The 72089-nt window shown below is 41.4% G+C and overlaps 2 protein-coding genes across 2 annotated transcripts; one reads left to right on the forward strand and one right to left on the reverse strand.

Annotated features, from left to right (window-relative positions):
* Positions 1-23659: 23659 nt before the first annotated feature.
* LOC141799957 (5-hydroxytryptamine receptor 3A-like) lies at positions 23660-29296 on the reverse strand. Its single transcript, XM_074682387.1, has 8 exons — positions 29261-29296; positions 29047-29156; positions 26424-26593; positions 25627-25787; positions 24977-25187; positions 24740-24865; positions 24550-24635; positions 23660-24130 (listed from the first exon to the last, which is right to left on the reverse strand). The coding sequence occupies exons 1-8, from the start codon at positions 29261-29263 to the stop codon at positions 23885-23887; spliced, it is 1113 nt and encodes a 370-aa protein (XP_074538488.1). The 5' UTR covers positions 29264-29296; the 3' UTR covers positions 23660-23884.
* An 8802-nt stretch (positions 29297-38098) lies between these two features.
* LOC141798984 (phosphatidylinositol 4,5-bisphosphate 3-kinase catalytic subunit gamma isoform) lies at positions 38099-54902 on the forward strand. The gene is made up of 14 exons (XM_074680996.1): positions 38099-38203; positions 38478-38585; positions 40420-41612; positions 42301-42485; positions 42555-42943; positions 43699-43764; positions 44419-44644; positions 47797-47891; positions 48622-48765; positions 48868-48958; positions 49862-49992; positions 52312-52423; positions 53778-53935; positions 54645-54902. Exons 1-14 carry the CDS (start codon positions 38099-38101, stop codon positions 54900-54902), a joined length of 3261 nt encoding a protein of 1086 aa, XP_074537097.1.
* Positions 54903-72089: the final 17187 nt, after the last annotated feature.

The raw sequence follows: 72089 nt of genomic DNA on the forward strand, positions 1-72089 counted from the left end.
ACCTCACACATAAGAAACCAATCTTTGAAAAATCTGGACGACATCTCTTGATGAAGCTTCCAGAAGATGGACCAATACCAGTCCCTGGATTTTTGATGCTGCAGGCTCTGAAACAGATGCATGACGTGGAGCCGTAGATAACTCAGCAGATCTTCTTGCACCAAACAATTGTTGGTCACACACAGCCATATGACTGACTCCAGTTTTTTAATTTCTATATCTCCATGTAGCTGATGCCTATAGAACCCCAAAAGATTCATAATTAAATAAATACATAAAAATATCATTTTGAAATAAATACCATTTCTATAAATAACAGACAAATATATATCATATGGCCATTAAATTGTAAAATATTGCACTATTATTATGAAATCTGTTTTATTATTTTTTAATGTCAAATTATTTTATTAATGTTTCATAATAATTATTCAACAACTTCATACTTTTGAAAATAATAACTTTTTCTTAATTTCCAAGCTTCTATAAACTGAAAATTTTTTAAAAGTCAATTTTTATTCCATAATCTTCTTTTCCTCAATGGCCTTTTTATTTCATAATGTGGTTTTTCATCATAATGACTTGGTGTGTCAACCAAAGCTAGACAGTGGGACCTCTGCAGCTTTTTCAGGTGTCTTAGCTTCAGGGATACGTCTCCACATTTGAATCAATACTGCAAGTGCTGCTGCAATGTCTGTGTAAAGGATCAGCCAATCACTTTACTGGCTCCGCCTTATGTCCTTTGATGGACGGACCAAGACATGCTATAAAACATTATGAACATTATGAAAGAGAAAGGCCATCTGTGGAAAAGGACATTATGAAATAAAAATTGACTTTATAGAAAACATTTTTTTAAGTTCTATATAATATTGGAAAATAAATAAAAAGTCATTATTTTAAAAAGTATGAAATTGTTAAATAATTATCACGAAATACTCAGTTATAATAATTCAAAATTAAAGTATAATAAACATATTTCATAATGCTATATTTTACAATTTAGCATCAATATTATATATTTTTTATTCATCAAAATGGTATTTATTTCAAAATGTTGTTGTTATTTATTTAATTATGAATCTTTTGGGGTACCATAGATAATGGGTTGATTTTTGATTTTCTAGTGTCTGTAAATGACATGGTGTGTGATTGTCCTGTGGTGTGGGGTGTGTTATGAGTGATTTTGTCTGCTCTGAAGGTCTCCGATTGTAATATCGTAGATAGAACAATTTGCGACTAGAATAATCCAACCCCTCTTCTTCAAAACATATGAAAGAAAATTAAAACTCACTATGACTGAAAAGAACATTTTCTAGGACATACAAAAAATTGAAATATTGTATAAGATATAAATATAGAAATTTAAAGGTGGAAATATTAGAAAATAAAACAGAATAAAATAACAAAAATACAAGAAAGCAACCTGTACACGCATGTTGTCTTCCCTCTTCCTGTTTCTTTCTGCAGTGTGTAGCCTGGCAGTGAGCCATCAGGTGGCAGATGCCTGAGAAGGGGGCCACCTTAAAAGCAGAATACGTCCTAAAGGAAAACCAAACTTAGAAACTGGCAAACAGGAGCCAAATCATCTTCCATCCAACAAGGCTTCTGACAAACGCCATGTTTCTGACACAGCGCCAGACTTAAAAAGAAAGGCTCCACTTCAACCTTTGATGTCAGCAAAGAAGATGAGCGCTAACCAGGTTTTTCATCCAGCTTTGATATTGAGAAAATGAAGTTTTCAAGAACTTTGCTTACATTCTGCAGAAACCCTCTGTGCCTGCAGAGTGAAAGAGATGGACAAAGCCAAAGATATTATGGTCAAATATGAAAAAAAAAATGAACTCATCTTTTCCTCCGTCAGCAACATCACTGAGTTGGTGTAAAAATGAAAACCTGCAGTTGTTTTAAACTCGACTGTTTCTTGTTCAGCTGTATTCCACTCCAACCTCACAAAACTCCAGGAAGTTGTAGTAGCCTGCCTTTAAATAGAGATGTGCACAAAACCAACACATTCAGCTTGGTTTGATTTTCTCATGGATCCTTAGTGAACAGTTTTTAGATTGTGGTACATTTTTCTTCTCTTTGCAAGCTTTGGTCAACTTTTCTTGATCTTCCTTCCTGTGGTGACTTGATGGTGGGTTATTAGGGACACATTCAGGAAATGTACACAAACATTTTTACAACTCTTGTATAGATGTGAAAGTCTGGAGGGATTTCCTTTGGATGAAGTTAGGCTGGTTGTTTGCTATAGAAGTATCTGTGCTGAGCTAAATTAACAACTTCCTTTGTCAGATAAACAAATGTACACACACACACACACACACACACACACACACACACACACACACACACACACACACACACACACACACACACACACAGTGATGAGTACTTACTCGACGCTTAATATCAACCAACCGACTGCCGCTCAGTGGGCGGAAGAGTCACTTTCAATTCGGGCAGAATTGTGCTGCGTTCAAGGCAAACCGTTCAGGACAAATCGATTGCGTGCCGTATTGATTCAAAACAGGACGCAACGTTTATGTGTAAAATACAGGGCGATTCTATATTTTACGGGACAATCCTAGCTGCAGACGGTGTTACGGGCTGATTCAAAGCACAGCCTTCTTCTGTACAACATTTTTTTTTATATATTAAGGGATTAAAACTTCAAGTCCACGTTGGTCAGAGAGCAGTGAGGACTGTGCAGAGAAACACGAGTCCTCTGTGAAGACACTGTTCGTGAACGCGCACTGTGCACTCTAATTTTGAAGACCAAGGAAATAAAATCCACTCCTGCAGTGATCCCTGCAATAAGGTACGTCTCCTCATTAATGCCTTAAAACAGAAACTTGGATACAGAAACAAGTTAAGCAGCTTTAAAATCACGTTTGTTGTTTTAACAGATTAAACTGACAGTCTGTGCGGTGTTTTTAACACATTCTGTATAGGTTATAACCTATGTTCAATCAGAGATGGCAGAAGTACCCAGATTCCTTACCTGAGTAGAAGTAAAACAAAACAAAAAGAAAAAAAAAGAAAAAAGAAAAAACGCGTAAAATTAAAAAGAACTGATCCAAATATTTACTCAAGAAAAAGTGAAATGTACAGGCTCTGAAATGTCGTCAAAAGTACTTTTAAAAGTAAAAAGTAGCCTACTTCTATTTCAAATGGTTTGTTTGAACAAACACTACCTGCCTAGTATCCTAATGAACTTCTCTATAGGGTCCTTTAGGCATTTGTATTGTACACTTAAGGTTAACACACCACACCTCTTAACACTGAATTTTGGACCAGGATCAGCTTCTAAATAGTCACAAATCATGCTCCTAGGCCCAACTTTTAATCAACCGTTTTTCATAGCACTTTTTTTTAATGGCACACAGAGCAACGATTGTTTCTCACTGTACAGGTGTTGCGTTATTGTGAGTGACACACCCAGGGACTACACATGGAAATAGCTAAGCTCCTCTAGCCAATGGGTGCTGCTCCTGTGACACACAGACACAGACTCATCTCCTCCTGCATCTTTCAAAACCCAAATCAGCTGACGCACATTTGTGTCCCAGCGCCAAAAAAGGGGAAAAAAAGTAGGCTTAGGCTTATATATAAAGTAACAAGCCTGTTTGGGAAATGTAAGGAGTATAAAGTCCTGATATAAATGTTGAAAATGTAACTGAGTAAAAGTAAAACGCCATCAGAGAAATAAAAACTTCTACAAGTATAAAGCAGTGGCGTAGCCAGAAAACGACACTGGGTGTGCACCAGCACTGGGTGTGCCAAATGTAGTGATTAGTGTTAAACCTCCACAAATATTCAAAAAAATGTATCTCTCCCTCAAACTAGATAATCAAGTTCACAGCAGGTCGAAACATTCACACTTGGCATGCTCTCAAAAAAAAAAAAAAAAAAAGTAATAGAGGAAGCACACTTTGTGTTCGGTAAAAAGAAACACTGCAAAAATACAATACACACAGACAAATGAGGAGAGCATATTGAACTATAACTCATGCAAGTTCTCATGCTCTCCCAGAGAGCCATTACGTATCCCCATCCCCAAAGTTATTTAACCATCTGACTATTCTGCTTAGAGTAAGTGTTACCTCCAGAGCTCTTAATAGGGTAAAGGGAGTGACATAAGCCAGGTGTTAAGGCAAATTAGGAATGTTTAATGAAAAGAATGGCAGTAAGGAAAGTTGAACTGAAGTTTATGTAACAAATTAAATCGGGTTAACAAACAACTTTCCTACGAAACTTAGAGGGGAACAAATCTAACAAGCGTCTCTACTAAAGAGCCGAGCTCAGACGGGCCTTGAGGGCGACAGACCACTGCAGATCAGCCGCTCCCACTCCAAACTCCAGCCAGCCTTATGAAACCTTCCACTCTGGTCGAGCTCCGCTCCTGATTGGTGGACGTCGTAACCCCTAATCACCTGGGAAGAGGGAGGAAAAAAACCCCACACACCTGGCGCACACACACACACACACTCAGATACATACACTCGTCAGCACACACCAGAGGCTGGGACCGTAACAGCAAAGGACACAACAAAACTGCTGCTTACCTGTGCGCACTGTGCAGCTCAGTTGGTTGGAAGACACAAGGACAAGACAGAATGGCTTGGCCTTAAATGCATTTATTATTTCATCAGTCCAGTTTCTCTGTGAGCATTGTAGCTCTACTGGGCGATTTAATCCTGTTTACGACTGAAAACTGGCGCTCCACAGAGCAACTTGTAACAGGCAGCGTTATCAAAATACGCAGCAAACAGTTCAGGTTGGTAAAACATCTTTGTCGCATGAGTCCAACACTTCAGTAATGGAACTGATGCCCCCGTCCACGTTCTGTTTGATGAGTTTCCCCTAACAGTCAATTCGTGGGCCTGCTTGTTGATGGAGAGGAAGACACATCCTCCTCAGTTGTCCAACTTGTGTCCTGCTGGAAGTCAAGTTGATATTTTTTAAATTATTTTATCAAAGTACTCTGTTTCATCACTATTAGCAGCAATTAGCGCTCCCGTAATGCTTGCTGGGCGAGGGGTCACAGTCAGGTCAGTGGGTTGCCAGGTGTGCCAGCTGCCTCTGTGGGTGGCAGTGGCACCAGGGCGTAGCTACAATTAGGCAAACACAGACAGTTGCCTGGGGCCCCAAGATTCCCAGGGGCCCCCAAAGCATTTCTTAAAAACTGATTTATGAAGTTCTCTTTAATTGAAAGCACTTCTTTTTTCTAAATCTTACTTCACATGCTTCAAAATACATCAAAAGGCTTCATCTTTAATGATGGTTTTGGATACTCCTCCTCCCTTCTTATTCAATGGGCTATTCCATGTTACAACACATCTGAAAATTTGATTCAGGAAGAAAGTGGAAAAAAACACTTTTTTCCCATTTTTTTCTTATTTTCAACCAAGTCGGAAACAAAAACAGTGTTGCTTTAAGATCAGAGATAAACATGTAAGACTTTTAGGATTTTAAGGACTTTATCTAGCCCAGGAAACAGGATCATTTTCTCAAAATCAAACTTTTTGAGTTGGTGATAAACATTATTGTACAAAATCTCTTTTTTGGATACATAACTCACTGGACAGGGGTCAAATAAAAATACATTAACTTTAAAATAATAGTACCAAAAAGTATGGTAACTGTAAATATTGCCTCTTTCAGTAGATTTTTTTCCAGTTTTATGTTGTGCTTGATATTAACAGATTTTTTCTTTAATAAATTATTTTTTTCAATATTTACCTTTTGTAATGTTTTTCACTTCATACTTTCTTGTTTGTTACTGTTACTCTGTAAATTCCCCACTGTGGGACAAATAAGCTGTCAATTGACCATAAAAGATTTCAAATCCAGGACAAAGTGGACTAAATGATGTATTCACTTTTAAACTCAAACTAAAGTACAGAACTTGAGGAAATGCATTTAGTTGCATTAAGTTACCATGTACAAGATCAGCACTGTCTCATGCCTTGATTCTCAGAAAGAGACAGTGGACCCAGGAAAGGCCAGTCTAGCTCTGAGGAAGATGAGTTACAAGGACATTGAGGGCCCCATTGACTGGGTTTGCCTTGGGCCCCCAAACGACAAAATACGCCCGAGTGGCACACCCTGTCACACCCGTGGCACGCCATTGATACAAAGTACCTAAAAATCTATTCAAGTAGAATAACTGAGTATTTGTCACAGTCATTCTGTGAAAATACCTTACCATGAATACTATAGTATGATTCATATTAGCATGTACATCAGGAAGTGACATCACTGAAGTCCTTTGGACAACAGGAAAACAGAGACAGGCAATTTGCTCCTTTTTTTGTCAGTTTTTCTTGCAATATTGTGGTTATCAAACTCAACGACTCAACACCATAACATGAAAAAAAGATAGAAAACTGTTACTTATGAAAAAGCTTTTTTTTATTTCAAGAATACACGCTAGTTCTGAATCTAATGCATGCCACATGTTGTCTCTCAGGTATTCACTACATTAAGCAGCAGTCATTTTGTCCCAAAATCACAACCCTTTCACACTCAACCCCATTATAATTATTTTATTGTAACAGGGTTGTAATTCTAATACTTTTCTTAATTTTTCCAATTGTTTAAATCAGTTGCTATTATATTCAATTTCAAACATTTCAACATTTTTATACCAAAAAAACGTAACAGTGTTTAACTGTTTTTTTATACAGTTTCATTTAGAAGGTTATTTGGTCCAAGGTGACGTACAACACAAGCAAGAGTTTAGACAGAAAAGTAAACCTAGTTAGTGCGACAGAGTGCTCCAAGTTATTTGGCTGCAGGAGCTGCCATTAAGTGCAAGGAGATTTTTCTCCATGTGGAGTAATGTTTCCATAATTAACCACAATTCATCGCTGCAACAAAATAGGTTAACCTTCAACAATGATCAATGATCAGTGCTAAATACTGACTGGGTTTGAGACCTTCTGACTCATTCTACCCCTGAGGACAAAGAGAAGAAGGCTCAGATTAAGGGCCTTAGTGTTCCCTGGACAGAAGAATCTTCAGACGTCTCTTAAAGTAGAAAGGAACTCTACGGATTGGTAATTGGTAATTCATTCCACCATTTGGAAACAACAGAGGAGAAGCGTCTGGCTAGAGATTTAGAGCCACGCTGGGCTGGGACCAGGCGTCAGGCAGAGCGTAGAGGGCAAGAAGGAGTGTAAACCTGGATAAGGGACCCCAGGTAGGCAGGAGCTGTTCTTGTCAATGTTTTGTAAGCCAGAAGAAGAGCTTTGGATTGATTGGAGCTGCCACTGGAAGTCGGCGAAGAGAGATTAACAGCAGGGTGACATGTGCTGTGCAGTTTTAAAATTAAAGAAATGTTTATGCTTTTTGGTTGGAGATGTATGAGTATGCCTACTCAGCGTATGAATGACCTGACATTTGTTAAATTTAGGTCAAAGTTATTTACGTTTTGAGTTTGCTTTATGGAATTAAAGAGCAGATAATGGTCAGGTTTCAAAAAGTTGTCAAAACTGGATGTTGGAAATGGGTTAAGTTGAATAAAAAACCCAGCAAAGAAGACCTGGAGAAGTGAGGTTAAAGACTACCCTCCTGACCAGTTTGATTTACCTGACATTTGTTTAATTTAACTCAGGGTAATTTCAGTTTTGAGTTTGCACTATGGAATGAAAGGGCAGCTTAAGACGGGTTTAAAGTTGCCCAAGTCACACTAGAGTGTTAGAAAACTTGGCCTAAGTGACTTTATTCTTTAATGTTACATAACTGACACACAATGTTTTATGCCTGTCAACAGTCAACCACTGTGAAGGCCTTTTTGATTGAAATGAGTAACAAATACCATATGCTCTGTATTTGGTAAAGTTTTTTTTGTGTTTTCCAAAAAACTTGCAAAAATAGCTTGGGCCATTATTTTAATAGGGTGACAATATGTTACCAAGCGAGGACAACAGAATTTACAAGAGACCTGATCTGATTCATAACATGGAGGAAGCTTGAGACCCCTGGTTGGCTCTTTGACTGGAACCAAATGTGACACTGGAACAAATGTGTATATAGATGTTTTAAGCTGTACTTATATCTGTATGAGTGTTAAGAACGAAGTGATTACTCATGTATGCATTCAAACCTGACAGAAAACACAACACAGAACAGTCAGAGTTCTGGGATGGTCTTGAAAATGTTGTGATGGTGATATTTTTGAAGCATTGCTCCTGCCTATTTTACCTTTTTATTATCTTTTTATTTCATTCAAACTTTGTTTCCCATTTAATTTTCCTCTGTATGTTCCATTGTCTTGTCCCATTTGTCTTTTGTTAAAGACAGTTTTTTTAAACATCAGTGTGATGTTTGTCACTGGGTGTAAATACTCTTTAAAAACAGTGTAACCCATTTGCTGTGGTTAGCTCATTGTGGATGAGTAACAGCTTTAATGAAGGCTAGCAAACAGAAAACTCTGGACCTACTGTGAACCTAAGATGCACCAAACAATATCACCAGCACACAGTATTTTCAAACGTTCTTGCATGGTGACTCACTTATAGGTGCAGGGATTCATTAAAAGAGGGTTTGCTCTGCTGTCAAGTGACTTATGTTAGCTCAACACATAAAGAACGACTTACAGGCTGGATTTGATCTTCACAGTAAAAGCTCATGGGTTACAACAAGAAATCTGAAAAAAAACAAAAAACAAAGATGGTGATAACGGTTTGATTCTCCTCCTCCTCAGAGCTCAGCGAGTGTCATCTTCATCCAGAGGAAGCTGTGAGCCTGAATGTTGAATATGAGCATGAACCCTGGATCAACTGCAGCAGTGCTGGTGAATTAGTTTCTATTAAAATCAGTTTGAAATATCAGCTGTTTTTCTCACCTTCTAGGGTTTCTTCTTTCTCTAACTCCTCCTGTAAAGGATCAGGAAGACAAACTGTCGTTGAGCTGGGAAACATCTTTGTTATATTGACAGTTTAAGTCCCCACAGCATCTCTGCAGGTTTACTCTGAGATCTTTCTCTCCTCACAGACGCTCCTGATGAACATCCTCTGTGTTCAGTCCTGGTCATGTGATACAGAGTTCCAGTATAGGACCAGGGACATGTGCTGTCCTATGTGTCCTCCAGGTAAGACCCACCTGAATGTTATTGAGTTGTTCATCAGTAACAGACTTTGTGGGATCACAGCTGTAACACAGAGTCTGCAGAACAAGTGAAATCTGAACCTTTAGTTTCAGCCTCGACTTCATTTTTCATCATTTAGAAAGTCTGAAATGTGTGGAACTAAAATACATTTTTAATTCTTGGCTAACTCTTCTGATGTGCAGATGTGAAAGAAAGAAAGAAAGAAAGAAAGAAAGAAAGAAAGAAAGAAAGAAAGAAAGAAAGAACCCTCTTATTACATTCCAAGAAGTCTCGTGACGTGAAAGACAGGGGTCACTGACAGAGATATCCTTCGTGATCAACTCTCTCAAATCTCTTATATATCCTCTTTCCCATAACCCACACACTTTCCCAAAACACTCATGCCACAAAACCAAGAGAAATCAACTGAAGGTGTTGGTTCTTTTGTGTCACACGCCTAACTGAGGGAAAGGGCCTCCTTTTATAGACTGCCCAGTCTGATGAGTGGGAGGACAGGAGGAGTGTCCCACTGGTTTTGGCCGATGGTCTGTATAGGCCCGGTAAGATGGGATCGGTGTTCCACTTCTCCTGTGCTGAAGGAGGGTGAAATGGCAGCAGCGTCAGCTGGAGGGTCGAGTCAGCGTCTCCCGGAAAGATTCTTACGAGCCGAGAACTTTGAGGATGAGAATGATAGTGACGAGTGGGTGAATGAATCACAGGAGTGATGTGAGAATGATATGGAAGTCAGTGAGAAAAGAGGAGGCAGGGAAGAGGGGAGAGGTGCTGATTACTGGTATAAAGGGAAAAAGAGAATTAGACATATCACCAGCGATGGATCATCAGGCGATAAATCAGAAGGGGTTGAGCAGCCACTGAGGGAAAGAACGGAGAAGTGTGTCATTGTACAGCTGAGTGAGAAGGGACAAGGGCTCATGAAGAAAATCAACCCTTTAGCCTTAACAACAACTCTGGCAGACAAGATTGGGCAGATAATGTATGCAAAAGTGCTCAGTGATGGTAATCTATTAGTGAGATGTATAGATGAAGAACAACTTGAGAAAACGCTCAAGCTCAAAGAGATTGGAAGAATAAAAGTGGGAAGCACTAAGAGAGTTGGGGCACAAAATGGAGCTGGGAGCAAAGGGGGGCAAAACAGGGGTGCCACTGACTATAGGGGTGGAGGAATTAAAAAAGAACATGAAAGGCGGAAAAGTGTTGAAAGAATGAAAAGAAACAGAGATGGGGAAAAAAGAGACAGTGAGACTGTGCTGATTGAGTTTGAAGGGAGTATTGTCCCAAATAAAGTGTTTTTGGGCTTCATGAGTTACCCAGTGAGGTTGTATGTACCCAAGCCACTAAGATGCTATAACTGTCAAAGATTTGGACACATAGCTAAAGTCTGCAAAGAACAGAGGAGGTGCGCAAGATGTGGGGGGGACCATGAGCATGGTAAATGTGGTGATGGGGTGCAACCTAAGTGTTGTAACTGTGGAGGGGCTCATAGTGTCACTTATGGTGGGTGTGAGTTTATGAGAAGAGAAAATGAAATTCAAAAAATAAGAACTGAAAGGAAGGTCTCTTACGCAGAGGCAGTAAGGATGACAAAAACACAGATTGGACCGAGAGCAGTGGGGGAGACAGAGCATTATGTAAGACCTAAAGACGGGGTTTATGTCGACAAAAAGGCCCTGGTGACATTTATTGCAGGAGTTATAAACAGCACAGTAGAGGTGAAATCAAAAAGCGCAAAAATCCAGTTAGTAGTTAAAGCAGCTGTGAACCACTTGGGACTTGAAGGACTGACATGGGAAGAAGGGAGAGATAATCTCACTAATCAGTCTAGTCAGGAAGCACCAGGTGAGAAGAGTACTGTGGAACATTTTGCAAAAGTAGGGAACAAGATAGCAAAAGAATTACAAGTGGAAAGGATTCAAGTAAGTCAAACAGTGTCATTTCCAACAACTGTGCCATGGAAACTAAAGAGCCCTGAGGTAGACTGGACCCTTCTTGAAATAAGGAGGGGAAGAAGAAGTACAGTGAACATATTGGAAGCAGTCAGCACACAAATAAATGAAAAGTATACTGATTATATACAGATATATATACAGGTGGAGCCAAAAAAACAGAGACGAGGAAACAGGGTTTGGAATTTCAATACCAGAAAGAGGGGTTGGGATAAGCAGAAGAACAGCAGATGGGTTAGGGGTGTATACAATGGAAATGGTGGCAGTACTGGTAGCACTTAAGTGGGTGGAAGTAACATCACAGCATAAAACAGTGATATGTTCAGATTCAGCATCAGTACTAACAAGCATTAGGACATCTATCTCTGACAGCCGACAGGACATATTGTATGAGGTTCTTAAGTCAGTCACAAAAATACATAACAAGGGGGGGCAGGTAACATTTCTGTGGGTTCCAGCACATGTGGGAGTGAGAGGGAATGAAAGAGCAGACAAGTTGGCAAAAGAAGCGTAAAGAAAAGAAAAAAAGACAGGTGGAGATGAGTGTAAGTATGTCTAAATCAGAGGTAAAGAGCATAATCAAGGGAAACATCCATCAAATGTGGCAAAAAAAAGATGGGATTCAGAAAGAACAGGAAGACATTTTTATCAAGTGCAAAAGAGTGTGAAAGGGTCAAGTGAAGGAGGAAGTAAAAGGAGAGATGAAGTGGTGATTGTAAGGCTGAGATTGGGCCATTGTTCATTGAATAGCACATTAAAACTAGTTGGAAAACATGATACTGGATTCTGTGAAGGATGTCAGGAGGAGGAAACTAGAGAAAATGTCATAAAGTGGGGCCAGAAGTATGTGGAGCAAAGAGGGGTGATGAGGGACAGGCTGAGGACATGTGGGGTGGAGGAGATTACACTGGGAGGATTATTGAGCAAGGAAGGAAGGGAGCAGAGGAAAATCCTGCTGAAGTATTTGAGGGAAATGGGTATCTATAATAGGATTTAAGGAATATATGTGAGGTAGAGATGTGGGTCAGGTATAGGTTTTCTCTGAGACGTAGCTGAAGTGATCAGAGCCTAGAACCAACGGAAGGTGGTGGTAATGCACTGAAGGAATGGTTGCCAACCGCCGTAAAACAAGAAAAAGAAGAAGAAGAAGAAGAAGAAGAAGAAGAAGAAGAACACCCCTGGATGTGGTTCAGACCATAGGCTGAACTAAAAACAAGAAAAATCCCCGATCTTACTAATTGAATAAAGTTAATTGTAGAAACAATATTTGCTTAGATGTCCTCATGTTCAAATACATGTGATGTAAAGAATCAGTCCTCTGTATTTGGTTTGTTTTGAACAGGATATCGACTTTATGATGACTGCACGCGGTCCTATAGTACTCACTGCCTGCCCTGCCCTGAGGGAACCTTTATGGACCAGCTGACTTACCATAGGCAGTGCTACAACTGTACAAACTGTGATGGAGGTACGTTTCTCCTTCTATAAAGACACAGGACTGATCTGTGGACCGTTCCCTCAGTGGGTCAGTTTTAGTCCCTTTAACCTGCAGATCTTAAAGATGGAGGAAAGCTCTCACATCAGCATCAGATCAAAGACTTGTCTCAGTTCATCTAGCAGAAGCTGTTCATCTGTAAATAACCTCTCTTTGCACTGACAGCTGCTGGACTGAAGACAAAGAGGCCATGTTCGAAAGCCTTTGACTCAGTCTGTGAACCTGTGGAGGGGTTTTTCTGCATAGAGTCCAAAACAGACGGCTGTGGTGCTGCTCAGAGACACAGGAGCTGTGATCCAGGACATTACATCAGTCAGAGAGGTGAGTTAAAAACAGCTGAAACCCTCAGCCTAACCATGTTCCTCCTACAGTTCTACAGTTTCATTTAGCAAAAGCTTTGGTCCAAAACATCATACAGCACACACAAGAATTTAGACAGAAGGGAAAACCTTAGTTAGTGCACCAAACTGCTTCAAGTTATTTGGCTGCAGGTGCTGCCACCTAGTGACAGAAGAAGTGCATTTTTCTTCTATCCATCAGGACCAGCTCAAATCTTTGCCCATCTGATTCTGAGGCAGGTGCATTGGACAGAGACCATCCATCCATCCATTTTCTATACCGCTTATCCTGTTTAGGGTCGCGGGTGGCTGGAGCCCATCCCAGCAATCATTGGGCGAGAGGCAGGGTACACCCTGGACTGGTCGCCAGTCAATCGCAGGGCTGACACAGAGACAGACAACCATGCACGCACACACTCACACCTAGGGACAATTTGGTGTGACCAATTAACCTGGTAAGCATGTTTTTGGACTGTGGGAGGAAGCCGGAGTACCCGGAGAGAACCCACGCATGCACGGGGAGAACATGCAAACTCCACACAGAAAGACCCACCAGCCGAGGTGGGGATTTGAACCGGTGACCTTCTTACTGTGAGGCTGTAGCACTAACCGTTGCACCACCGTGCAGCCCCTGGACAGAGACAATTAGGTCCAAATGGATATGAGAAATAAATTCCCACACACTGACCAATTTCCAGAGGAAATCTTTAATGCTGCAATGTTTTGGTCATTGACCTTTTCCAAGCAAATGTTTGTGCCAACAAATGTAAACATATGTGGCTTAAAAACACCTTCATATAGCTGGACAGGGGACCCCTCCAAAGGATAGAAGTACAAAGAAATAAAGTCAACACTAACAGCTATGAGATAGTCTAATATGAGGGCTGATGACGGAGTCTGAGGGATCACCTCTGCTGCCAGTGTTTGAAGGGTGTAAATCCAGAATGTTCCGTGCTGTTTCAATATCTTATCATGGTCACCGTCCCTGGGTGGTAAGGTGACCTGTTTGTTGCCACAGAAGCAGAAGGAGATCTTATGATGGGCATTGTTAAAGTGTATGGCTACAGGAGAACTTGGATGGTTTCTGCAGATACTGCTTTTATGCTCACTGATTCTCTGTTACAGTTTTCTTGTAGTTTTCCCAACATATGCAAGCTCACATGAGCAGCTTATCATGTACATGATGTGTGTAGATGCACATGTGATGACGCTATTTATCCTAAATTTCTTGCCTGTGTGGGGATGAGAGAAATGATAGACTTTAAAGGGGACATATCATACTGATCCCTGATTTAATACTTACATATAATATAATCAATTTGAAAATAAGACCTTACACCCCCTGAATTTTCAAAAAATGAGCTATTGTATTTTTTCTGATATCCTAGAATGAGATTTGATGCCGTTTGAAAGGGTTCTTTTTGAAAGACAGAGAGGTTTGTCTACCTGCTTTAATAGTTTCAACCCTCTTCCGGGGTCTTCGTCAGAAGCATCACGTGATAGCGAAGTGACGTGTCATGGGCTGCTTTTATGGATTTACCAGTCAGCAGGGAAGCTTGCGCCCCCTACTGACTGGCGCCTTCTCCAGGGCCGCGTCAGGGTGTGGGATAGAGTGTACACTCCGTCGTCCCGGTTCATAGATGTTGATGCGCGCTTCCTTATCTCGATGGCTTCTCTGATCCACCTATGGAATTTGTTACTTTTGGCACGGCACATCATGGACTGGTACAATGCCAGCGTCATCCTGGAATTTTAAGTTACTGTCAAAACTTTTACGTATTTGACAAAATCTGCCAGTTCATCTGAGTCTCCATCATTAGTACAAGACATGTCATTGATGTATCTAATTTGAAGTTTTCACCCTATTCCTTCCGTGCGAAACCCCAACCTGTCTGTCTGTCTGTCTGTCTCTATCTTTGGAGGGCTTATAGACTCCCTCAAGTCCAAAAAGTTGGCCTTAGCCAACCTGCGGGGTGTGTCAGCACAGGGGGCTCTGGTCAGGTCCAGGTTCATGAACATCAACAGCAGATGGACACCCCCTCTCACTTTTTCTTTGGGGCTGGAGCAGAGAAATGGAAAAAGGAAGACCATTCATTCTTTATGAACGGGCAGTGGCTCCTAAGTCTCAGACTCGTCACAAATCAGGAAGTATGTTACTGGTTTCTACAGAGACCTCTTTAAGAATGGGTGGTCACATAATCCAGATGTGCACAGCAGTTTCCTCAGCGGTCTCCCTCTGGTCCACAACGAGCTGGCAGCAGAGGTGATGCCCCAGGAGCTCCATGCAGCCACCATGAGCCTGCAGAGCGGCACAGCTCCAGGCATGGACGGCCTTCCTACCGACTTTTTGTCTTTCTGGTCCATAATAGAACCAGACACAAGGTTATCACTGAGTTTAAAGACCAGCAGACGGCCTCTGAGCTGCAGGAGGGCTGTCATCACGCTGCTGCATAAGAAGGGAGACCTGCAAGAACTGAAAAACTGGAGGCTGGTCTCTCTGCTGTGCACAGGTTATAAAATCCTGTCAAAAGTTCTGGTCCTCAGACTGAGGGAGGTGATGGCGTCCATCATCCACCCTGACCAGGCCTACCGTGTGCCCAGCAGGCTCATCAGTGATAATGTCACTTTAATTCAGGATGTTTGGAGCTCTCCACTTCATTGGGCACAGAGACTGGTCTGATTTCCATAGACCAGGAAAAGGCTTTTGACCGGGTTGAACACCAGTACCTGTGGCAGACTCTGGCAGTGTTTGGGTTCAACCCTGGTTTCAGAGCCATGGTCCAGGCTCTCTACAGCGATATTGCGAGTGTTGTGAAATTAACGGTGGGCTTGGTGTCAGGGTTGGTAAACCAGATATGAAGCCCTGACCCAAATGCACACACAGAATCAGAGGAATTCACTTGAGGGGTGTCTTTATTTCATGGAGGAAAGGGTGTGGGGCAAAAGTCCAGAGTCCAGGTATAGTAGTGGGAGTGTGGAGAGAGGCTTGAGGGTGAGGCTGGTGACAATCCAGTGAGACTGAGGCAGTGTCGCAGAGACTGGATGGTTGCACTGGTGGCTCATGGTGGCACTGAGAGAGAAGAGGAAAATGAAGGTTAGTTGTGGGGAAACATTTAAAAAAAAAAAAACGCTAGGGAATCTCAGAACACTGGGATGCAATAGAGAGAACTGGAGAGAGTTGGCCATACACCACTGTGAAAGCTGGAATACTCGGGCACTGGTGGAGACACCGTACAGGGCTTAAAGAGCTGGGGGTGATTGCTCTGATGAGGTGCAGGTGTGAGGCTGCGGTGGTGCCAGTGCAGGAGGGAACCACCCAAGTCTCTGTAGGGGAGAGAGAGGAAAGACTCCACGAGGGAAATCATCAAACCAAAGTATGCAATCACCAAACTTAGTGCTCCATTTGGGATCCAGAGAAGGGTGAAGCAGGGTTGCTCTCTCTCTGGGATGTTGTATACAACAGCCATGGAGCCTCTGCTCCACAGACTCAGAGATAAACTCAGCGGGGTGTGTTCCTCCCAGTGTACAGTGTCTTTTAAACTGTCTGTTTACACTGATGATCTCATTGTTTTAGTTAACTCACAACAAGACATGGATATTTTGACTGACACTGTGAAAATGTTTGGTTTTATTTCATCTGCTAAAGTGAACTGGGGGATGAGTGAGGCTCTGATTGAGGGAGGGGAGCTGGGGGGCTGACTCAGGCTGCCCAGTGACCTGCTCAAATGGTCAGAAACAGACTCCATGAGGGTGGTATGAGGGCCTGATGTCCACAGGTGGAGGTTGTGCTTACAGCCCAGCACTGTGCAGGATGTTTGGCATTTGCCAGAGAACACCAAGAATTCTCCACTGGCGCCCTGTGCTCTTCACAGATGAAAGCAGGTTCACACTGAGCACATGTGACAGACGTGACAGAGTCTGGAGAAGCCGTGGAGAACTTTCTGCTGCCAGCATGACCAGTTTCACAGTGGGTCAATAATGGTGTGGGGTGGCATTTCCGCACAGCCCTCCATGTGCTCTCCAGAGGTATCCTGACTGCCATTAGGTACAGAGATGAGATCCTCAGACCCCTTGTGAGACCATATGCTGGTGCGGTTGGCCCTGGGTTCCTCCTAATGTAAGACAATGCCGGAGTTCATGTAGCTGGAGTGTGTCAGCTGTTCCTGCAAGACAAAGGCATTAAAGCTATGGTCTGACCCGCCCGTTCCCCAGACCTGAATCCAACTGAGCACATCTGGGACATCATGTCTCGCTCCATCCACCAACGCCACGTTGCACCACAGACTGTCCAGGAGTTGGTGGATGCTTTAGTCCAGGTCTGGGAGGAGATCCTTCAGGAGACCATCCACCACCTCATCAGGAGCATGCCCAGGTGTTGTAGGGAGGTCATACAGGCACGTGGAGGCCACACACACTACTGAGCCTCATTCTGACTTGTTTTAAGGACATTACATCAAAGTTTTATCAGCCTATAGTGTGTTTTTACTTCTTTCATTTTGAGTGTGACTCCAAACCCAGACCTCCATGGGTTAAAAAATTTGATTTCCATTGATAATTTTTGTGTGATTTTGTTGTCAGCATATTCAACTTTGTAAAGAACAAAGTATTTAATAAGAATATTTCATTCATTAAGATCCAGGATGTTCTATTTTGGTGTTCCCTTTAATTTTGGAGCAGTGCACGTTTTGCTGATTTGATCTCTTTTTGTTGCAATTGAGCGGCTAATAAAGTTGATTCAAAAATTCAATTCTCTGTATTTTCAGGAAGCTCAGAGTCAGACTCTGAGTGCTCTCCCTGCTCTGAGGGAACATTTTCTGACGGCACGTTTACGTCTTGTCAGAAACACACAGAGTGAGTGAAGCTTCTCATCAGACATGGACACACCTGAATTCTTCTTCCAGCAGCAGCAGAGACTTCATCAGATCCTACAGATGTTCCTCTAACAAATGTCCCTCTATCATTACAGATGTGATCCATCCAATCAGCAGCTGCTGAGACCAGGAACTGGATCACAGGATGCTGAGTGTGGGGAGCTGGAACCAGACAGGACCAAAGAGATCATCGGTGTTTCTGTTGGTGGAGCTCTGCTTTTTTTAGCTGCTCTGTGTGTATTGGTGTGGTGTTACAGGAAGAAGATAAACAGATTTCTGAACAGAGGTAAGGTAAAAAATATGATCATGTTTCATTTATAGATTTTTTTGTTTGACTCAGTTTTTATTCATTGCTGATCTTTAATTTCAGGAATAAGGAGAGGAACAGAAAATGGATATCAGGTATACTTTAACCTCTCTGTGCTCTCATCCCTCTCTCAGTTCAGTTATTCAGTGGTTTCACTCACTCATTAATATCTATTTTGAAGGAAATGGGGAGTCTGAACAACACAAACCACCAGATGAGTCAAACAGGAAAGATCTGAGGATCAGGTGAAACAGGTGAGAGTGTTTCAGTGAAATGTTCTCTGACTGAGATTAACTCTGACATGGTTCCATAAATGGAGTAAAAAAAAATCTCCTTTTTTCCTTCAGGTCATGCATGACTGCAAGGACTCCATCTCTCATGTTAAAGCTCAATATTACTCTGGACTCATCTGCTCTAATGCAGGAATCACCAAAAATCTTTTTTCCCTGTTTGACAACATCATCCAACCCCTGACTCCCTACTCTCTCACACTCCTCAGATACGTGTAACTCTCCTCCTGTTGTTCAATGAAAAGGTGAATAAACTCCATCAGCACCTGGGCTCCTCTACCTCACCCCTCCCCTCCTCTGGTTTTCTCCCACCTTGTCAACCATTTTCTACCTTTGAAATCCCTCATCCCCCAGTGATCTCTGACCTTATTATCAAGTCCTTCTTCGTGCCAGCTGGACCCCTCCCCACAGTTCTGGTCAAATCCTGCCTCCCTTCTCTGCTCCCCTTCATCTCAGCCATTGCCCACTCCTCTCTGTCAACTGGAATTGCTCCCACTCTCTTTAAATCTGCAGCTGTCAGTCCAAGCTTGAAAAACCCTGGTCCAGGAAAAACCCAGCTTCCTCGTCCCCACCACAGCACAGAGACAGCCCTCATAAAGATCACTGACGTCCTCTTCATGGCAGCTGATTCCAGTTTTCTCTCCATCCTCATCCTCCTTAATCTGAATGTGGATCTCGACATTTCTCACCCCATCCTCCTCAATAGACTCTCCTCCATAGGAATACCCCCCCCCCGCACTGGTTTCACTCCTACCTCACAGGCTGCACTCAGTTCATCCAAGTCAAATCCCTCTCCTCCCAGTCTTTCACAGTTATTTCAGGTGTGCCTCAGGGTTCTGTCCTGGGGCCCCTACTCTTCATCATCTACCTCCTCCCTCTTGGTGGTATCTTACCTCAATCTGGTATCCACTTTCACTGCTTTGCGGATGATATCCAGCTCTCGCCGCCCTGTTGGCTATGGCTGCCTGTTGCAGCAGCTCTCTCTTCTTTGTCCGTTTCTTGTAATTTTTTTGTCTCTTTTTCCTCATCTTTGTATTTGGAGTGGATCATTACTTTGTATGGTTCATTGTTGGTCATGGACACCAAACTTTTTGTGGCTTCAGTGATATTTTTACTACTTTTTCTCCTGTTTTTTTCTTGAGATCCTGTGAACTCAGCTGTTAGCAGCCTGTAGCATGTCAATGCTAACTGGTGTAAGGCCTGATGTCTTCCCACAAAGTGAGGAGAAGGAGGTGAGGATGACGTGCTGGTTCTCAGGTGTGAGCTAAGAAGTGATGACATGGACCTGTCCTTCCATCTATCGTTATTGGGAATGTAAGATCTATCTCCAGTAAGATGGACGAGCTAGTCATGCTAACCCAGAAACGGAGGGAATACCAGAAGGCAGAGTAGCATCATTCTATTCACAGACATGGCTAACGGAGCTAACATCAGACACCAACACCACATTGGAAGAGCTTCACCTGCTGTGAGCAGACAGGATCCAGGAGACAGATATGGAGCATGACTGAAGAAGCTCAGTCCTGGACCCTGTGGAGGTGGAGACTGGCTGAACTGGACAATGATGGAAAAGCTGTCAGCATCTATTTTCTGTTGGACCTTTTTGCACTTTCTATGCACTTTCTTACTTGTGTTTTCTTGATTGTTGCTGTGACTTCAATTTTGTTGTACTTGTTACAATGACAATAAAGTTCTATTCTATTATATTCTATCTGTGGGGAAGCATCCAAAGAATGGAGGAAGTCATCCTTCCAGTTTACCACTCATGGTCAACATTTCTATAAAAACAGTTGTTCCTCTTCAGCATTCATTTTTGTCATACTAGGCTTTTGTTCAGTATTTCTTCAGGTCCTGTTGGTTGAACTTTGCCTCTTATAGCCAACATTTCTCTCTATTTGACTTATCTGTGCTGCTTTTATTCTGTAGAAGTGAAAAACCACACACACACACACACACACACACACACACACACACACACACACACACACACACACACACACACACACACACATATATATATATATATATATATATATACATATATATATATATATATATATATATATATATATATATATATGTGTGTGTGTATATATACGTATATATATATATATCAGAGGGGAACTCTCTGGGCCTTCAAGGTATTCAGTGAATGCCTAATAGAAAATATTGAAAGAATTTTTGTACTCCTAAATAATTGTTTCATTTCTTTATTTTTTTAATTTTGTTTTATTTATTTATTTTAATCAATGAAATCATTGCAATGAGTTTTATATTATTTTTATAGATTTGTCCTGGCAAACAATGGGTTAATATAACTTAATGGAAAATGGACCAATCACAATTTTCCTTTTGATGGTATCTGGGTAAATCAGCGACACATTCTGGCAGGCAGGGCCTTTAGTAACTGCAACGAATGCCTGTGTAACTCAAGCGAATGTGGACACAATTTGACAATGACAGCTGTCTTAGCCAATCATATTTTGTTAAGTTGTGGGCGGGAACATTTCCTGTCATCTTCTGGGGATTCGCGAATACTTTAAGTAATACTCCGGGATGGAACATGTTGGGTCCTATCACAAGGTTTAGTGCAGAAATGACCCCTACAGCAGTGTTTTTGTGCAGCAGAAGCCCAGAGCGCTCGCACCAAACACCCCCTCCCTGCTCGTCAGCCGGTTTCCTCTGCACTCAGACGGGGCCATATTTTACTTGACCAAACACACAAATAAACGGATTCCCACAGAAAAAAATTGATATCGGTCTGCATTCAAGCTTTATTTAGAGAATTTTCAGCGCGTTTCTTTCACACAAAACCACCGCTAAATAAGGCTCACTTTAATGGATAAGCGCCTAACTGTAGCTGTGAGTGAGTGAGGAGAAAAGAGAAGATCTAGTTTGCAGAATGTGAAGAGAAATGGTGGAAAGTAATGGAGAAGACTGTGCGGTTGCTGGATTACTTGAAACTGTGTTTTTTTCAATTTTGTATCTTATTCTTTTTAATTGTTTGAAGTTGTGTTGGGTGTTGCAGTGTTCAGGCACATAATAAATTTATTATTATCTGTATTGAGAGCCTGGTAACAATGCTGCTGTGCTTGATTTATTGTCTTTTTGGACCAAAACATGTAACTACCATTTCATGAAGACATCAATGATCCATATTAAACTGCAGAAAAGGAGCATGATATGGGACCTTTAATTGGGTGAGAGAAAGTCACAGGAAATCAGAAGTAAACATGTCTGTGGCTGCATCTGGTACTCCGCCCCGTGCCTGATTGAAAAGCAAAGGATACACAAACACAGATGTGAGTGGGAAAGTTCAAATAAATGGCTTGGCAGTGTGAGTGAAACAATGCGAAAGGACACAATAAAATCTGTCGCTGAGTGCTTTTTGTGATGGCCTGTCGAACATGCAACAGCATGCAGCTAGACAGCAACAATACTGCAAAATCAGGACAAACAAATTATCACAATTAATCCTACCTGAAGCATCTCCAGATACAGGAATCGTATTAATATATAATAGAAGATGGTTAATTTGGAAAAGTTAATCCTACTTAAAAAATCAACAGAATGAGATTTTAAAAAGGTACAAATTACTTTTAAGCTGCCACAATGTTTTACTGAATATATTTTCTCAGATTGGTTATTTCTTATGAATACATCAAGAATACAGACCTCTTATTAGTACAACATTCAGCATAATATTGAGATCCAGTCAGTAGCATTCATGATTATAGAAAAAACAACAAAAGGACAGACAGGACACAATACCCCCCCTTATTTTCTGCCTCAAAGGTGGCAACCCTAGTGGGGCCCCTTTAGGGCGTTGTACACAGCTGACATGATCATTGCAAACTCTCTTCACTGTCAGTGCTATGCAGTGATTCAAAGTTGGTCAGCTCTCTGGGCCCCCCTTTTGGCTCAGGGCCCCTAGTTAACGTCTAACTGACCGCTTTTTGGACATCAAGAGGTGATTGAGCAGGAGTGAGTGAGTAAGTGAGTGAGTGAGTGAGTGAGTCCACTGAACAAACTGACGTTCAAAGGATATCCTTTCAGTGTCATTTCTGGACGTCTTACTTTAAACAATAGTTTTGAATCAAAGTTATATTTTGTTCCCATTTCCTGTTTCCATTCTAAAATGGTGATGTGTCATTCTGTAGAGGTTCATTTTCCTGTAGCTTCATTTGACTCAGCAGCAGCTTTGTGGTGGAAAAGTAAGACGCCCTTGTCTGTATTTACAGTTACCATCTGCTGCTGAGAAAAAAAAACAAAAAACAAAAAACCTTTGGCCAGAATTGGTAGTGTTTTTTTTTTTTCAAAATAAAGACTGTTTCCCATGAGCACCCTCAGCCATTGTGTTAAAGACGTGGCTCATATCAGTGTGTGCATTTATTGGTCATCAGATGGACATTTGGTCTACGTGTGGTCCATGAATTTGTGTTCTCTGTGGAAAATCTGAAGCAGCCACAGATACTGGGAAATATAATTTAGAAATTTAGAAAGAACCAATTTTCAACTCCTGAATGACCAACAGGCAAATATAAAAGAGTGAGACTGTTGGAGGATCAGTTCTGAAGTCCACACAGGGCCTTTAAGAGAGCAGGACTGATCCTCAAAATCAAGCATTTAAGGGGTGTATTAACACTTAACATGGTCTGATAATGGCAGTAGAATAAGTCAATCATTAATTTTATATGTTGTTCAACAAAAAAGGCACAAATTTAGAGGAAGAAGTGTCTGTTTTTGGTATAGCTGTTTAAAACGCTTTTTTTTTTTTTAACATCGTCTCATATGAAATAGCAAAGTGCACTCACGTCCCCTTACCCTGCTTTGAGCCAATGTTTCTTCCAAAGTATTATTTGATTTGAACTTCCATTCAAATGATTAAAATGGGTTTGGATGGATGGATGCAGAAATACTAGCTTAACAGCTTCATTTTTCTGGACTCAGTGAGTTAGCTTTCGTGCTCAGATTCGTTTCATGATGGGACTTTATTTCTACTTCGGTCACAAAAAACGCAGTCATCCATGCTGCCCATTTTTCAACAGGAAAATTGATTTGTTGAAGTCTATTTTATAAAGTCTATGGATTGAGTTCAGGATGGGATACTGGGGCTAGGGCTGGGTGAGACAACTGCAGCTTCACCAGCAGCAGCCGTAAGCAGACGTAAACAAGGATGACTAGAGATTCAGCCCTAAGGAAAGTAAGCTGAGCACCATAGCTAAGTTTGGGTTTTCTGACTCCAGATCAGTGGATAGACCTCTGATAGACCTCTCAGTCTTTCTCTCTATGGGCTTTATCATGACAGCTAAATATGCTGATGTGAACACAGCATCAGGCTACAAATCCCTAGCTAAGAGTGTTCACTCACCGGGTCACCTGCTCTGTTCTTTTAGGATATTGTTTTTAAGTTGTTTTCCTATTAATTTCTTAACTGTTGTCTTTAACCTGCAATATACCCTTTAACTCAGACCTGTTGAACATTTAGACTCTATGACCCTCTGTACTGTTGGTTTCACTCTCTAGATGTTATGTTGGTCTTCATAGAGCCAAACTGAAAACACAGATCCCAGGAACACACTGGCAGCTGAGAGATAGACAACGAAGTAGATCCGGTTCAGTTTTTTGGTCATTCTGGTCCAGTAGCTGGGCTCTTTTTCTTCCTTCCTGCTGCTGAGAAGCAGAGACATTTTCTGGGAGATCTCACTCAGCTCGCCTCTCAGACTCTCAAAGTCCTGGATCCCCTGGGTCAGCTGGCTGCTGCTGCCCTGAAAAAACATACCACAGAGTATTAGGGCAGTAAGAAGAAGAATAAGACGGAGTCAGAAGAGTCATTGAGATGAAAGTCAACAGTGGACCTCATACTCTGAGAAGCTGCTGATGGGGGGAGGTGTTGAATGAAGGGAGAAAGTGTCAAATCAGCCTTTCTGAGGCCTTCAGATGACTCAGTTACACTCCAAATGATTCAACCCTGATTGGAAATGAGCTTCATGAGCAAAATGTACAAACTTCCATCTGTTAGCAACAACACATCAAGAGCTGCATTCAAAGCCCTCTGCGTCTGCTCTCTTTCTGTCTCCTAGAGCTGAGCCAGGGTTTGTTCTAGGGGCTCTGGATCTATGGGATGAAGAGAACATGGAGCAGAGAAGGATCACAGCAGTTTGACAGAAAAACAGTTCATGCTGACCTCTTTCACCTCTGGCAGCAGCTCAGGAGGCGTCTCAGCAGGGGACTGGTCAAAGACACGCACACAAGGAATGGATTTGTTCATGTCTGCAAAGAATCATGGGACAGGTTAGAGCCCGAACAAAGACACAACAGCTTGAAATGATAGATTCTACATGGGACTACTCTGGACTGGTCTCTGCAGTCCTCACCCAGGCTTTGGTCTTTTTCTACCTCTTGGTCCTGGGACACATCGTCCTTTTCCATCAGGTACATCATCAAAATGGTCTCCAAGAGGCTCAGCATCATCAGAGTAAAAACCCCGATACAGTAGACAGCTAAAAGAAGGAAGCAGAGATAGAAAGAGCAGACCAATCAGTGAGCTCACAGTGAGTTAGCAGGTGCTGCTAAAGATCCATCAGTTAGTGCAGGACTCTGAACTCCTTTACCTATGAGTGGGATCCTGTCTGAAGAAGAAGGCAGAATATCATTCAGAATCAGCTGCATCACTGTGACAGCCAGCAGCACCGTCACCTTGAAGCTCAGCTTCTCACCTCCACTTTCTGAGATCAGGAAGGAGGCCAAGTCCAGACACAGGAAGAACAGGATGGGGACGATGAAGTTGGCCACATAGAGGACTGAACGCCTCTTTATGGTCATCTGTGAAATCATGATCAGATCAGGATGGTCTTTTTGTTCCAACACTTCAGTTCACAAAGCTGAACAGTTTTTGAGCCCATTGCATATCAATGAGCTGTTCAATCAGCAGGTTAGCATCATACGGGTTATCATAGAGTCCAAGGCTTTGTTTAATGCTCACTGTTTCTCTCTTTAGAAACTGAACTACACTCAACTCAGTAAGCAGTGGGGACAGTTTGTCAATTTCAAAGCAACATCAGTGTTTGTAACCAAACTAGAGGAAAGGAGAAAAACTGGATCTGTCTAGGATGAGGGGAGCTGAACAGGTGTGTGTTAATACCAACGAGCTAATGCTCTGCAGCAGTCCATGTTGTTCAATCAACAGAATCGACATATGATTAGAGTCTGGCCTGTTTTGAAGAGACGGGTCAATGTGTATGTGTGTGTTGTTGGTACTCACTGTGTAAACCAGCACGCTTGCAGGTAGGAGAAAATTGAAGACCCTTGTAGTTTCCACTGTTACGTTCATGAGGAGCCACTCTGACTCCGTCTTCATGTTTTCAAGAGTAAACCTCAACACGTGTTCTTCGATGTAACCCGAATGGAGTGCTAATTGCATAACTGATGATGGAGAAAGAGAGACAAAGTGTGAGTCTTTCCTTCCAGTTGTAACAAAGACAATGTGTCTGGTCTTGGTGCCATGGAGTCCTGCCCAGGGACTCCAGACCCAATGACCTTGGTGAACTATTCTGGTTTTGTTCATTTTAGTCCCTTTTTCCAGAGAGGATTAGAAATGATGCTGGAGGAGGTAATGGAAGAAGTTGACCTATGGCTAAGCCACACTCCCTCCCCTCACTGGTACAAACAATCAACATTCAGTGACAAGTGCCATGGCCTGATCAGGTTTTTTTTGCCCCTGAGTCCGCGTCTAAGTCATATGAGTTTGAGTATCTGCTGATACCGAGTCCCAAACTGATACCTCTGACCTGATACATTCCGCTCCTAACCTTGAGCTCCTGTCACGCGCTGCTCCACTTTACAGCATTCAACCAATCTCAAAATTAATGAAATGTCTTTTCTGTGTGGGACTGTGTGGGTCCAAAGGTCCCACACAGTCCTAGTTTTGGGTCAAAGAAACAGCTCGTTGCAATAAATGATAGACATGAGAAAAAGGTCAAATGTGGAGCATGTTTGGTCATGGATCCCAATAATCAGAGATTTAACGCTAAACACACAAACTTTCAGCATTATACTCACACTCATGTTCAATTGACTTGAAGGTAAGTTTGCAGATCTGAGTGTCAAAGGGAAATCTGTAGAAATCCATCTTACAGGTGCTGACCAGCACCATGCCATTCCTTTGAGATATCAATCCATTAAACCACAATGAGAGATACTGAGTGTGAAAGAGCTTATCTTTGATTGTTCTGAAAGAGAAACAAAAAACAGGTCACTCTAAGAGCATGCTGTGGATTCAAACTGATGAATTATTTGATGAAAATGTCTCATTGTGTTTTTGTTTGAAATGAAGTCCAAAAGTTTGAAGAGATAGATTCCTGAGAGTAAAGAGACACATTTCAACTTTTCATCATTAGAGTCAAATGAAGCTCTGAGCTCATCTCAGTGGTAATATAGTAAAAAGACTTTTACAGCACAGACTGAGCCTAACACCTCAGTCAGCAGCATGGACACATGGAGAGAGGACAGGTGCAGAGGGACTAGGTCAAAAAACGTATCTCCTCTGTGTCAGTTTTATCTGTTGAATCAATTTCTCTCATCTTGTATTCTGTTTCATCCATCATCCTTCATTCAACTTCAACTTCAACTTTATTTTATTTGTATGGCACTTTTCATGCTTGTGCAACACAAAGTGCCTCACAGAGGATAAGAACAAAAGGGAAGACCAAACAAACAAAAAAAAAAAACAAAAAAACAAAGACAAAGGAATACCATTAAAACCCCAAACCTCCCACCCCCACAAATATACCATTAAGAACAGACTTTGGTCAGAAAAGGACCTGGCGACAGGTGGGGACTAAATATAAAAATAATCTGCAGTGTAGTGAGTGACTTTAGTGTAGACTAAAGAGCAACTATCAAATAAAGTGATAGATTTGTTTTCTGTAGACAATTAATTTCTGTACAACTTTAGCTCTCATAAAAAAAACCTGACCCCATCACAGGAGCTGCCAATTGATCTGAATAAAAGGAGGACAGTGACAGAGGACATCTGGGGAGAGACTTTGATGGACTCAATCCTTGCAGCTTCTTAAAAAGTACATATAGCAGTTCTACTGCCAATGAAACATATTTGCAGGGGCGTAGCTACAATTAGGCAAACACAGGCAGTTGCCTGGGGCCCCAAGATTCCCAGGGGCCCCCAAAGCATCTCTTAAAAACTGATTTATGAAGTTCTCTTCAACTGAAAGCATTTCTTTTTTCTAAATCTTACTTCACATGCTTCAAACTACATCAAAAGGCTTCATCTTTAATGATGGTTTTAGGTGCTCCCCCTCCCTTCTTATTCAATGGGCTATTCCATGTTACAACACATCTGAACATTTAATTCAGGAAGAAAGTGGTAAAAAAACACTTCTTTTCCCCATTTTTTCTTATTTTCAACAAAGTCGGAAATAAAAACAACGTTGCTCTGGGATCAGAGATAGACATATCAGACTTTTAGGATTTTAAGGACTTTATCTAGTCCAGGAAACAGGATCATTTTCTCAAAATCTAACTTTTTGAGTTGGTGATAAACATAATTGTACAAAATCTCTTTTTTGGAAACATAACTCACTGGACAGGGGTCAAATAAAAATACATTAACTTTAAAATAATAGTACCAAAAAGTATGGTAACTGTAAATATCATCCCCTTTCAGTAGATTTTTTTCCAGTTTTATGTTTTGCTTGATATTCACATATTTATTCTTTACTAAATTATTTTTTTCAATATTTACCTATTGTAATGTTTTTCACTTCATACTTTCTTGTTTGTTACTGTTACTCTGTAAATTCCCCACTGTGGGACAAATAAGCTGTCAACTGACCATAAAAGATTTCAAATCCAGGACAAAGTGGACTAAATTATGTATTCACTTTTTTCAAAATCAAACTAAAGTACAGAACTTGAGGAAATGCATTTAGTTGCGTTAAGTTACCATGTACAAGATCAGCACTGTCTCATGCCTTGATTCTGGGAAAGAGACAGTGGACCCAGGGAAGGCCAGTCTAGCTCTGAGGAAGATGAGTAACAAGGACATGGAGGGCCCCATTGACTGGGTTTGCCTTGGGCCCCCAAACCACTAAATACGCCCCTGCATATTTGACAGCATTATACTGTCTGACTTGAAATGTCTCTGCAGATGAGGAGACTTAGTCACAGAAAAAAGTACCACACAAGATCCAAAATTCTAAATTCAGCACTTAAACTTATATCAAAAAGGCAATGTACCCTAACCCCTTAAAAGTAATCTAATTAACTGCAATGATCCACACATCAATCAAACCTCTGACTGTACTTTAACAGGCAGTCTTTATTAGTATTGCAATATAACACTAGGCTTGACAGTAATGAGACCAAATGAATGGAAGATTGTTGATCCAACAGTAAAGTCAGAATGATGCGGAACCCTTTAGATCCAAAAGTTAAGTCATCACTCCGTCTGTTTTTAAGTGACAGTTAAAACGAAATGATCTTCTGTCTGTTACATTGGAGTTTAAATATCTAAAGCACCAGGGAAAAGATCAACACTCATACTACCAGCACAGTGCATGTGCTCAAGGAGAACAAAGGTTTATAACAAAATCTGAAAGAGTTTGGTCAGAAAGCAAAGTGCACGGAGCTTTCTCTGCTGTGGAGGACATAGAGACAAACTTACATCTCTTCAATGGTAATATCTGGTTTCCACAACAGCTCAGCAGGAACAATGATCTTATAAGTCCCACAGAAATCTTTAGGTTCCCATTTAATTAATTCATTGTTCCACCACTAAAAAGAACAAGCCATAAAGTTCAGTTAGTTGAGTGACAATTTGGTCTTTTAACAGAGAGGTGGTTATTAAGCCAAACAAAAAGTCTTTAAAGTGCACTCACCATCTGTATCCAGAAGTAAGCGACTAATTCCTGTTCCTTTTCTTTCTGGGAGAAGAGAAAAAGTCCTGATCAAGCAACAAAAGTCAGATGAACCCACATTTAATTATTATCAATGCCAGCAACTGCTTTAGAAAACATCAGCAACAACAAAACTCTCAAAAAGCTGAGTCATGTCAAAGAAGAAGCAGAAGACACATGTGAGGGACATTATCAGCAGGTTAATCACATGACTGAGCCTAAAGAGAAGCCTCCAGAGGGGATTTTACCATTAGGGCTGAACGATTTTGGAAAATAATCTAATTGCGATTTTTTTTTTTAAACCAATATTGTGATTTAGCATACAATTTTTGGGGGGACATTTCTCTTCAGCATTATTCACTAACCACAAACAATAAATCACTCTATAGTACGACCAATATGACTAAGGATAATGTCAACATATAAACAGTTGTTTCCTGTAGGTCAGGTCTACATGTTAAGATGTAATGAGATAAATTGATAGGAATAACATATCTTTATGTAACTATTACAATCACAGCAGAATATTGACTGATTGATTTAACTTCAAACCTTGTAGACATGTAATATAATCATCATCAAATACCTTAAATAAAATCAAAGATAGGAAGAAAAGCACTGCAGAAAAACAGGCATTGTATGAACAATAATTTGGAAATTAACCATGAATCCTCTCCTCTATGGATCCCACACTAAATAAAGTGCAGAAATATAGATAAGACCTAATCTCTGGCTCAACAAGTAAAATATGTCAACATGTCGAATTCACTTTTTAAGTGCACTTTTAAAAGTTTTCTTTTTTTTTTTTTTTAATTGCAGTCTTTGCAATTTGAGAATTGCGTTCGATCACATCGCAATGTTTAAATTCAATTAATTGTTCAGCCCTATTTACCATCTACACAACATGATATCAGGAAGAGATTCAGAGAATCTAAAGAAACCTCTAAACAACAGGTACAAGGACCAAAACCAAGACCAGATGGACCTCGGGTAGCACTGCATTGAAAACAGAAATGACTCTGTAGTGGAGATCACTGCATCAATAAAAACAGACATGACTCTGTAGAGGACATCTCCACTTTAAAAAACAGACTTGACTTGGATTTACAAACTATCAGTCTCTCTTGTTATTCATATTTTCAAACTTTTGGGAATTGGAAAATTAAAATCTTTCCAAAAAATTCACAAGTAATATATGTTAAATAGACAAAAGACAGAAAAACAGACCAGTATCAGAAAGACTGACTTCTGTGTTGAAATTAGAGATAACTTTTATAAGTTTCCACAAAAATTTAAAAATGTCAAACAATCAGTTTTTAACGGTTGGGGGCTCCATGAGCTCTAGAATCTGGACTTGATTATTGGTCCATGGTCTGACTAAATCCAGGGTGAGTTTGAGATCTACTTCCACAGACATGAATCCATGAAGCAGTGATATGGCTTTGACAGAAGAAAGACAAACAGTAAGTAAAGGTTAAAACACTTACCACGTCTAGAATGCTGTAGAGGTATATAGCCAGTGTTACATTGGTGTGCCTATTGTTGTTTTTGGTTGGCCTGGCCTGGTAGAACTTGACTTTGTCCGATAAATTAAAGTGGTTTATCATGCTAGAATAAGTACAATGGTCAGGCCAATCACCTACAGAGAAGACAAGACATTTTCATTAAGACAGCATTTCCCTATAAAGGAAGCAGCCATTAAATCTGACTGTAGACTGGTGACCAGTCACTTCATGTTTCTGTTACTGGTTTGAATACAATAGTTCTGTGAACTGGTTTTACCCTGAACTTAGACCAGTATGAGCCTGAGAAACAGGCCCGTTGGGACAGGGTCTACATACAGAGGTGGAGAAGACCACAGACTTTGATACAAACTACATAATTTGATGTCCTTGTATTAAAATAATTAATCTCAGAATTCTGACTTTTTTCTCAGAATATGTCTTGCGCACAAGTAAGCATGACGTATGTCCAGTTGGAAAAAGATTTGCGTGTAAATTACCAGGTACTGTAAAGTGCTGTGCTACCCAATGACTATATTGAAGGTTTTGTCGTCAAATCATCAAAAACGGTGCATTTTCGTTGTTGCTGTGTGGTTAATGTTAATAGTTATGCTGATGTTTTTAATTGTGGCAGGGTTTTTTAAGCACTTTAGGAGATTTCGTGTGATTATACATAAGTGTCATTTCCAAGAAAGGATAACAACTCTCTTTAGCCATCTACAAACTGTTTCATCCTGTCCTGTTGTCTTCAAAATCAACTACACAGGATGTACGGTTAAAGCACAACTTGCTTACTTGTTTATTGTCAACTGACGATCATAACTGTCACATAGAAGCTTCACAAATTAGCTGTAACAGGTGAGACTGTAACCTGGCAACAGTAGTGTTCTATTTACAATGTAACCTGGGACGGCGCTACTTACAACAATCCTATTGTTACACAAACCTCTGCAGTGTGTTGTAGGAGAGACATAACATGCTGAATGGACTGAAAATAAATCTCTTGTGAGGAAGTTATGTAAACTGTTTTGTGTGTTTTTTGATGAAAGTTGATATTCTGCTGGGAAAACGAAGTTTTATGGATGTATGCTAACTGCTAACATATTCAGTGTAATTTCTAATGCATGTAAGGGGTAAGCTAGTGTCAAGTGACCTACATAGTGTCTGGTAGATTAAGAGATAAAAAAACATGTTGAATGGATGAAAAATGACTCTTGTGTGTGAATATTGCACTTGTTTGTGTTTTCTGCAATGAAAGTTGCTATTTTGCTGGAAAAACAAAGATTATGGATGTATGCTACTCTCGGGAGATCTCTTGTAGCTCTGTTTTCACCTCGTGCTTTGATAAAAGTCCTAAAAAAATGAACTGAGAGGTTTATTCACATGATTACACTTACTTTAAAGTATGATAGACCTGAAGCTCTTAACATTAAACACAAAAGTAAGTCTTCTAGCTCAGGGTAGCTACTGTTAGCAAATTACCTTCAAAGCTATAGACGTGAACATTTTAAAGCCTTTATACGATTAGCGAGATGGTGTTGTAGCAGATACCTGACAGTTCTCTGTAAATCACTGACAGACACTTTAGGCAACTCCAGCAAACACCAAATTTATTTAAACTCTGCCAACATAACACCATTTTATGTCACTTTTCTTTTGGTAACCGGATATGCCCACTTCACTCCAATGCAGAAGGGAACTGTGCACAGAGAGAAAAGTCTGAATTCTTTGAAAGAAAGTCAAATTTCTGAGAAAAAAAAGTTAGAACTCTGACTTTAATCTCAGACTTCTGACTTTTAATCTCAGAATTCTTTTTTTTTCTCAAAAAGAAACAGTTTTTTCTAGTGACCCTATCCTCTTCCATAGCCTTGACTGTAAAAATGTCCTTAGAATTGAAAGTGAAGTTCTGTAAAACAGCAACATTAATAAAAAAAAGTGTAAAGTGAAAAACAACAAAGCAGTGTTTAATTTACAATTATATTTTGTAAATACTGAGCCAAACACAGTTGTCAATTACAGTTAAAATATGACAAAAATGATCTTATTTCTTGGTTGATTTTACAGAATGCTGTACTTGGAACACAGAAATACTGTTTAATAAAAGGCACTGCAATAAAGTTAAAATCACAACATGACAGTGTTAAAATTATGTTTTTTTGTCATCTAGATTTGTGTTTAGGTGTTGCTTTAACTGTAAAACTACATTTGAAGTGACTTTGAAGTGAACTTCAATGTCTTATAATGAAGATTTCATAATTAAACAGTGTTGTTTATGTAATAATTTACAGCAAAACTGAAAAGTATTCACTGTACAACAAGCAACAACTAAATGTCAGTCCAACTGAAAGAAATAGTGTAATATTGTGGTCGTGCTAAATTAGCAAAAACACCTGTTGATTTCAACATTTGAAAATCGATTTTTTTTTTTTAATAACACTTGTTTAAAACTGTACAATTAACAGGTCCTTCCGTAAAGCTTTTTACATTATTTATTTATTTATATATATATATATATATTTTTTTACAAAATTTCAGTTTTTTTGTTTCTTATTTTTTTTACAGTGTCTGACAGAAAATCTATGGAGCTGGCGAGCTTTCAGCGCACTTTTTTTTGGCACAAAATTGTCACTGCGCCAACATGAATCTGCTGACACCTCCCACTGGTGTGTTGTCCATACCCCTGGCGCGCTGTCACACCCATCTCTGCGCAGATGGTCTACCAAATTGTCAAATTGGTAGTGCAAGGCAGAGCGCAGCACGAAATTAACACTGCACAGGGTGCGCCAGGCTTGCGCCCCCTGCGCTGCGCCACGAAATTAGAGCCCATAGTGTCAACAAGATTACATAAAAAAATAATACAGTCTGTGATTTCAACAATACAATTTTAATAATAACACTTAACACACAAATAACTTTAAAAATCAAAAGTTCTTACCTTCCCCAGAGTAGAACTGACCATCAGGAGGCTGAGTGTGATTGGAGCTGCTTCCACCTGAAACAGAAAGAGTTCACATCTCATTTTGTCATTATTTCCATGTTGATGTATTCAATCCTTTAAAGCTCACTAGAATAAGAACTTCCTGTTTAAACCATAAAACCAGCATAAACTTGACCCAGTCTGACAGGGCCCAGACTCTGTTCTGGTTCAGCTCAGTAAAAGGCTTTCTGCTTTTAAACATACACACCCTCCAAGTGGCTCTGGTTGTAGGGGCCTTCAGCATCAAGAGGCTGAGTGTGATTGGAGCTGCTTCCACCTGACACAGAAAGAGTTCACAGGTTTTTATTCTGTCATTATTTCCATGTTTATCTATTCAATCACTGGAAGTTCATCTGCTGCACACTGCCATCATGTTACACAGATCAGGAGCAGCTTTTACTGTTTCCCACAGAGGACTGGACTGAGATTAGATTTTAAAGTCCTAATGTCAGCCAAGACAAATCTTCCTCATTCACACAATGTTCAATGTTCAGCCCAGGGTGACATCCTCAAATCCATTTTTAATCCAAATCTGTCGGAGCTGCTTCCACCTGACACAGAAAGAATGTTCAGCTTCTGATTGTAGCATTCTGTCTTTGCATATGCATCCCCTCCTTTCAAAAACCAATGCTTTCCCTGCTCACAGAGCTCACAGCTCACCATTGCACACCATCAACACTTTGCCTCATTGAAATCCACTCTGCATTAATCATTAATGCAGAGTGGATTTCAATGAAGCTAAGTGTTGATTCCAAATATTCACAAACATTAATGATTAATGTTTGTGAATATTTGGGATCAAAGTGTAGAGCTCCACAGCAGCATGCATCAAAGAGGGGAGAGCAGCTTACCTGTGAGGAGGAGCAGAAAGAGGAGCCCTGCAAACATCCTGACTGTGGAGCCTCTTCAGCCACTAAGGATCCCAGTCCCTCACACTCTCTGCAAGATTCTGACTTTACACATCACTGCTGGAAGAGGGCATGCCACATCTGATAACAAAAGCTTTTTTCCTTTCTCTAAATGGCATCAAGCTCAACCATTAGCCCACTGTGGGTAAATCATTTTTCTCCTCCTAACAAAGCAGTTTACTCCTCTGTACATCCTCTGCGGTGGCTCCAATGTTTACCAAGAAAAGCTAATTAATAAAAGAGCTTTACCCAGCAGCTTCCTCACACTAATGTGTCATTCCTCCTTAGTGCTATTGATCTTTCAATCCAGCCTGTTTTTAACAGAGATGAAGTCACTTCCTCAGACTCCCTGTGCAAAGACTTTACAGACCACTCCAGGGGTCAAAGTGGTTCTTTAAGATCCTCTATTTTATTCAATCAAAGACTTTTTTACTTCATTAGAAAACTTGTTTTTACCTGAGTAAACACTGGACAGTTTGGTCCTGGTTGATGCTCGGATGTTTGGTAGAGTTTTCTCTCAAGTCAAACCAACAACCGGCCTTTTAGAGCCAATTCCCACATTGGCTCTAAAAGGGCGATTCTTTGAAGGTGAGCTCTTGAATATACATTTTTCACCAAGATCTTGCATTGATGATGGTAGAGTCTGATTGCTGAGCAAAGCCTTCTCCAGCACATCCTAAAGGTTTGAACTTTGTGGGGGCAAATCCATGTGTGAAAATGACGTCTCATGCTCTCTGAACCACTCTTTCACAGTTTGAGCCCTATTAATCCTGGCATTGTCTTCTTGGAATATGGCCGTGCCATCAGGGGGAAAAAAACCCATTGATGGAATAACCTGGTCATTCAGTATATTCAGGTAGTCAGCTGACCTCATTCTTTGAGCACAGACTGTTGCTGAACCTAGACCAGACCAACTGCAGCAACCCCAGATCATAGACTGCCCCCACAGGCTTGGACAGTAGGCACTAGGCATGATGGGTGATCACTTCATCTGCCTCTCTTCTTACACTGATGGCCCATCACTCTGGAACAGGGTCTATCTGGACTCATCAGACCACATGACCTTCTTCCATTGCTCCATAGTCCAATCTTTATGCTCCCTAGCAAGTTGTAGCCTTTTTTTTCAGGTTAGCCTCACTGATCATTGGTTTTCTTAAAGCTACACAGCTGTTTAGTCCCATCCCTTGAGTTCCCATCTCATTGTGTGGGGAAATGCTCTTACTTTCACCATTGAATATAGCCCTGAGTTCTACTGTAGTTTTTCTTCCATTTGATTTCACCAAACGTTAAAGTGATCGCCAATCACCATCATTTAGTATTTTTTCCAGCCACATTTCTTCCCGGAAGACGATGGGTCCCCACTTTCCTTCCAGTTTTTAATAATGCGTTGGACAGTTCTTAAAGGGGAGATATCATGCTTGTTTCTCTTTTTCACTATGCCAGACTAGGATGCCTGTAGAGCATTTCTGCCCTCAGTACAAGTCATTTAGTTCCTTCATTGCCCCACAATAGTGTTCTCAATATCCTCATTTTAGGCCATTCTGAAGATCTCGTTGAAACGCTCCGTTTGAGAATGACCTCCAGTAACCTCGCAACGTCACAGCCCTTTGTGCTCTGATTGGTCAGTTCTATCAGAGGGGCGGAGGGGGTAGAGCCAGGGGGCGGTTTTTGCAGCATGGCAGTATTTACAAAATCGCCATATTGGATGGGGCAGACCGAGCGAGTTTGCTGTTTGCTAAAACTTCACCGTAAGGCATTGATAGCACTTAATAAAATGGCAGAGTGTAGGATACGTCCTTTTGTATTGGACCCCGAGTCAGACCGGACGGTTCTGCAGCTCAGGAGGAAGAAAATCCACCTGGACACAGATCATCTCAGGACGCTTCAGTGTGGTGAGTCAAACTGGTACTGTAACATGTATAGTTTATACGTGGAAATATAGGCAGACTTCACCAATAAACTGTTTCTATAACAGGGCTCCATCCTGCTCCATCACTTTTCTCTGTCTGTTTTATCCATCATGCTGGAAGTGTAGTCTAAAGACCACCTCTACCGTCAGTTCCTCACTATGTTATTACCACAGCATTATTGTGGTCCAGGTTCACAGTACATGTCAGAACTAGCATGCAAATATCACAGTCTCACAAGTATTACGACGTCTGCTAAAACTACAGTGTTTTAACTGCTAATTCACCATGTAAAGCCGAGCTGCTCAGCAGAGCAGAGTCCCCGCATCCAGCACTCAGTCAGTCGGCTCTTGGTGGGTGTATCCCTCAGTGGCGGTTGTGTGACTAACTGACATCACAGAGGAGGAGCTGCTTTATCAGATTACTCCAATAAAAAGAAAGGATCCTCATGTCGTCACAACGGTCAAAATCTCGTGGCCAAATGTCAATGACCTATTTTCAGAGGCATCAAACCTCGTTCTAGGATATCAGAAAAAATACAACATCTCTTTTTTTAAAAATTCAGGGGGTGAAAGGTCTTGCTTTCAAATTTATTATATTATATGTAAATATTAAATCATGGATCAGCATGATATGTCCCCTTTAAGCCAATTTTATTAGTTTCTGCAATCTCCTTGGATGTTTTATCTGCTTGATGCATGCCAATGATCTGACCCTTATCAAACAGACTAACCTCTTTTCACATCCACGGGATGTGTCTTTTCACATGGTTGTTGAAAAAATGAGAAGCAATTTATTGCACCACTTTGGGTTAAATAACTTGCTGCCAGCTGAAAGGTAATCGCCATTGCAGTTATTATCCAATAGGAGGCTTGTACCTATTTGCTCAGTTAATTCCAGGTGGTGACTTATGTATGTCTATCTATCTATCTATCTATCTATCTATCTATCTATCTATCTATCTATCTATCTATCTATCTATCTATCTATCTATATCTATATATCTATATATATCTATATATATATCTATATATATATCTATATATATAGATATATATATGTAAATTAGGGTTAAATAAATGGTTTTGAAGCAGGATTTGAGGACAGTCATTGAGTCAGTGTCACTGTCATCAGGTAGGAGGGAGTTATTCTGCAGTGATCTGCTGCAGAATAAAAAGAGTCTTAAAATAAGAAAAGCAGCATCAAAAACACAACTCATCTCCATTCATTTGCTTCTCAATCCAACACTATCATCCACATCAGCTCTCAGTCAGGCACAGAGCCAGCAGAAAACTGTGTTTAATGGAAAAAAAAATGTGTGGATGGATTTTAGACATCTGGTTTTATTTTGACATTGGAGTCCTGTTCAGGGTCAGTTCCTGTGATTGCCAAGGTATGAAAAAAAATTTCACTGCTGCTGTTTGTGGAAAATACAGGTAAACTGTAAATGGCAACCAATGAAACAATGAAGTTAAACAATAACTAAAGCTTTTGTTTTTTATCTCTGTGCTGCTGTTTGACAGAGAATGAGGAAGTCACAGAGCACTTACAGAAAGGGAACTCAGAAATCTCTAACAGTCAGACAACGACTGACTCCACTCTGGACTCTGAGAGAAGAAGCTCCTGTCCTGGTAAGAATTTTATTCTAATGATTTCAATGAATAACTATGATGTGAAGAGATCATCATTTTGATTCTCATGCACTGAACAACAAAAAAATATATATATAGAATTTATTCATTTCAGTCAGGAAGTGATGGAGTGATGATCCTGTTCAGCACCAAAACAGCCTGCCAGTGAAACCACTCCAACGACTCCAACGACTCTGAGATGTTGACACAAAGCTGCTCAGAAAGAAATTTGAAGTTTATATGTGAGTTCAAGCCTGGCTCTGGTCCACTGCAGGCGTCTGGTGATGAAGACAAGAGTTACAGCACAGACTGTCAGTCAGTGTCTGTCATCCTCCCTGAACAATGCAGCATCTACCAGCTACGCCTGAGCATCTCTCTGCTGGTGAGAAACATACATTTGGATGGACTGATATCAAAAAGTTGTTTTCCTTTGACTTTTGTTCTTTATCCTGAGTGGTTTATAACTTTTGATAAGCAATACTAACAAGTGCACTTTTTTAAAGGGATCATGTGTAGCAAACACCTTTATCTTTCTTGTCAGAGCTGGGCACATCTGTTCATTTATTAATTTCTAAATCAATCAGTGTAACTTTTTATGGTGTCATGAGCGTAACAGTCATTTAATCAATCTTTATTTGATCAGCACCATTTCCTAATAAAGCTCATTCCCAGACGCTCCACAAGAAGAACAGGTCAGACTGTACTCTGCTATCTGGTCCCTCTGTAGAGACAGGACTCAGTCTTATCTCTTCCTTGACCACAATGACAGAGGACTTTGTCACATTTAGTAAAGTACATTAACAACATTCAAAACTTCTTTGAAACAGGAAGAAAACTCAGGCAAAACCAGACACAGGTTTGACAGCCATCTGCACAATTGTGTTGGGGTTGGAAAGGGGATAGAGAGGTGCATGAAGAGAGAGGTGAACAAAGACAAACAACTACAACATCGACAACAATCGGCACATTCAGACTAGTACAACAACAATAATGATGTTGAGAGTATGCACAGTATTTTCAGGAACCCAAAATGAATGAGATCAGACTGATCTCATTATTTTGAGGAAGTTAAAGACAAAGGCCTAATAGGAAATGGTGAATGAACCAGGACTTCTACAGTGCTTTAGTCTTTCTGACATTTTGAAGATTTGACTCTCCTGGGCCTGTACTCACCAAATATCTTAAAGCTAAAAGTAGCTCTTATCCTACCAATTTGGGAAAAAAGTCAGTCCTAATTTTACAACTACTCAATTTTTCTTCTAACAGTATCTCACAAAGTATTTTAGCTAAAACAAGCTCCTCAACCTGTGAGAGTCACCAAGACTCAGAAGGAATCTCAGCTGCTGATGACAGTTCACCTCATAATCATATTGAATGTGCATTTTTTTCTGAGCAAATTGACTAAATAATCAAATAAAAATGAGGATTATGTTTGTGTGTTTCCCAGTCATAAATCTCTAGATGAGAAATTTTCAATGAGAGAAACTGACCTAAGCTCATGGAGTAATTGCTTTGCCGGGTCCATACACTGCTCCATCTTTCCCTAAATTGAGTGATTTTTATTCAGGAAGTACTCACAAACACACACTCCTTGTTCCTGAAATATGACTTCATCCTTCATCCATTGTTCTTTTAGCTTAAGAATTCTCTGGATTCCTTTGTAAGAGTTACTGACAGTCCCATTTCTACTCAGCCCGTGTTTTTGTACGTATGTGTCTAGTGAAGGGTTATTCCAGTTCTTGGTAAGGTGAAGGGGAAGGGGGAACAAACTGGGACCTCACTTGAAACCAAGGGTTATAACGAGTCACCTGTGATATTGATATGTTTTTTAGATATTTAATCCTTTGCTACTCCTTTGGTTGTATTTTGAAATTGCTTATTATAATGATCTAGTTAAAGCTGCTATAGCTAATTATAGCTATATTTTAGCATAACATTTTTCACACTTACATGGAACCTTAGCTCAATGTGAAACCCGAGCAAGGCAGCTCAGTGGGTACATCACCCAGGGACACTTTGTTTCCATGTTACTCATTCAAAGAGACCGTTAAAAGAAGGAAAAAACAACAGCAAAGTTTGGCACAAAGAGGTCTTAAAGTTTGCCTCACATTTCTACAAACTGATATTTGCCAAAAATCAAACTAATGTTATTATGTGTCTTCTTGGAATATCCAACGCTTCAGCTAGAATAAACATTTTCTGTCATCTGTCTTCAGGTCCAGGAAAAGAACTGCCATGCAGAACCACTTTCAATACTGGATCAAGAAAAGTACTCTCTGCTCTACGCCAAAGATGGAGACTGGTACGAGGCCTTTGATGACAATGAGGTCATCAGGTCATTGGACATCCCAGTGTCACATGATGACACCGGGCAGCTCGTAGCACATTTCGTGGTAAAACCACTGGTGACATCTGATTCAGATGTGACAAAGCAACAACAGCAGTGTCTGGCGTATCTGATCGGACACAATCTAGAGGAAGAAGGATGTGACAGACTCAGTGAGCCGACAATGACCCGCAGAAAACTGGCAACAACACGGACAAAGCAGCTGAGGAAACGGGATGACCTGTTATACGCCACAGAGCCTTGGATAACATGTGCACCTCTTCCAAATGACCTACTAGACTCTCCTAACTTTAAGCTATCCGTCACCTTTCATTTCCTGAATAAAATCAGCTTCAGCGTACAGGTGGATTTAGGTGCTACACCTCAAATCCTTTTCAAAGTTTTTAGAAGAGTGATGGCCAACCAGAAGGTTCATTATGACACCTCTGATAACCTGGTTTTTAAAATCTCTGGCAGGGAGGAGTTTCTATCAGGTGATCACCCCCTCAGGGATTTTCTTTGGGTTCGACAGTGTTTGAAAAACAAACAAGGCCTTCACCTCTCTGTGGTCCCGGAGTCACAACTTCTCGATCAGTCTGTCAAGTTCGCAGAGTGGCCCCTCATCGATGACTCCATTGGTCAGATCAGCTTCCAAGAGGACCTCTGCCTAAAGGGAAAGAATTTGGAAGACATTACTAAGATATCTCTATGGGACTGTGACAGGAAACTCAGAGTCAAACTGCTCGGTTTTGATATCCCAACACTTCCGAATAAAAGTCTTCAGTCTGTTTATGTCACTGCCTCCATACTATACGGAAACAAGGTCCTCTCTTCAGTGTCCTCCCATCCCAAAGCCTTGGCAGATGAAGTCATGTGGAATGAGTGGCTGGAGTTTGATGTTCTCATCAAGGACCTGCCACGTGGAGCCAAGCTTGGTTTCACTATTAATGCTGATGGTGGTGAAGTCTCTTCAGAAACTAAAGAATCAAAGTCAACACTATTTTCAGGCAGCAAAGCACCAAACCAGCAGAAAGGGAAAGGGAAGGTGCTTTACTTCGTAAATCTTCTCCTGATTGATCACAGGTTTGTTTTACTCTACTGCCAGTTTTTGTAAACATAACAAATCGATGAACAAGTCTGAAGCTAGTTTAATTTCTGAGTATGTGTGTACAGTTTAAAGTGCACACAGGTTATTAGGTTAACGCTTATACAACCTGGCAACACCACACAAGCTGACCAAATTTTGTAGAGAGAAGAGAGATCAGTGTTTTTCTCTGCTGAAAATGATTTCTGTGATTAATTTTGTAGTGATGGTGGACACTGGAGCCTAACTGTCAGACAGAAAAAGGACAGAAGAGCAGAAGAAAGATAAACAGGAGAGAGATAGAGCATGAGCTAAAAACAGGCTAAAACACAGGAGCTAAACTGTGATAATGTTCATACCAACCCACATGCAGCAGTAATTCATCAGTTATACATGATGACAGTGTGTGTGAAACTCTGGGCAAAGGTGGCAATGTAGTCTAATCAAAACAAACATTTTCTGATGCAAATTTTCACGGACGGATAAACCTCTGCCCATCGTGACTATAGAGAGACTCAGCCCCTCTAAGATGCTTTTTTATACTTGGGTAAATTGGCAAAAGGTCAGCAAGTGTGTGTCTATATGTGTATAGATAGATAGATAGATGCACATGCATACACATACACACATACAAAACAATTATGCATTGTTTTGAAAGAATTTAAGTATTTACTGTTACCTTTGCAGGTCTGTCCTTACTCAGGGCCCCTACACACTCCACATGTGGTCCTACCCTGACCTAGAGGAAGACTCCATCACCTACCAGGCGGTCAAGCTGTCCTCTGCTACCAACCCGGACATTATGGACTGCATGGCTATCAGCTTCCATCTAGACAACTATAGTTTCCCTGTTGTTCTCCCTAACAGATTCAGTCCCTCTCATGGTTCTGACGGTCCTACCAGTGTAAACTCGTTTAAATGTACCCCCTCCTCTCATGTAGTCTCAGATTCAACTTCGTCACCCACCTCTAGCTCATCCAGCAGAGAGTTTTCCTCGACACCTGAAAGGCAGGATTCAGGGACTGAACATGTCACTCTCAGATCGTCAGACAGAAGCAGTGAGGGTCTTAAAGGATTCAGGGAGAGAAGCCTATGTAACGCCTCCTTATTACCTCATTACCTGCACAATGTTGATTGGCTGAGCTGCAGAGTGGTTGAGGACGTCCACAGACTGTTGGAGAACTTGGATCCTAAGTCCCTTGATGTGACGGTGGCCCTGGAGTTGTTAAGTATCGACTTTGCTGATGTCCTCGTCAGGAGACTAGCAGTCAAGAAGTTGAAGAGCCTCTCAAATGATGACGTGCTGAAGTATTTGCTGCAACTAGTACAGGTGTGTATGTGTATGGAGGGGAAAGAAAAGGGAGGTCTGCAGAGGGGTCAAAGACATGATCTGTTGGTAGAACTGATATTGTTGGTAGTGCCTTTTTTGAGTATGGGTCTAACCAATGTTTCTCGTAAAAAATCTCATATTGCATACGCAAAATGAAGTCACTCTGAATGTATTTGATCAGGCTATTACACAATAAAAATGAAATTTAAAATGATTTTAAAACAACTGACCCAAAAAAGGGAGAAAACATTGACGTCTACATCAAAGTGACTTGGTGCCACAAACCCAAGTTATCAAGTTAAGAAATGAAATATTTTAAATATACTTGAGGTGATATATTTTAAAATAAATAACTTGTTTCATCAGTACACTTACATGACTCCTGGCAAAGTGAATTTTTTGATACTTGTCATGCTTTTATGGTTACACCACTTGATCATTTAAATGGGACTGATTCTAAAAATGGTGGAAATGTCAATATTATGACACCAAGTTTAAAGCGTCTTGTTGATATCAGCCCTTATCTGTCGCTGTCAGAGGAAGGGGCCTGACTGTGGAGGTCTGTAGCCAAACCCATCAAACCCTTTCAGCAGCCTTACTGGATTCACTGCGATCAAACTAGTTTTTATTTCAGCCACCCCGTTGCCACTCCGTGAATATTTTTCCAGTATGACCATAAAACTGTGAACATGGGATCTTCAGATTTAGAACAAAACGTAAAAAGTTGTTTTTCTCTCTTTTGTTTACTTTCACAGACCCTCAAAGTTGAACCTTATCATGACAGTTTCCTGGCTCAGTACCTCATCAAAAGAGCTCTGAGGGTGAGTTGTGCGGCATAGGACACTCATCATATAGTGAACCCCCCTGTTAAATGGTAGTGAACTACACACTGATCACACAAACAAAAATGTAAATGTAAGTTAATTTAAAAAGAGATTCTTTTTCAGAATCCACATACCCTTCAGTGTTCTATTTTAAAAGCAATATGATTTGTTTTCTTTAAATGTTAAATTAGATTTAAAATCGCTGCAGATTTTGTCATTTTGAAAACCATGAATGGTTGTTAATTGTTAAACATATGAGCCTCTAAGGAGCAGAAAGCTGGACTCATTGACTCTTTTTTTTTCTTTTTCTTACACAGCTTGTGGTGGTATTTGTAAACTGGAACTTTTCAAAAAGAAAAAGTAGAAAATATATACATATATTTTTAGGATATGAATCAAAATGAAATCTGTAACAGCTGTAGTTTTAATAACATGCAGACCTTTCTCTGAACTACTGCTCTGGATCAGTTTTTCAAAGTCTTGATGTAAGTTTTATGTTTTCTAACACTTTAAGGATTTATTTCTACTCTTTTGATTGAAAGTAACACTGTGGCGTGTCAAAGTGGTTCTCCTGTAAAATTAAAATGTGGACTTTGTAAAACTGTCTGTTTCCTGCTCTCACCTCTCATCTAATCTCTTACTTTACTGCAGAGCAAGAGAATCGGCCACTTCCTCTTCTGGTACGTCCGCAGCGAGGTGGCAGGATGTCCATATTTCCGCCAGCGCATGGCTGTGATTCTTGAGGCTTACCTTTTGGGCTGTGGTCAGGCCATGATTGACAGCTTTACCAAGCAGGTCCAGGCTGTGGTTTCCCTACAGGAGGTTGCTCTAATGATCAAAAACATCTACCCTGACAAGACCGACCTTTCTCCCACAGGTCAGACAAACAAGAAACCCCTGTGTATTTTTTTTTACTGTATCTGAATCATGAAACATTGAAAATGAGCGTGATGTGAAGCGCTGTTAATACTCTCTGATACAACAATAAGCATGGTTTCTAGAGCTAGAAGGTCATGGACTTTATTTATTCTCATTTCTAAAACTGAGTTGCTATTTCATATACTTGCATTTTAAAGGTCCCATATTGTGCTCCTTTTCTGCAGTTTAATATGGATCATTGATGTCTTCATGAAATGGTAGTAACATGTTTTGGTCCAAAAAGCCAATAAATCAAGCACAGCAGCATTGTTTCCAGGCTCTCATAGCCCCTCTGTTCAGAACGCTCTGATTTAGTGGGCGTGGCCTTCATATGTAAATGAGCCACCGCTGATACTACCCTGCTCTTCAGCGTCACTGAGAGCGACGCCACGAGCTCTGAGTGCACAATGTTTAGAAAACAGCGAAGCTAATTTACCGTAACATTACAGGCTAAAACAACAGGCTAACCACAGCTAAAGTTAGCATCCTCAAGCTAACACAGAGACAGGGGGGACACTGAGGAAAAGCTCTTCCATCTGCTCCACAGCACACAGCATTTAAATACTCACATTTCCACAGTTCAAGGTTTGTTGGTGGATGGTTGGTAATGCGCCTGGATTCAGGACCAGTCTATTCTCTAGCCCTCTGTTCTACTGTCCAAAGTTGGAAAAGCAGTTGGCAGTGAAGTGACAAGCACACACATGCACAGTTTTACTGAGTGAAGCTGGCACATTTCCCTCATAAATGAACGCCCCAACGTTTGACCGGGATTATCTTCTAGTGTGAGCGGTTGACAGATGAATCTTTAGCCCCACGATCGTCTCACAGACTCGTCGGAGCCGCCCCGATAATTTTCAAACATGTTTGATATTTATCTGGATGATTACAACATTCATTCTCACCGAGGATGACAACAGCCAAGAGAGAGAGAGAGAGAGAGAGAGAGAGAGTCCCCTTACAAGAGACCGGACAACAGACAACAAACACAGGCTCAAAGTGAAACTGAAAGGCTCCGGGTCAGCTGACTGCGCGCTCCACTGGCCCACTCGAGCCAGTTCAATATGCCTTTAAAAATAACACATAACCACGCCATTTTCATACAGTAGCAAACTGTTGTTTTATCAGTGATGGGTGTGAGATCATGCCATTATTGGCTGATACAGCAACAGTTTCACCTCTGTCCCTCTGTGTTCGTAATGGATGAAAAGCACCGCTGCAGACAGCTCTGCTTCTCTCTCCTCCTGTCCCACCAGTGCGCTAAAAACCTCTGATCAATCCATAGGCGCAAATCCCGGGGGGGACGCAGGGGTCATGTCCCCCCCTTCCATAAAGTTGTCCCCCCTAAAAAATCTAGTTGTAATTAGTTTTCTAATAGTAACGTTTCTTTTTTCAATGGTGTAATACAAGTCATGCTACTTACAACACAATGATTGACGAGTTTAACTATTGAAAGATCACACACACACCCCTCCCCATGCGATCCTTGCAGTGGTTTGATCCAATCTATTTCTCCCGGCACGGATGCTGCAGCCGCGCGCACACGCGCACACAAATAAACGCATACAGACAGAGCGGAGGGTCGCGGTCAAGTTAGTAGCTTTCTCTGAAAGACTTATCAATCATAACTTCACTTGTTAAACAGACACACAGAGAAAATGAAAAGCAAATGTCAACTCCTTTTTCCAGGTCTGACAGTATGCTTTAAAAAAAAAAGGCGCTGATTAAGCCTCCATCCGATGTGGTGAGCACACACAGACTACAGAGCGCCAAGGATCGTGATTAAGTGCATTAAAACACTGAACAATTTATAAGTTAATTATCACACCGTTTGTTGCTGGCTGGCAAACAGCCTCTCCTTTATGGTGCAAAGAAGGCTGTGACAGATAAGACAGACAGGTGACATGCTGACATCCTCGTCCTCTCATTTATGACACAAAGATTAAACTATTTAAGATGACTCTAGTGAGATAGAGGCATCTCTAGTGAGATTTATGAATTCATAGATGAAGCCATTATTTATTTAAGTCTTATGTTCTATTCTAGATTTATTGATGTAAAAATAAAGTAGTTATGACTTTGACTTAGATCTTGAATAGATCCAGTTTCTAATTCCATTCTGACTGTTAATTTTAACCCCTTATTGTCCTCCAATTAAGATCAACACTTTTTTCATTAATTTGGATATAAAATACTAATTATTGAGTTCATAGTGTTGTGGAAGTGTTGCTTCCACATTCATGCCAAAACATTTCTTATGAACTAAAGGAAAATTAAATCTAGGCTGATTATCCATGGTTGGGACTAGTCACTGTTTAATATCACAATATGAAACAACACAGCAAAAATTATAGCATTTATTTTTATGTCCCCCCCGAGGAATCAGTCTCTGAAATTTTACTGTTTATTGTCCCCCCCAACAATGAAATGGGATTTTTGCCCCTGGATCAATCAACTGAGCACATGTGGTGCATCACTCTCTCTGGTCAAATAATCTTGGTGAAATCCTGTAGTGTGTGCTGGTCAGTATTTTCAAATCTTGTTGTTAGAGTGTGCTTAAGATTTAAGAGAAGATGATTCTTGAAGATTCTCCTTGCGAGATACAACCAAATTTCAGAATCTTTGAAGATTTTTAAAATCCTGTAGTGTGAGCCAGGCTTTAGTCTTGTCTTCTTCCAAGATGTGAAGCTTGTGCATGGAACTATGTGGTTGTTTACAACCAAAAACAGCCACACTATTCTCCCCGTTGCTAGAGAGATTTCTCTCCAAATGCGGGGAGAGGAGTGGGTGGGGTTGGGGGGGATCTGCTCTGGTGGACCAATCAGGTCAGACTTGCTCCTGAATATTCAAAAAAAGGGACTCGATGACGTCAGCAAACCCCGGAAATTCCAAACAGCTCGTTTTAGGTCAGGATTTTATATTCACAAGCATTACTAAGTGTAGGTTTTGTCATTAAATATCACATTTTGTGGGCTGGGAGGAAAGACAAAGACCCACAAATTTAACTAAAAGACTTCATAAAGTGATTTTTGCACAATATGGTACCTTTAACATGGCCCAAATCCTCCATTCCAGGAGTTTGATTTTTCACTGCTTTTTTGTTTTTTGTTTTAGCTCATGTCAAGGTTCGAGAGCTCCTTAGAAACTGCAACCTTCCCAAAGAATTCCTTCTGCCCTTTGACCCCTGCATTAAAGTCGGGAAGATACTGGTTAGTGCATGTTTACATAGTAGACTTGTGTTGAGTGACAAAATGTTTCTAGAAAATCTTGTTTTTTATTTATTTATTTTTTGTCAGAAATCTTTTGTGATCTTTAAATGGTGATTCATGATCTTTTTATTTCAGAGAGCCTATTAATGACCTAATATACCCCATATTCAAACAGGACAAATGGGATAACACCACGGGGGAACTCCCTTTGTATCAACACTGCTCTGTTTTTCTTAACTACAATTTGTGTTCGGCCCAAGTTATTAACTGAACAAAAGATAAATAAATCTGACAAGTCTTCATGCACATATGTCCTGCTTTGTAGAATAATCTCAATGAGAAACTGAACTAAATGTATTTTAACATCCTTTTTCCTCTGATTTCATACAAGGACATTTCTGGAAACATAGTATTGTGTCTCCATCTGTCTCATGAGATGGTTCATTGTTTCTTTTGGAAGTTTTCTTATTTGCTAATTGGTTTTCCCTTTTCAGTTAATTTTTACAGTGTCTTTGTATTAAACCAAAGTTGAAACACTGATAAAAGAAATTCTGTGAAGAGGCTGAAAAAGCCTGTATCAACATCTTCCACTTCTAAATGACAATCAAAAGTTTGATGTAGAAAATGTGATTTTGGGCCTTTTGAATTCAGTTATAAAAACAAAGTAATGTTGTTATCTCTCTCTCTCTCTCTCTCTCTCTCTCTCTCTCTCTCTCTCTCTCTCTCTCAGCTGGAGAAATGCAAAGTGATGGCTTCTAAGAAAAAGCCACTCTGGTTGGAGTTTTGTCCTTTGCCTTCACCAATTCCAACTCAGCCTGTGGGGATCATTTTCAAAGAGGGGGATGACATCAGGCAGGACATGCTGGTTGTCCAGGTTAGTGATGTATATTTTTACATCAGTGACTCCTCCTGCAGCAAAGTGAATTTATCTGACCTTTGGATAAAATGATACCTAATGGCTTTCCTCCTGGTTTAGACGTTAGCAGTGATGGACTCCATCTGGCAGGAGAAATCTCTTGATCTGAACCTTATTGCCTATGGCTGCATTTCGACAGGACACAGGACAGGTATTTAAAGCCTTATTGTTTAAATATGTGTGGCAGCTGCAGTGAGTGGAGGAGCATGGGTACAGTATCCGTTTAATGATGTTTCACCCAGAGGATTATCTTCAGACTCACAGGTTCATTACACCCAGAGGCCAGAGACGAGTTTCAAAGAGCAACAACGGAAACTTTTTTTTAAAATCAGTTTTTAAAAGTTATTTTACACCATTCACTAGGGAAGAGATGGAAAAACCTGATCAGGTGAGTCTAAGTTTTGAAATTCAGCTAATATGTTGGTGAAATGACCCAAGACCCAGCATCAGTCTACCAGCTTTAACAAGACTGCAGTACCAGCTTAAACAAGTGGAGTTGGTAGATGACTGGCAGGACATAACCAGGATTCACTAACGTTAAACGTTAAAGACATGTCTCAGAGCACCAGGCTGTGAGTAGAGCTAAATACAGCCGGCTAATAAACTACAGTACAAACTGACAAAGTTAGCTTGTTGTCACATTTCAAAGCGTAGCTCTACCTAACTGTTGGTAAATATCTTACCTTGTAGAGCTGTATCTGGTAAAAAATTGTCTTGAACAAAGAAAAGTAGACTTAAAAAGAAGATCTAATCTCCATTCATTCTTCAAAACAAACACATGCCTGGTAAAAGTCGCGTCCTCACGACAGTGGGTGCAAGTGCTCATGGGAAAAAAAGAGTCTTTATCCCAGAAAAACACTAGTTTTCCCAGATAGTCCTCTCAGCCCCTTTAAGTGAAAGCTGCATCTGGGGGTAGCAACAGTCGGTGGTTTTCTTTATATTTACCTTAAAACAATCACACCAGCATCAAGGACACAAGAGGGAATCCAGTGTAATGAGTTCAATGCAGAGTGAAGAACAAACCCATTTTCCTGTTAAACTTTTCTCACATCAGGTATGATTGAGATCGTGAGGAATGCAGTGACCATTGCAACAGTCCAGAGGAACCATGGCGGAACAACCGGAGCCTTCAGAAATGATGCTCTTTTTGAGTGGCTCAAGTCCAAATGTCCATTCCAGGAAATTGTAAGTACCATGGCTCCCAAGACGTTATTGTCCCATGATCAATGTTTGTACCAGCTGTTTAAGAACAATATCAAAATCTCTCAATGTATGTTGGTTTGTATAAAACTTTAAAACATATTTTCACTCATAGGCTGCCATTGTTGTTTACATTGCAATGCTGTCTGGGTAGCCATGTCATGTGGTGCACTGCGCTCAGTCCCATTCATTTTGCCCTACGGTGCAAAACCAGATCATAGCTTGGCAACCTTTCTGATTGAACCTGAGAGAGTCATAAGCCAGGAGGATAACGCTGAGACACGGGTCAAAATGAAGAGGAATGAAGATGCCAAGAGTATTCCTCTCTTCTCTTCTTGTCACCTGGAAAGCTGCAGACTAACCCCTAAATTCCACCGCATGCGCCATGCAGCGCCCTTGTTGAGCACTTAGCTTCCATTGTAATCTATCAGGCAAACTACACTGTCAGCGCTGCTGAAGCGCCAGGGCGCGCCCAGGCGTGAGAAGTATGCTTCAGGTCTATTCTCTGCGTGGCCGCTTCCAAACCTCGTAAATTCACTGTCGATAAGAAGTACCTGGAAGATTCCAAATAAAACACAATGCACAAACTCTCTGATGTAAATTTCCCCAATATGTTATAAGTACGTCACATCTGGAGGCATGTGCATCAGGTAAACAGTCGGTCAGAGGGTCCCAGATGCACCACAACGCCATGGATGAAGAGATGCTGTTCTTGGAAGTGGATAAGTTCAACATTCTGTGTGATCCCAAACATCCTTTTTTTAAGGAAAAGGACAGAATAGAATAGAATAGAATAGAATAGAAAATACTTAATTTATCCCCGAGGGGAAATTCAGGAGTCACAGCAGCATTTAAGAAAACAAAAGTAAGAAAGAGTATAGAAAGTGCTAAAAGGTCCATAAGAAATGAGATGACGGCATCCCGTCCACCACTCGTCCACCACTCTCCAGCCCAGCCAGTCTCTACCTCCACAGGGTCCAGGACTGAGCCTCCCCAGCAGTCTGTTCAGTCTCTGTCTCCTGGATCCTGTCTGCTCACAGCAGGCGAAGCTCCTCCAATGTGGGGCTGGCGTCCGATGTCAGCTCCGTCAGCCACGTCCGAGAACAGCACGATGCCGCTGGGTTAGCACGGCTAGCTCGTCCATCCCCCGGGGCATCCATCGTTCCCAACAACGATGGATGGAAGGACAGGTCCACATCGTCACCTCCCAGCTCACAGCCGAGAACCAGCACGTCATCCTCACCTTCTCCTCCTCAGCTTGAGGGAAATCATCAAGCCCTACACTAGTTAGCATTGACATGATACAGGCTGCTAACAGCTAATTTCGCATGTAAACAATGCAGCCATGGTTACATGTAGGATCTCCAGACAAACACAGGAGAAAAGTAGTAAAAATATCACTGAAGCCACAAAAAGTTTGGTGTTCGTGACCGACAATGAACCATACAAAGTGATGATCCACTCCAAATACAAAGATGACAAAAAAGAGACGAAAAAATGACAAGAAACGGACAAAGACAAGAGAGCTGCTGCAACAGGCAGCTGCAACAGGCAGCTGCAACAGGCAGCTGCAACAGGCAGCTGCTAGGGCAGCGCCTAGCGCTGGACAAGGTGTGGACTGACATATGAAAAGTCATGGGAGTGGATGATGACTGTGTGATATCGCTATTCACATGAAAGCCTGTGACTCTCCTAGGACCAGCCCTCAGCCCTCCCCCCTCCAGATTGAGTGGTGCAGCACGCTGCTTCCAGTGGGGTTTGACAATCAGAGCAAGACCACAGCGCCCCCTGCGCTGTGCGGCTCGTGTGGTGGAACTTAGGAGTTATATCACTCCCTTTGTCTCCCTTTGTCTGAAAATTACATCCAAAAGCAGCACGATGTGGAATTATGGTCTCTGGCTCCTGAAATCCAGGGAGTATTAGGGAAAGTAAAACAATGGCTGCACTTGTAGGTTAGATTATAAGTTATGAATTTTGATTTTTAGAGAAACAACAATTCTTCATGTTTTTCCAACAACACATTCTAGTTTGAAACAAACATTAAAGCACATTTCTACTCTTTAGTCCTTACAGTCAGGGTTCCCTTTAAAAGAGTTGGTGTCCATATGTTGCAAAGTCATTCTTGTATGTGCAGCAGCAAACAGTACAACATGTATCCCTCAGTGTATTTTATGACTTCATCCTAAACCCAGTTTTTTATGCGTTGTATATAATTGCAGTTTTTGTAACAGCTGTATTAGATTTGTTAATGATGTGACCTGATGACAGCTATATGATTTGTTTCTTGTAATCTCTCCTCTACAGCACTACAAGAAAGTGGAGAGGTTTGTGAAGTCCTGTGCTGGTTACTGTGTGGCCACATATGTACTGGGTATAGGAGATCGGCACAATGACAACATCATGATTACAGCTGAAGGTAAGCACGCTCTCACATTAAAACTCAAACTCACGCTCTGTGACCGACGAGAAATAAAGACTGATCTGAACTGGTCTAAGCTTAAACGAAATCAATAACTGATCAGCATTTTCACAAGCCTCGGCTCAAGACTTCAAAATCAGAACAGAATAGAATGGAGCATACTTTATTAATCCCCAAAGGGGAATTCAGGAGTCACAACAGTAAACACAAAAGTGCATAGTGCAAAGATGTCCGTCAGAGACAACAGCTTGGCCATAACTCTGTCAGCCTTGTTAGAGCCCAAAACGTAAAAATGACCCTAAATGTGATTTTTATTGTTAAATTTTGGGTTTTATTACATTTTTTAAATTACAATTTGGGTTGTTGCTACATTTAGGACTCTTAACAAGCCTCCACCTCCACAGGGTGCAGGACTGAGCTTCTTCAGCAGTCTATTCAGTCTCTCTCTCCTGTATCCTGTCTGCTCACAGCAGGTGAAGCTCTTTCAGTGTAGCGTTGGTGTCTGGTGTTAGCTCTGTTAGCCATGACTGTGAGCATGATGTGACTCTGTCAGTGTGGTGCTAGGTTGGCATGGTCAGCTTGTCCATCTTATTGGAGGTAGATCGTACATTCCCCAGTACAATGGATAGAAGGACAGGACAGGCTCACCTTTTCTCAGTGGGCACCACAGTACCAGCACATCATCCTCACCTCCCTCCCCTCACCTTGCGGGTAACATGGAGCCTAGTACTGGTTAGCCATGACATGCTACAGGCTGCTAGCAGCTTATCTCATGAATGATCAATGCGACCATGGCTGCACATTGGATCTCCGGGAGCAAAGTAAAACCACCACTGCAAATACAACCAGTTTGGTGTCAATGGCCGACAAATGAGCCAAAAAAAGTGATGACAGGCTCAAATACAAAGATAACTTTAGAAAAAAAGAGAGAAGAAAAAAAGAAACAGAGATGTTCTGAAACAAATGACAGAGCAAATTACAGAGCCTTTGAAGTAAAAGGCAGACTGCTTTTAGCATCTAGTGGGACGGGGTTCAGAGCAGTGGAGTGAAAACAAAGTCATAAAGAATTTCCTGAACTCAGCTGGGACAGGATTACTCATTCCAGACACAAACAAAGGATTCAGGATGTGACAGCTGGTGATTTTAAAGTGTGGTCTTTTTCAAGCACAGGTTCAAACTGACTTGTTTTGATACTTTGTTTTTGTTTTTTAAAAAAAGAACGTGATGTTGTGAAACCCTAAAATAATATATATAATGTTATATTAGTGAACAAATGATTGAGAGAAGAGTCTGAGAAATAAAAGAATTAAAGATGTTTGATAAAAATGCAATCCTTTACTGCATCCCTCAGGAAATCTGTTCCACATCGACTTTGGCCACATCCTGGGAAACACAAAGCACTTCCTTGGTGTGAGTAGAGAACGTGTGCCCTTCGTCCTCACTCCTGACTTCCTCTTCGTCATGGGCAGAGTGAAAGGAGGAAACAGCCTTTACTTCCAGCAGTTCAGGGTTAGAAAAACATCATTACACAGCTTTGTATGACAAACTGTTTTCTTTTCAGCTGTGTCTTCTCTTTTTTTAAATGAATTTATTTATTTATTTATTTATCGTTGCGTTAAAGTGTTTGGTTCTAGACTTTTAATAAAATAATAGAAACTCTCGGTTAACTTCATGGCTCTAATTATGTCTGGTGACATATGACAGTTCAGGGTGGATGTACACAAAGTTTAATTAAGAAAATATACAAAAGCGATCATTCGCAATGTTTTTATTCACAAAGCAGTGCTGTAGAAATATTGTCATTCTACAGCACAGTTACGCAGTTTTACAAACTTACACTACACCTAGGCTTCAGGTTGCTTGATGCATATTGATCTGCCACCTGAAAAATAAGCTGTTACTAATGTCATAACATTGCTCAAGGGCCATGGCAAATATGAGAAGGACACTCAAGTTGACGGCAAGTTGTAATTGTTTATTGTACAGATAGTATTAATAATAGAAATAGCTGAATTAAGACCTGTGTTTCAAAACGGATGAACATCCACCGTCTTCCTCTTGTAGTTTGAACAGAGCAGCAGCGTTGAATGAACAGGCTGTTGAAAGCATGTCTGTATTGTTATCATCAATCAACGATTGACAAATGAAACTGTTCTTTTACCGTTATACAGCTAAATCTGTGTCCTTTCTTCCCTTGTGTTTCCTGATGCCCATATAGGACACGTGCACCCAAGCTTACCTCTCCCTCCGCTCCCACTCTCGTCTGCTCGTCACCCTTTTCTCCCTCATGCTGCTGACTGGCATCCCAGAGCTGAGCGCCGCAGAGGACATCCGCTACCTGCGTGAGGCGCTTCAGGAAAAGCAGAGTGAAGGAGAGGCCAAGAAACATTTCCTACAGCAAATCTCCATTTGTGAAAATATGGGCTGGACAGTGCAGGCCAACTGGTGGATTCACATGGTGGCAGGCATCAAGTAAACCATGGAAGATTTGGATAATGATGAACTTCTTCAAGACTGACCAGAAGGTTGAGAAATATTCTACATGTGACCAGACACGCTGTTAAAAACACACAAGGTCTCAGTAAAGACTTGGGTCAGGGAAAGACCCTAACTTCCAAAGTGTTGACACAAACAAATTTACAGGTTCAAGGAGAAGCAGGAGACGTGCTTTTGATTCACAAGAAAGGTTTGTTTATTTTAAAGCTGCTAGGATTCTCAGTTAAATGTATCTACAGGTTTATTGAAAACTAAGAAATAAATAACTCCTGCCATTAAAATCTAAGAATTTCAGTTAAAATACGAAACCCAGACTTAGTGTGGGGAGATTCTATCACAAAGCCCACTAGATACCACTCAGTGAGCACCCGTGAACTCCAACACTGTGAATCTGTACGAGAGATAGCGACTGCCAAGCTAAACTGCATTCAAGTGGCCACCTCCAGACCTACCACATAACATGCAACAGGTGGAGCCCAGGATTCCCTACAGCTTGTGCCTCTGTAAAGGAACAAAACACATCTCAGCTGGTCCAGTTTCAGCAGAAGGTAACAGATAATAAACTGTCAAAGCACCAACAGTCAGGGTCAATCAGCAGACAGCTTCCCAACATCTAAATTCACAAGACATCATTAGATATCTGACTAAAACTAGATCATCCAGTGTTCCTCCCCAGTTTTCCCTGAGCTGCACAGCAAGCTGTCCTGACACAGTGGTACCAGGATTCTGACAAAGAGAGCACCAATTACCCACACCTGACCTTCAACAGACAGGAAACACTACCTGACCCTGCCTACAGAGGGGAGTGTTTTCACTTTTTGTTTCAGCTCATACATAAACAGAAAACAGAAATGTCTCTCAGTAACTAGCTGTTGTCAGTTATTCTTTGTAATATAAACAATGCTTACAAGTTTTTTAGAGCACCACCCAGTGGCAGGTGTTTGCCACTGCTGCCCTAAACTTACAGTAAATTGTTGATTAACAAAACATTTCTATGTTTTGTTTCTGTGATGGTAAATCCACCAGTTTGTTCAAGCTCTTTCATCAAAATGATATCTTCTGTATGTATGCACATCATATACTGTATATGGATGTGCGTGTGTGTCTGTGATGTAAATACGTGTGATGCGACTCTCTCATTCCATTCTTTTTTCTAATGTTTGATTTTTTTTTCAGAAGATAACAAACAAGTCCACTCCACTTGACTACATGTGCATGAGAATTCAATTGGAGATAAGTATAAAACTAAAAAAAAATTGTTTTTTGTGGTAATTAAAGAATGACTACTTATTTTTGTGCTTTGCAAAAGTTTCACATATTTTACAGGATTTAACTTTGTTCATGCATGAATAAGAAATAGAAAAAAAACTGCGCTTAAATCTGTCACTTCAGACTTAAGCCAAGTCTGTATTTAAAAACATCTTGATAACATAGTCAAGCCAGAATTAGACGAGTTGCAGGTTACAGGCAGCAGGCAGCAGGCAGCTGGCGGTGAGCAGTGGGCGGCAGGCAGAGGGTGGGATGGCGGGTATTTCAGTGACAGTTCATTAATGTTAACAGGTCTAGACGTGTTACTGATTTTGGAAAGTGTTTTGAGATAACATTTGTTGTGATTTGTTGCTATTAAATCAAGATTGACTGATTGACTGATTGATTGATTGATTGATTGATGTGGCGGGAGAGTATTAGCCATTTAATCCATTTAGAATACACTTTGTTTCACCTTATCCAAGGTCCCAGTGCAATAGAAGTCAGGCCAAACTACTCCATTAAAAAATAAATAAATAAATAAATAAAATAAATAAATAAAAAAAAACACAATCCAGCTCATAGAAAAAAGCTTCAGAGCCTGAGATATCACACCCGACTGGATGATGGTTTATGTGGACCTTCAGATTGTGGTTTATACTGACCAAAACAGGTTTATTGGTGCCAAGGATGCCACACCCACCACCATCCCATTAGAATAGAATACAACTTTATTTGTCATTGCAACCAGTGCAACAAAATTGCAAAACAACATAATTTTATAAATAAATTTAACATAATATTAACATGAATACACACACCAGACACCATTATACATTAGGGGGACATCATCAAAGACAGTATTTAGGCTTTGATTGATGGTAGTTTCACCCATTTAAGTGCTTCTTTCTGACAAATACACAAACAAAAGACAGTACCAAGCATTTGGTAATATTAATTAATTAATTAGTTAATTAATTAATTAATAAAGTCAAATAGAATAAAAAGGAATAAAATAAAAATCAGACATTAATTAAAAGCCAAATGAAATTAGTGGGTCTTGAGCCTCCTCCTAAAAAAAATATTAACGTTTTCTGTGGCCCTCAGGTCCTTCGACAGGCTATTCCACAGACGGGAGCCATAGAGCTGGAAAAATGCCTCACTGAGAGTTCCTGTTCTTACTTTGGGGATTATTAAAAGGCCAGTGTCTGAGTATCTCAGGGTCCACGAGGGTTTATGTGGTAAAATCAATTCTGAAAGATAAGAAAGCCCAAGACCCCTGAGACGTTTAATTTTCTGCCATCCAGGATTTCATTTCTAAAATCCATTTTAAAAGACATCAATTGGCTCTGTGTCATCAGGAGACGTGGATATGCACAGCTGTGTCACAGCATAGCTGTGGAAAATGACTCCATGCTTCCTGATGACATTTCCCAGTGGGAGCATTTATGAGTTTAAAAAGTATGGGGCCTAATATTGAGCCTTGGGGCACACCACAGTCAATTCCATAGATCCTTGGGGAGCATGTGTCCAAACTTAGCAGTTAATTTCTGTCTGTGAGATAAAACCTAAACCATTGAAGGGCAGGACCAGAGAGGCCGCCCAGGTGTCTGAGTCTGTTTAAAGAATCCTGTGATCTACTGTATCTAAAGCAGCACTTAGAACCAGAAGGACAAGGACTGTAAGCTTATGAAAGTCCAAGTTACACCTGAGATCATTAACAGTTTTCAGCAGGGCGGTCTCTGTACCTTGGTCCTAAATTCAGACTGAGTTTTCTCAAAGATAGAATGCTTATTTAAAAAAAATCCTTTGACTGAATAAAAAAAAAGTTTTTCTAAAATGTAGTTTAAAAAGGGGAAGTTGGACACTGGTCTGTAGTTATTGGGGCAGCAGGGAAAGTCCTCATCTGAAGGAAACAATGCACTATGTTCAAGAGCTCACCTTCAATAAATCCATAAGAGGTTTTAAAAAGTGATGTGGGAACTGGCTCTAAAAGGCCGGTTGTTGGTTTGACTTGGGAGAAAACTCTACCAAGCATCTGAGCATCAACCTAGACAAAACTGTCCAGTGTTTACTCATGTAAAAACAAGTTTTCTAATGCATTAAAAACAGTCTTTGATTGGATAAATTAGAGGATCTTCTAAAATCAGTTTGACCCCTGAAGTGGTCTACAAAGTATTTGCACAGGGAGTCTGAGCTAGTGATTTGATCTCTGTTAAAAACAGGCTGGATTCAAAGATCAATAGCACTGAAGAGGAATGACACATAATTGTGAGGAAGCTACTGGGTAAAGCTCTTTTGTTAATGAGCTTTTTCTTGGTAAACTTTGGAGCCACCGCAGAGGATGTACAGAGGAGTAAACTGCTTTGTTTGGAGGAGAAAAATGATTTACCCATAGTGGGCTAATGGGTGAGCTTGATGCCATTTAGAGAAAGGAAAAAAGCTTTTGTTCTAGGTGTGGCATGCCCTCTTCCACTACAAGGCAGTGATGTGTAAAGTCAGAATCTTGCAGAGAGTGTGAGGGACAGGGATCCTTGGTGACTAGAGAGGTTCCACAGTCAGGATGTTTGCAGGGTTCCTCTTTCTGCTCCTCCTCACAGGTAAGCTGCTCTCTCCTCTTTGATGCATGCTGCTGTGGAGCTCTACACTTTGATCCCAAATATTCACAAACATTCATGCAGAGTGGATTTTAGTGAAGCAAAATAGAGTTAGCTTAGTTCATGCAGGACACGCAGCCCTCTCAACCAATCACAGCGTGTGTCTAATGACAAGGCAGCGTATTTAAATCATGTCTTTACTTTGTCTTATTTCTGCTACCTTTTTACTACCCAGCTGCTGCTGCCTTAATAATTCCTCCTCCACTCCAGCCTCCTCCTATTAAGACTCTGTGTGTATCCTATTGATATGTGTGCATCCTTCTATTCTTTATATATGTATGAGGGGTCTGCTCTGCACTCCCTGGAAAGCTCGAACAGGCCGCTCGGCTAACCCAGGGAGTACTGTGAAAAGCAGAGCTGTAACGCCAATTCTAACTGTATCCATTTGGCAATAAATGGTTCAATGTATGACGAGAGTGTTCTTGACTGAACTGTTGAAACACTGAAAAAAAACCCACCACTCTGGTGGGGAAGGAACCTGAGCTGGTGCAGGAGGTAGAGAGACACTGGCTAGATACTGATTGTATTTGTTTAGATATTTATTATTCCTGAACGTCCCTTTGGGAGAAATAAAGTATTTTTCATTTCATTTTCATTTCATTTCATTTCATTTCATAGTGTCGGGCTCACCTCAACGCAGAGCTTGGGCTCCAGAACCAACCTTCTTGAGAGGGGTTGGACTCTCTTCTTTGCTGGCGTTGCTCTGGGTGAGAGGCGGAGAGCAGATGTGGGCTTACTTGTAGCTCCCCAGCTCTCTGCCGGCGTGTCGCAGTTTTCCCCAGTGGACAAAATGGTTGCTTCTCTGTGCCTTCAAGTTGGAGAATAGGTCCTGACTATTGTTTGTGCTTATGCACCAAACAGCAGCTCAGAGTACCCACTCTTTTTGGAGTCCTTGGGACGGGTGCTGGAAAACACCCTTACTGGAGACTCCATGGTCTCGTGGGCGATGTCAGTGTGACTGGGAGGGGCGTGACTGGGAGGGGCGTGACTGGGAGGAACGGCTTGCCCGATCTGAACCAGAGTGGTGTTCAGTTGTTAGACTTCTGTTCTAGTCACAGTTTGTCTATAACTAACACCATGTTCAAACAGAAGGGTGTTCATAAGTGCACCAGGACACCCTAGGTTGCAGATCAATGATTGACTTTGTAGTCGTTCCGGCTGATCTGCGGCCATATGTTCTGGACACTCGGGTGAAGAGAGGGGCAGAGCTGTCAACTGATCACCACCTGGGAGTTAATTGGATCAGATGGCAGGGGAAGATGCCAGACAGACATGGCAGACCTTAACAAACAGTGAGGGAACACCTGGCTGAGGACCCTACCAGGATGGTCTTCAACTCACACCTCCAGCAGAGCTTTGACTGCTTCCCAGAGGTGGCCGGGGACATTGGAATCCAAATGGACCATGTTCAGGTGCCACTGCTGAGGCGGCTCTCCAGAGTTGGGGGCGCAAGGCGGCTGGTGCTTGTTGTGAAGCTGAAGAAGGAGTCTTACAAGGTATCGTTGGCTTGTGGGACTCCAGAAGCAGCTGGCAGGTACTGGCAGGCTAAGAGTTGCACAGCTCTTGCTGTCACTGAGACAAAAACTGGAAGGGGCTCCTTCCAAAACACTCCTGTAAAAAGCCCCTCCCACAGGCCGCTCGGCTTCTCAGAAACAATGGCATGCCTTTTTCCACTCGATCAAATCGACAATTCACTGTATGAGAGGTATAGGTTCTGACCGCCCGGACTACTCTACCTCTGTGAAATATTAGAGCCGTACTTTGCCCGTGCAACCCACAGGAGTGGTGCACTGACTGTCCCACAGACATTGTGCATCGCCCTGCGATTCTTTGCCACGGGCAGCTACATGTGCTCTGTCGGGGATGCGGAGCGGCTGAGCAAGTTTACGGCATCTCACGTTGTGCATCAAGTGGCTGCTGCCCTCACGCAACTTAGGGACGAATTCATAGCGTTCCCAGGATGAATGAGAAGGAGGTGGAGCCAGTTACCTGTGATAGGAGCTGATTCTGAACAAAAGATGAAGGAATTCTAGCGCAGATTTTGTCAGTGAAATGTACACACAGCAGAACATATCACCACTTTTTTGGGAACATTTTAGGGGAAGCTGAGCTTCCCTTGTAGTCTTAGAGCAATTACCACTGTTTGAAACAGACTTATCAGATGTGATGATGTTCTGGTATTTGTTTTTTATCTGCTCCCATGTTCTTCTGACTCCAGAAGGATTACATCTGGGAGAATGACGTGATAATTGGAAGAAACGCAAGTCATTTGCACAGTAGCATTTATTATTTTATGAGATGTAGAAGTGTGATCACTATCATACTGAGCCACTGATGAGTAACTTAGGCTTTTACACAGTCCGCTATGCGTTGCCATGCATTTTGCCTGCGGTTGGCCGCTGCTACCGTGTTCCTTCTTACCGAGTTATTGCTTCTCTCCTCCTTGTATTGCTGCATGTCAGCCGCTGCTCTTCAGCGGTGAAGTGCGGAGCTTTCTTAGTCGCTCATGATTGTGATTGGTCAGCTGCCTCTAAGCCCTCCTCTTTTACGTGCGTGTTCACAGCTCTCTGGGTTGAGTTACCGTGTTGTTAACTGGCGTCGTGCTATCAATTATCCTGATTGACATTGTTACGGTTACTCAATCCTGGATAGATGTGAGTTACCACGGATAAGTTGACCACGCTTCGTGATATAGGCCTCTGCTTATCTTGTGGTATGAATATTCATAAAACTCTGGTCTACCCATGCGCACGATTGACACGCTTCAGCTCCACTCCCTCCTCAGTCTGTGACAGGTTCAGGCTGGAGTCTGCAGCTTCTTTCAGAGCTCAAACACATCTTTAAAAGACAACTCTCCACATTTCTGGACCTGAACAGAAACATTTAAAATGTGGCTTCTAATAGTCAAATATCGCAGATGAATGAATCAAGGTATAAACAAATGATGTATAAATGAAATGTTTTAAACTTTGCTGCATTTTAGTTTGTCACATCCACGCTGCTGACGGCTGCAGTGATTTTCTTGCAGACGAGTTTTTCTGACTCCCTCTGACACCACTTTTTTAGCTACCAAACAACACGGCGTCATTTCTCTCTACTTCTGTTGCTATGGCGTTCCTGATCAGCTGCACGGGGAAGTTTCCTTTTTCCTGTAATGTCGCAAATTCCGTGGGTTCGGCCAGCTGAACCTTGAATATTGAGGGCATGTTATGTAAATTACGATTGTTTTTCAGCCGCCACATTTATCAACAGCTGATCAGGCGTACGCTGTGATTGGCACTGATCCGCACGTTTCATAAATCACACGCAAACGTTGCCGTAAGCTGATTTTTACACCAAGATCTGCGCCAATTCCCACACCAGATTGATAAATGAGGGCCAGTGTGTGCAGATGAGCACAGATGGCCGGTCTGTGTGATGTAACACATAAATTTACAGCAGGGTCCGAAATCCACTGCGTTTTGTCCTCACTCATGGTTACAAACGCCATCACAACACAAAAACTTGATCTATGTGAACATAGATTTGTAAGTTGAAACATATTTTGTAGTTAAGATGATACCAACTTACAATTATGTGTTATTACGACAACTTCAGTAATCTTTCACTTAAAATACTATGTTAGAATAACAATTGCCAAAATCACTCTGTACAGTGTGGTGTGTCAGTGAGCTGTGAGCTCTGTGAGCAGGGAAAGCATTGGTTTTTGAAAGGAGGGGATGCATATGCAAAGATAGAATGCTACAATCAGAAGCTGAACACGTTTTCTGTGTCAGGTGGAAGCAGCTCCAATCACACCCAGCCTCTTGATGCTGAAGGCCCCTACAACCAGAGCCACTTGGAGGGTATGTATGTTTAAAAGCAGAAAGCCTTTTACTGAGCTGAACCAGACCAGAGTCTGGACCCTGTCAGACTGGGTCCAGTTTGTCTGGGTGCTGGTTTTATGGGTTAAACAGGAAGCTCCTCTATTGATGAGCTTTAAGTGATTGAATACAAAAACATGGAAATAATGACACAATAAACACCTGTGAACTCTTTCAGTGTCAGGTGGAAGTGCTGACAATTATACACAGCATGTTGATGATGGTCATGTTGATCCGATCCAAAGGAAGCGTAAGTATAGTTGTTTGTTTATGTTTACCTGATCTTTTGGTTTAATAAACCCAGAAACATCTACATGATGTGTTTGTAAACTAAAAAAGATGCTGTGTTTACATGATTCCGCTGCCACTAATTTCCTGGTGTTTGCTGAAGCAGCCTGCGAAGATGATCACTAACTCGCTGCTAAATATTTGATGCTATTCATCAAATTATGTAATTTGTATCAAAGTCAGTGTTCTACTCCAGCTCTGCATGTAGACCCTGTCCCAAGCAGAGCTGACACACAGACGGGCCTGTTTCTCAGGCTCATACTGGTCTGAAGCAGAGATGGCTGTGTTTATAAAGCTCAGGGTAAAACCAGTTCACAGAACTTTTTTATTCAAACCAGTAACAGAAACACAAAGTGACTGGTCACCAGTCTACAGTCAGATTAATTGGCTGCTTCCTTTACAGGGAAATCACTGTCTTAATGAAAATGTCTTGTCTTCTCTGTAGGTGGTTGGCCTGACCATTGTACTTATGCCAATATAGCAAAGTGCTTTAATTTATCAGACAAAGTCAAGTTCTACTGGACCAGGCCAACCGAAGACAACAGGAGGCCTACAAAAGTAGAACTAAGCATATTTCTCTACAGCATTCTAGACGTGGTAAGTGTTTTAACCTTTACTTACTGTTTGTTTTTGTCAAAGCCATATCACTGCTCTATGGGTTTATGTCTGTGGAAGTAGATCTCAAACTCCCTCTAGATTTAGTCAGACCATGGACCAATGATCAAGTCCAGATTTTAGAGCTCACAGAGCCCCCAACTGTTAAAAACTGATTAATCAATGTTTGACATTTTTAAATGTTTGTGGAAACTTCCTTTGTCTCTTTAACAGAAACTACTTGTGAATTACTTGAGAAAGATTTCCTAACCCCAATCCTAACTTTCCTCAATTCCCAAAAGTTAGAAAATGTCGATGTGATGCACAGCAATCCCCACTGTTAAACTACCAGGGCTCTAATTTCGTGGCGCAGCGCAGGGGGCGCAAGCCTGGCGCAGCCTGCACAGCGCTAATTTCGTGCGGCGCACCTCCGTGCGCTGCCAATTTGACAATTTGGTAGACCGTCTGCGCAGAGATGGGTGTGACGGCGTGCCAGGGGGAGGTGTCAGCATATTCATGTTGGCGCAGTGACAGTTTCGTTCCAAAAAAGTGCGCTGAAAGCTCACCAGCTCCAACCTGGTCTATCCTCGGCGCAAAGCGGAGCGCACCCTCTGCAGTTGTAATTTGGTGACAGGCGCACATGTCCGCACATGTCAACAAAGCCTCAGAGGCAGGTTTCCAGAGAGTCAGGCACATTTTAATGCTATAAACAATCACAGCAATCACTATTTAATGTAACCATCTGAACCAGCATATACATTTATATCTATATTAACTGTCCCGTCACATCTGATGTCAGATTAAAGCCGTTTGTCATAATGGAAAGTTAACCTGACGTCAGCTGGAAGTTTGATGCACATCTTACAATTAAACAATAAACAGCCTTAACATCTGATCCTGAGTATATATCTGGTTCTCTCATTTCATTTAATTCAAAGAAAAGAAGGAGAGAAAAGACGAAGAAAAAAGAGACAAAATAAATGTTTGTCACTCAGGATTTACCCGTGATTTCCCATATTTCTCTGTTTTAGTCTTTATTTTTAACGTGATCTAAAAAGATGGAGTACATTATTGTAAGGAGGATGAGGTGGAGACACTGGGAGATTATACAGTATATCACCAAAGGTTCTGCTATTTGGCGATGACAAACCAGGAGTGCAGGTGGATCAAAAGTATTCTGAATGGATAAGCCAGCTGTGTAACTGTCTCTTCATATTTTTACTCCGAATAAAGACAAAGGAACAGATTAAATCTGTCCAGGGAGCTGGCCCACAAGGTGACGCGCTTCGTGTCCTCCGACGTGCCCCGCTGTCCTTTGTCCTGCTACAGGGACAGCAGCTCTGACCGTCTCCGCTACCAGCACTCTCTCCGCGGTGCTGAAGATGAGTCAGACCAATCAGATGCTGCGCCTCGGCCGCAGGGCATTAAAAGGCGAGGAGAGGCGCTCATTTGATTGGTGAAAACAGTTAAACCCACTCACGGCTTTTCTCCTCCCTCTCTGCCATTTGCACGGAGGGAGGCGTGGACACGCAGCTCTGCGCTCATCTGCGCTCATGTGCGCCTGGACTGCGCCTCTCTTGGCACTCCAGGAAACTTGCAAAGTGCGCCGGTCACGCCCTGTGCGCACGGCGAAGGCCTGCGCCTGCGCCTGCGCCTGCGCCTGCTCCTGTGCCTGCGCCTGGTCTACGAAATTAGAGCCCCCAGTGTTAATCCAGTTCACAGTAAAGTGTTAAATTCTTGGTGTTGCTTTTCTCCTTTGTTTTGGCTCATTTCTTGAAACAGAAATTACACTCAAAATAACATGGAAAAACCTACTACTTGACAAATGTACACAGCATAATTGAATTTCTCATTAATTTCATCGAATTCGAAATGCTTTTGTTTAGTTTTGCAAATGACAAAGTACAGGTACCCTACAGTTAGCACAGTTAAAGTCGTTAAACTAAACTGATAGTTGATTCTCAGTCTAATGGTCAGTCTCTCCAAAACATATCAGCATCATTTCATTGTATGAGTCACCTCATGCACAATAGTCTGTTCAATTGTCAAACTTAGTCAGCAACATAATAACATGAATACCACAAATGAATCTTTTGGAACATTTGATAAATTGATAAATCGGAAGTCAGGTGAAAACTACAACTTGAAGGAGGAGTTTCACACATCTCAGAAGTCCAGATGACAGGTTCTGTCTTGCTTGGCAGTATGAGTGCGATGTGTGATGTCAAACCTTGGAGGCTACTCTAACCGTAAAACCTTTTTTTCTTTTTTTCTTTTTTTTCCCATTTTTCCCCAATGACAGCTGGGATAGGCTCCAGCCATCCAGAACCCTGAACAGGAGAAGCTGTTAGGAAAATGAATGAATGAATGTATTCTGTTACCGAAAAAAGGACTGGGCCCAGACTGAGAGGTGGACATGAGGGATATTTCATTGGTCCGCTGCCATAGTAACAAGACATCTAAACGTTTTGACATGCAGTGCTCACACAAAACCAAAGGGATGATGTGTTTTGAAGGGAATGACTGTTTGTATGAGACAGGAATTTGGTTTTGACACATAACTGAAGTTTTTAGGGAGTATAGACGCTTAGCCTAATACTTTATCTTTTGAGGTGTTTGACTTCCCAGGAGTGATCAGGTTGACGTGTTGTACTTGTAGGTTGATACCTTTGCTGTACGTTGATGTTCAATAAAGTTCTGCAGGCGTGTCATCACTTTAGCAGTGTAATACATCTGTTTTTTGAAGAAGCATGCAGATATGTCAAAATGATGAAACAAACAGCCATGTTCCCCCATGCTACCTACAACTACAGCGGTCAAAAACCAGAAGCCCCTTCTGAGGTCAAACACACCCCTAGCTCAGTAGTGATGTCCCTTTTATACTTGTCATACAGTGACACCCAGTGGCAAACTGTGAACACAGCTTGACCCATAAGATAAAAAGAAACATAAATATGGCTCTTACAGGGAGGGATATAAGCTTTTTGCAGGTGATCCATGGTGTAATGCTGATCAATGGTGTAATGCTGATCAACTTCAACTTCAACTTTATTTTATTTATATGGCACTTTTCATGCACTTGTGCAACACAAAGTGCCTCACAGAGGATAAAAACAAAAAGCAAAGCCAAACAAGAGAAAAAAAAGAATCAAAGGAATACCATTAAAACCCCAAACCTCCCACCCCCACAAATATACCCATTGCAATTAATCAATTAATAATTGATCAGTCCTGGTTATTTTGAGCAAAAGCACCAACAGTGTTGAGAACGTCCGTTTCTTTTTCAAGAAATGAGCCAAAACAACTGAGAAGGATATTTGCATTTTTGGTGGCACTGACTTTTTGTATGGGAAAGGAAATTAGCTTTAGAGTGAACAGTTTTGGGGCGAGTTACGTGCTTCTGTGGGTGAGCTGTGTTGTGTTGAACTGTAAGACTGTTTGCCAAATGATCTTAGAGGTTTTAGAATATAATTTTTGTTTCAAAAAATGAGCCAAACCAATTAAAAAAAAAATGTAATGCAGTTCTACCTGAGGTCCATCTGGTCTTGGTTTTGGTCCTTGTCCCTGTTGTTTAGAAGTTTCTCCAGATTCTCTGAATCTCTGCCTGATATCATGCTGTGTAGATGGTGAAATCCTCTCTGGAGGCTCCTTTTTAGACTGTCATATGACTAACCTGTTGATAATGACCCTCTTATGTTTCTCCTGCTTCTTCTTTGACATGACTCGGCTTTTTGAGAGTTTTGTTGTTGCTAATATGTTGTTGTTATTGATAATAATTTAATGTAGGTTTATCTGGCTTTTGTTGCTTGATCAGGACTTTTTCTCTTCTTCCAGAAAGAAAAGGAACAGGAATTAGTCGCTTACTTCTGGATAAACATGGTGAGTTCACTTTAAAGACTTTTTGTTTGGCTTAAAAACCACCTCTCTGTTAAAAGACCAAACTGTCACTTAACCAACTGAACTTTACATCTTGTTCTTTTTAGTGGTGGAACAATGAATTAATCAAATGGAAAAGGAGAGATTTCTGTGGGACTCAAAGGATCACTCTTCCTGCTGAGCTGTTGTGGAAACCAGATATTACCATTGAAGAGATGTAAGTTTGTCTCTATGTCCTCCACAGCAGAAGAAGCTCTGTGCACTTTGCTTTCTGACCAAACTCTTTCAGTATTTGTTATAAACCTTAGTTCTCCTTGAGCACATGCACTGTGCTGGTAGTATGGGACAGGTGTTGCTCTTTTCCCTGCAGCTCCTTGTTGAGTGCATGAAGTTTAGCTCTGTCAAAAACACAGATACAGTTTATGCATCATCAGACAGTTCCTCGTGCTGCTCTCTAACCCCAATACCCTGACCCCTTTGAGCCTCTTTAGTGGTCTACACAGGCTGCACAGGGTCCTCCGAAGGCTGCAGCATTCATGGGCTGCAGAACCTGAATTGAGACACAGCTATAGGTTCTTGTGACTCTACAGTTAGCCTGTTAGCAAAGAGGAGGTTCAGCCTGTGCTCTAGAGACAAAAAGGATTTAACAGGCCTGAAGCAGCACTAAAAGTAGGAATGTGGATTATCAAGCCAGAGCAGAGATCTATCGGTGTTTCAGTTCTAAAGATCCTCCTTTGAGCTAATAGGAAGGTCTCATCTAGATAACAGACTGATGACACTTTAATCCACATTTAGAGTTTACCAGGACACAGGTCTGTACCAAGTCCCTCTGCTCCTGTCCTCTCTCCACGTGCCCATGCTGCTGCTGAGGTGTTAAGGCTAAGTCTGTACCACTGAGATGAGTTCAGAGCTTCATTTGTCTCTAATGATGAAAAGTTGAAATGTGTCTCTTTACTCTCAGGAATCTATCTCTTCAAACTTTTGGGCTTCATTTCAAACAAAAACAAAATGAGACGTTTTCATCAAATAATTCATCAGTTTGAATCCACAGCATGCTCTTAGAGTGACCTGTCTTTTCCTCTTTCAGAACAACCAAAGATAAGCTGTTTCACGCTCAGTATCTCACTGTGTTTTTTGATGGATTCATATCGCAAAGGAATGGCATGGTGCTGGTCAGCACCTGTAAGATGGATTTCTACAGATTTCCCTTTGACACTCAGATCTGCAGCCTAACCTTCAGGTCAATTGAACATGACTGTGAGTATAATGCTGAAAGTTTGGGTTTTTAACATTAAATCACTGATTTTTGAGATCAGGGACCAAACATGCTCCACATTTGACTTTTTCCTGATGCCTATTATTTATTACAACTAGCAGTTTGTTTGACCCCAAACTACAACTTTGTGGGACCTTTGGACGAGTAGCAAACACATTTATTTTCATTAGTTTTAGATAGGAGAGGAGATATTTCCAATTTTAGAGTACAATTGAGTATGAGCTAAAAACATCTTCCTCTCGCCCACCCTGAGCGGTATTGTGTCTCCATCAAGCTCAGGTCCTCTACCAGAGGCCAGGGAACCTGAGGATCTTAGCTGCTCCTAGGAGAGCACACTTCTGGACGGCATTCTCAGATGTTGTTCCCAGTGCCAGCCCCCAGTGTCCCAATCACAACTGGCACCACTGTTGCCCTCACACCCCACATCTTCTGTAGCCCTTTCTTTAGCCCCTGGTATCTCTCCAGCTTCTCTTGTTCCTTCTTCCTGATGTTGCCATAGCTCGGTGTTGCTACATCTATCACTACCACTGTCTAGGGATGGGTACCAAAGTAGGTCATTTTATAGGTACCGATCCAGATTCTGTCTGTAGTACTGAGTACTGATTCATGTAAAATCAAAAGGTACTATTTTTAGGTACCTGAATGCATCCTAGTGACTGTGAGGAGGTGGAAGAGTAGGTGATTTTCCATGCTGGACATGAACACAGCATTGCAAGGTTATACATTGAAGAATAAATATGTTAAGTATTTTTGTATATTTTATTATTAAACAAATTGATATATTTTATCACATAAACACAAAAAAACCCAACAAAAATTGGTACCGTTGAGTATCGGTACCGATTGCCAGGTACTGGGCATCAGTACCGTATTGTTTTAAATGCGCAAAGTTTTCATCCCTATCGCTGTTTTCTGATGTTTATCCACCACTGCTATGTCAGGCTGATTGGGTATTTTCAGCCTGGATCTGGAAGTCTCACAGGACCTTGGCACGCTTGTTCTTTACCACCTTAGGGGGCATCTTCCATCTGGATCCTGGAACTCATATTTGGCACAGTTGCTCCGTACACTATGCCAGCTATCTGGTTATGCCGTTCCATGTATGCCTTGGCTGACAGAATCTTACACCCTGCTGAGATGTGCTGTACTGTCTCAAGGGCTTCTCTACACAGCCTGTGAACCGGCCGCAGCTTGTCGAAAAAGGTGATGCACAGAGCAAAATTTGGCATTACTTTACTTAAGAAGCCGACAGTCGGGGGTGATTTTATTTTTGCCAATGTCCGTCTGCTCTTTGTGGATTTCACATCTGCCTTCAACACCATCATTCCTCAGACACTGATTCACAAACTCAGTACTCTTGGACTGAGCTCCACCCTCTGCAACTGGGTCCTGGACTTCCTGACAGACAGGCCGCAGTCTGTAAAGATCCACGACATCTCCTCCTCCCTCATCACCCTCAGCACTGGCTCTCCCCAGGGCTGTGTGCTGAGCCCTCTCCTGTTCACTCTGCTCACACACGACTGCTCAGCGCAAAACCCAAGCTGCCTGATCGTGAAGTTTGCGGACGACACAGCTGTGGTTGGACGCATTGCCAACAGCTACAAGTCCGACTACAGGCAGGAGGTGAAGCACCTGGAGGGTTGGTGCAGTGAAAACAGCCTCTGCATCAACGTGAAGAAGACCAAGGAGATGGTCGTGGACTCCAGAAGGGGCAGACACCTCCCCCTTCCTCCCCTGTACATCGGAGGGACAGCGGTGGAAGTGGTTTCCAGCTTCAGGTACCTGGGCGTCAACATAACAGACGATCTCACCTGGAGCAATAACACTTCCCGCCTCATCAGGAAGGAACACCAGCGCCTCTCCTTCCTCAGGAGGCTGAGGCGCGTTGCACTGAAGAGCTCAGTCCTGACATCCTTTTACAGGTGTGTGGTGGAGAGCGTCCTGTGCTCCTGCATCACTGTGTGGCACGGCAGCAGCTCTGTGGCAGAGAAGAAGGCTCTGCAGAGGGTGATGAAAGCTGCAGAGAAAACTGTGGGATGCAGTCTGTCCACAACCTCAGACATTTACACCCACAGATGCAGAAAAAGGATCTCCCCCTCCTTCTGGCCGCGCTGCTACCCCCCCCTTACAGCAGTTCCTGCTGCCCTCCACACACGCACACGCACACACACACGCACACGCACACACACACACACACACACACACACACACACACACATCACCCTCCCTCTCCCCTCCCTGACAACCATGCACGAACATTGCACAATGCCGTTTTGCACAGAACTCTGCAGTACTTGCACTCCTCTCCATTCCATTTGCACTAACTGCTGTAAATATTTTCCGCTTCCACTTGACAGTGTTGAAACCTTTTTATTGACAATGTCCATGTTTATTTACTTTTATACTGTTGTTTATTTACTTATGTAGTGTGTTCTAGATTTATATAGTGTATTATTTAGGTTATGCAGGCTTATACCGGGACCAGGGACACTAATTTTGTTCCACCTCATGTCTTTACATGTGTGAAATGACAATAAAGCTCCTTGAATCCTTGAATGGCTCTGATAGGTTAGAAGTCTGTCCAGTTGCCTTCATTGCTTACTCCTGCTGCCATTTCTAATCACATTTGGAAAATAGGGACTTAATGAACAGATCCAGAGTATTTCACCAAGGTCAATGGGTCTGGGGTCCCCAGGCTAGTACAGGACTCCAAGACACCAAGACCAGACACCTTGTCTTTGTGAGAAGTGGAAGGGAAGACTCACACTTTTCTCTCTTTCTCCAACTTTAGGGGACCAAATGAAGCTGATTACAGGATGGACTAATGAAGAAATATTAAGGTTTACTCGTGGGGAGATGAAGACTGAGTCAGAGTGGCTCCTCATGAACGTAACTGTGGAAACTTTAGAGGACCTCAGTTTTAACTTTGCCTCAAACGTGCTGGTTTACAGAGTGAGTGCCAGTGGTAGAGGTCTGGACACACTCACACACATACACACACACACACACACACACACACACACACACACACACACACACACACACACACACACACACACACACACACACACACACACACACACACACACACACACACACACACACATTGACATACTTTCATAGAGCCCATTGATCCATCTCTTCCAAACAGGCCAGACTCTATTCACATGTTGATTCTGTTGATTGAACAACATGGACTGCTGCAGAGCATTAGCTTGTTGGTATCAACACACACCTGTTCAGATCCCCTCATCCTGGACAGCTCCAGTTTTTCTCTTTTCCTCTAGTTTGGTTCCAAACACTGATGTTGCTTTGAAATGGACAAACTGTCCCCACTGCTTGCTGAGTTGAGTGTAGTTCAGTCT

Source organism: Halichoeres trimaculatus, unplaced genomic scaffold (assembly GCF_033239565.1).
Source record: "Halichoeres trimaculatus isolate MK-OKI-2021-1 unplaced genomic scaffold, fHalTri1.1 fHalTri1_scaffold_11, whole genome shotgun sequence".
Classification (NCBI taxonomy): Eukaryota; Metazoa; Chordata; class Actinopteri; order Labriformes; family Labridae; genus Halichoeres; species Halichoeres trimaculatus.

What these genes read in the sequence shown, in the direction of transcription:
- LOC141799957 (XM_074682387.1), bottom strand. An exon ending in CAAGTCAATTGAACATGAGT is followed by an intron (nt 25,788 to 26,423) that starts GTGAGTATAATG and finishes CTCCATCATCAG; the next exon opens with TTATGCAATTAGCACTCCAT. An exon ending in AGACAGGATCCCACTCATAG is followed by an intron (nt 24,866 to 24,976) that starts GTAAAGGAGTTC and finishes TCCTTCTTTTAG; the next exon opens with CTGTCTACTGTATCGGGGTT.
- LOC141798984 (XM_074680996.1), top strand. Translation starts at nt 38,099, where the DNA reads ATGAGGAAGTCACAGAGCACTTACAGAAAGGGAACTCAGAAATCTCTA. An exon ending in CTTCTCCTGATTGATCACAG is followed by an intron (nt 41,613 to 42,300) that starts GTTTGTTTTACT and finishes TTACCTTTGCAG; the next exon opens with GTCTGTCCTTACTCAGGGCC. An exon ending in TGTTCTCCCTAACAGATTCA is followed by an intron (nt 42,486 to 42,554) that starts GTCCCTCTCATG and finishes CCTCTCATGTAG; the next exon opens with TCTCAGATTCAACTTCGTCA.